Genomic DNA, 72,089 nt, shown 5'->3' on the forward strand with positions numbered 1-72,089 from the left:
TCCCACACTCCAAAAACATACCAGTAGGTTAATTGGCTACTATCAAATGACCTTAGTCTCTCTCTCTCTGTATCATCATCATCACCATTTATTTATATAGCGCCACTAAATCCGCAGAGCTGTACAGAGAACTCATTCACATCAGTCCCTGCCCCATTGGAGCTTACAGTCTAAATTCCATAACACACACACACACACGGTCAATTTTGCCAGTAGCCAATTAACCTACTAGTATGTTTTTGGAGTGTGGGAGGAAACCGGAGCACCTGGACCCATGCAAACTTGGGGAGAACATACAAACTCCACTCAGCTAAGGCCTTGGTCAGGAATCGAACTCATGACCCCAGCGCTGTGAGGCAGAAGTGCTAACCACTGAGCCACCGTACTGCCCGAAGAACTCTGCCCTGATAATACAGGCTGAAAAGTAAAGCCAGGAAGAAAAATCAATGTATATTGTAAGCGTTGCTGTGGAGCAAAGTTGGAGTAAATTACTCTTAATAAAAAAAAAAAGAGCACAAGAAATATCATATTTCTGCCCATATAGAGCCACATTCATTTCGAGTTGTGTCGTCTCCACATCAGCAGCATATCCGCCAAGTTTAGCCATCATCACGGAATATTTGCACCTGTGCTATAGCAGACACGCCTACTAACAGGTGTATACGCATTTTTTTTTTTTTGCAGGTCTGCTTGAGCCAGTATTGAAGGGAGAACAGGTGGACACAGAGCCCCTGTGAGAAATTATTTACAGAAACAGATAGAACTTCAGATATTCAGAGAAGGGTGGAAATGAATCCAATTAATTGGGCTTAAACTAACAGGTGCTGTTAGTTGAAACAGGACAATGGAGATATTAATGAAAATTGGTGCACAAAGAAAGGACCAATCAGGTATTTTCTAAACCAAGTATAAAAAAGTACAGTTAGAATCTGTTATGCATTACAGCACCTTTTTCTCATGCACCAGATTTTATGAATGTCCTCAGATGTTTGGCAGATCTCCACCAACAGTAAAGGGTTGCTACCAAATGGAACAATTGGGGGGGGGGTTTGGTACAAGTTACATTAAGTACCTGAAAGGGGGAAAAGTACATTTACTGCTCTTTGCTCCAGATGTCTGGCGCATATTACACTAGTCCGAGACTACCGAACATCAGTTGCCGATAACAGGGACGAGTGCTGCTGAGCTTTTCTCTGTTTCCGAGCATAGATAGCATCATTCTTTGGAAACAATCCACGGTCTGAGCCAACAATGTCCTGAATGACTTCCCTTCGAAAGGGAAAAAAAAAAAAAAAAAAAGTAAACGCACAAAACAAGGGACCTTTTCAACGTTTTTGTTGGTGATGAATGGCAGCCTTGAATACCAAGCCCCACACTGATGAAACAAATGATATCACATGTTTAAACCTCAATACAACAGTCAAATAGATTTCTGTCTAAATCAGTGACAAGACGAAGCGCCCACAAACTCGCTTCCAAGACATTCCGGGGGACCTGCACGTACGGAAGGCCAGGATTTCAAATGCAGAATCAACCTCGAAACAGCCGATTCTAAGATGCACCAGAGAGGAGAGATCATCACTTGTATATTTAGTATAATTGCTATTCCAGCCAATAAAATTGTTATTGAAGATAACTTTAATTAAAATATTCAGGTATATGTACTTTAAGGTGCTGTACGGTTTGTTATCATCATCCTTTATTAACGTAAAGCCAAAGAATTCTGCAGAGCTGGACAGAGACAATCAGAGATTTTGTTGCATCAGTCCCTGACGCAATGGAGCTTACTATCTAATTGTCCTAATGCAAGCACACAAATACCAGGGACAATTTAGTCTACGGTCAATTAATCTGCCAGTGTGACGTTAGATACAGAGCATGAGAAGAACATACAAACTATAAAGAGTTTGTATCCAGTATTCCAACTCTCACCTCTGGGAGCAACGAGGCATTTTCTTGGGGACACAGCTTTTCCCACTTCTTTCCTGGAGCTTGGGGTTAGCCAAAGCTGTTAATGTGATATCATAGATGAAAGTTTTTACTCCTCAATTTCCTTCCAAATTCTAAACAGGGGGTTTGGTTTTGAGGAGTGACACGGCAGGGTGGCAGGGCTCCCCGGGTGAGCTCCTAGCGGATGCTAGTTCTGCGACTTAACTTATTCACGGAACAGAGACGAATGGAGCTGACTTTCTGAGAAAAATTATCTTGGTATTAAGGGGCCCATTTAGCATGGTCCTTTGGGCTGAAAATCCGCAATATTAGGTATAAGAGTTATTTATAACTATAGGATCGCAGCAGATATCGGAGAGACGGTCTCCTACGGATGCGATGTCTCGGGATGATTTTTCGTTAAATGGGGTCGAAAAATGATCGTTGCAATAACAGGTGATAATTAACGGGGCAAAGCCTCATTAATGAATAGATATGAATATGAAAGAATACTCAGATTTCTCAGCATGGCTGGGTATTTTCAACAAAGAAGCTTTAATAACGGATGTCTATCATGATATTTATTATTAAGAAATTATGGAAGGTACGTTAAAAGTTTACTTCCCAACTTTGCAGCCTTTTTTTTAAAAAAAAAATGCAATTAGTCATCAAGAACAAAATGCTATAAAAAATAAATCAACTCAAGATCAAAGACATAGGTGAAGAAGTTTTTGGAAACCTCTAGGTATTAGTAAAGTAATAATCCAAAAAGTATTAGTAGAAGTACTAATGACGCTATCCACTCAGGGGTATGAGATTCTGGGTGAGATAAATGTAAAGATCAATTAGTTTAGTTCTCTAGAAAAGTGTGCTTGCACCTCTGGCAAAACTCAAGCAGCCTGACTCAGTGGGTAAGTGACCTCACTGTCGATTTTTCCTCCAGTTCCTGGCTTACTGTAGACCAGACAAGAGTGAGTGTTCCGTATCGTCTTGCCAACACCTTTCTGCTCACACTAAGTGGAAATACTGGGTTCTACTGCAGCAACATGATGTCAAAGGCAGAAATTAGAATCTGATATAAGTCACACTTTTCCGCCTACTGCGGAGTTAGAAGCCAGCGTTCCGGGATTAGATGAGTAAAGCCCAGCCGGAGCCACTGGCCTAGAATATGTAGAACTCCTCTACCTGCAACAATACCTGGTTTTGTATTTTCTGCACTTGTTATTTCTTGATTTCAGATCAGCTCTGTCTGTTAAACGCTCACCTACGTTGCTGTCTACGCTGCTCAGTCGTCTACACGGCACAGCAGAGACCTGTCTCAGGTATCCGTGGGCCACCGCGCAAATTTCAGATAGGAAATTAAAACAAAATCGGTCATCGGGTCACTTAGCAGGGGCTTTAAATGAATAATGCGGAGAGATGGAGGCATCCTGAGTCAGCAGTATGTCAGTGTCATTCTGTCTCTATGTCATAGCATCGCTTGCAGCAGAATGGAGATGGTCCAGAAAGTTATGCGCCCCCCGACAATTAAATATTTAACAACAACCGACAATCGCTTAAACATTATTACCGTCTTGCGGCCAACAATTAGAAATCTCCTAATTGTACAGAGACTCTTACACACTTACAGAAACATAGAGAATATATTATTTATCTCAAGGAAGATCAGCGCATATTTTAAGACTTAGGGGCCTATTTAATAATTATCCGGTCTCTGCACCATTAAGTATCATCTGTCATCGCAACAATGACAGTTGACATTTCGGAGCAATTTAATATACAAGTCAATTCGGGGCAGTGCCTCCTATAGGAGTCTGTGGCAGCGATGACTTGTTTTAATGAAGACCGTGGGTCGCACGTGCGCAGTTGCCATTTGTGTTAAACGGCGCAGGGGAGAGCACAAAGACTGCCGGAGAATGATCCAAAGATCCCTTTACTGCGATACTCTCCCCATAGGATTGAATGGCTAACGCCATCTGAAGATGACGTTGACCATCGGGGTCAAGCTCCGAAAAGCAAATCTTTTCATGGTTTGGTAAAATTGCCCAGACCGCAGTCTCCATTGTGTATTATGGGGACTGCGGTTTAATGTGGTACTTTGCCTAATGCAGGAGAAATCTCCATTCTTAAATTAACATTTTATTTAAAAATGCCTAAACCATGCGGAAAAAGCAGTCTCCGCATGGTTTAGGGCTTCATAAAGAGGCCCCTGTATAGCACAATCATGCATTTGTTTTAAAATGCACGTAATTTGAGTATATCTACGCACACATTCAACATGGAGAAGATCCGAAGAGCTGAAGATCCGAAGATATGAAGATCCGTGCACTGATGAATATGGCTGTAAGTCGGCTCTGCTCTACTAGACAGGACACTGCAGGATACATCCAATATATATGAGGTATATAAATTCTCAAAAGAACGCACAGAGAAATAAAAAAATGTAATTACTGGAACCTGTTAATAATATAGGCATTGATGATAAAACGTAGGAAAATAAAAAAAAATATATATATGATTTCCCCCATGAAATACATTTATTAGGATGTTATTAATGTCTAATGTACATAGAATAAAATTTTACAGTTGCCCCTGATTGCAAACACATGTCCTAGCATGCATACACAGCCGTCGTCACTAGTAATCGGCACTTAGACCAGACCTGTAGCCGGTGTAAGAGGAAAGACTAGTCACAAAGAAATGCCCAGAGGTTGGATCGGTTGTGGCTGCATACGCTCCAGTTTGGCACCCCGACTGTACATTGACTACGGCCAAACACCCATTCTCACCCCCGAAATTGTAGGCTATAGTATGTGTCCTTTGAAGAGAACTTTGCTGCGTTCTGTGGTGTATCGCCCGGTTCTGGGCATGCACAGAGAGATTTTGTGGATGATACGCACACAAAAAACGCCAGCTACGCTCCTTGATGAATAAGGTCCTTACAGTGTTAATTCGTAATAATTCGCCACAACATCATCTGTTGTGTGATCTAGATGCAAATGTACTCTGGCTGTGCTTAATCAGTTCATGAGCAAAAGAAAAGCTTTCATTGACTTTGTAAAAATCCAAAACTTATTAGGAATCTTTTTTCCCACCCAGAGCAAAAGTAAATGATGGCGGACATAGGCATACCTTACAACACTGGCGCTGGGCAACTCAGGACAGTATATCCGCCAGTGGCGGAACTGCCATTGGTGCAGCAAGTGGGGTGCACCAGGGCCCATGGAGATAATGGGGCCTGCTGCACGAGGAACTAGCTAGCTGTGGGCCCTGGTTCTCTCCTCCCCACTTCCCTGTACCAGGGCAAACAGCTCGCTAGTCCCACCTCTGATATGCGCACATTTGAAAAGGGACATGATCAAGCCATGCTGGAAACGTTGCCACATCACGTTGGGGTGGGCCCCGTACCCCATGGGCATTCCCCTGGTTTATGAAGCATTAGACCATCCCAACTCTCCTCCTCTTTCCCTAAAAACACCCTTTCAGCGATGAGTGGGGGGCGTATTGTAAAAGTTCTGGATGTCCATTGATGATGATGAAGATATGTATGGGTGACAAGTAATAAAAAACAATATTAGTGATTTGTGTTTCAGTTTCCTAGACTTTCAAATATCTTAGCTCAGTCATATAAATATCACAGTGCGTGTTTAAATTACCGGAATATACTTGATACCAACTGCCCCAAAATGGTCTGTTTTATAAATGCCTTATTTTCACTCTAATTGTGCCAAATAATTGTCTGCCTTATAAACACCACTTTTTGATTGTTGACCAATGGTTTTGCAGATCTACTAAAGCTGGCGCTATATAAATAAATGTTGATGATGATGTTGATGATCTACTAATGCTGTCATTACATTTAGTGAATAGGTCACCAACTGAAGTTTGAAAGCATTTTCTCATCCCTATATTCAAACACAGTGCCGGGTATTTACTGCTATTGCTCATAGGAGCAAATCTGCAGTACAACCTTAGCAACCAATCAGCAACAAGCTTTTATTTGTCCAGTGCAAGTTAGACATTGAAAGCAAACTTATGATTGGTTGCTATAGTTTTAGCGCAGATTTGTCCATTTTCGGTAATATTAGTAAGTAACCTTATCTGCCATTAACTAACACAGATAGCTGTCCTGAAGGGGGAGATGAAAGCAAGGTAGTCACAATGCTCAAAGTAGCCTGAAACATGACTGATAACGTAGTGCTAAGACACAGTGCTAGATTTACTAAAACTTCTAATCAGGAAAAGTGCAGATGTTGCCCATGGCAACCAATCAGATTCTAGCTATTATTTATCTAGTGCATGCTAAAAATCTAATTGGTTGCTATGGGCAACACCTCCAGTGTTCCTTTTTAGAATGTTCATTAAATCCACTCAGATTTGCATGTACTGTAGCAATATATTACAAAAACTAAAGTAATCGTTTAACTTTGGGACAAGTTATGCTTTAATTTGCTACACTAGACTATATCCATCTAATCAAACTATTGACTGAATTAACCTATAAAACTTTACAATCCATAACTTCAAACTTCCTCTTTTGCAGAATGTTCCTTTATTTGTTGTTCTAACCATAGATTCAGTGAGAAGTATATATTCAGAAGATGGACCCCGAAATAGAATTCTATTACTCCCCTATCTACAGTTTCTATGATAGTTGTGCCTCAGTGACCTAGGTAAAAAAAAAAAAAAAGTGAAAACTTACATGGATAATTGTCAAACTAAAAAAAATATCATACAGTACTCAGCGGTCTATTTACTAAGGTGCGATCAGCCACTGAATGGTTCAATGCAGGAGAAATCATACATTTCTCCTGCCATAACCCATTTCTTGACGCAGACCCCATATATCAATATGGGGACTGCAGAGTTATCCGATTTATTAACTCGTAAAAAGTTATGCTTTTCGCATCAAGGCAGCACCATCTCAGGATCGTGTTACCTGTTATCTCCAATGGGAACAAGTTGAAGCCTCTTCGTCTGTGCTGGAACAGTGGAAGTGCCATGCTCACAGCGCGTCCCTCATTCACCGTCAGCGTTAAATATTTGCTGCAGTCCCTCTGACTTTTGTACGCAAAACCAGTCCCCATAGGTTTTTGGAACTTGTCCGCAATGGCTAACACCATCTGAAGATGCCATTAGCCATTGAAGCCTATGGGGAGAACATTGCAGTAAAGGGATCTATCTTCAGATCCCACAGCGCAGCTCACCTGCTCTCACTTCCCCTCCACAAATATGTCTCTGCGCACGTGTGACCTTGCGCAAAACAACTTTGCCATAGTGACCGGAGAGGAGAGCCAGACAACGGGTCAGCATGGTGGCTCAGTGGTTAGCACTTCTGCCTTACAGCACTGGGGTCATGAGTTCAGTTCCCAACCATGGCCTTATCTGTGAGGATCTGTGTTTGTATGTTCTCCCCGTGTTTGCATGGGTTTCCTCCGGGTGCTCCGGTTTCCTCCCAAACTCCAAAAACACATTGGTAGGTTAATTGGCTGCTAACAAATTGACCCCTAGTGTGTGTATATGTTAGGGAATTTAGACTGTAAGCCCCAATGGGGCAGGGACTGATGTGAGGGAGTTCTCTCTGTACAGCGCTGCGGAATTAGTGGCGCTATATAAATAAATGGTAATAGTAATAAGGTAAGTGAAGTAATAGACGGGACAGCCTCCTATCTATCGCACGTGCTGCCCCGGGATGATTGGATCCAAAAAAATCATCTGACATCATCTCGATGACAGATGATAATTAAAGAAGCAAAACCCTATTAATTAATAAATATGCCCCTAAATTGCATACATTACATGCATATACATATTATAATTACTAGGGCACTGAAGTTATAACTAATTGGACCATTTAACCTGTATTATGTAGTGATGAGCTACAAGGAAGTCAGTTAGTAATCCATGGGGGTTTTCAGGACAGTTGCTTGGAATAAATAAGAAAACCTTGTTCCAGTTGATGCTAACAGTGTAGTTCAGGCTGTATTTGAGTAGGGGGGATACCTGTGGATGTTGCCCACATTCTGCCAGTCTGTGCATCTAGCTGTATAGTTACATTGCAGTTCTTTCTCACTCACTCAGCCTCCCCCCCACCTCTCTCTCTCCTGCCCCCATCCTCAGCCGCTTGCAGAGTCATCGGCTGCTTTTTCCGGAGACTTTGGCTGGCAGCCCCGGATCTCTGCAGCGAGCGCTTGTCCTCGCATGAACCCAGAGGAGGCTGCCAAGGAGTTCAGAGCGCGGGCTACGGGAGGTAAGCGGCCTCCCACAGCAGACAGCGGCGAGCCTGGGATACAGGGGGAGAGAGAGGCAGATACATACACACAATCATTACACATAATCAGACTCTTCACAAAACACTAATACAGGTACGTGCGTAAAGTTGGCGCAAATATCCTGGCGCACCCGCAAGGCGCAAAGGTAAGCGAAAAGCATTCCAGCCAAGGACCAGAATAAAGCAGCGGTCCTTTGAGTGGGCGGGAGAGGGGGGTTGTTGGGGAAGGGGGGCAAGGGGACGAGCTGTACTACAGCTGCAGACACTGGAGCCAGGGGAGGGGGAGAGATGTAAATGATGCCGAGTTAGCTACGCCAAAAAATGCGCACAGGGAAAGTGGGGCAACAAGTGGCCCCATCCGATGTTGTGGATGTGCCCTGTACAGAGCGCCCCCCAGAGGCAGCAAATTAGCGACAGAATCGATATTTGTTTTACAACCACTGTTTTCTTTGAATGTTCTGCTTTGCCATTTGTCTGGTCCCCAATTCTGGATGTTTCCTGGGTCAGGACCATTGCATAAAGACAGCTCTATAATATTTATGATTTCACTCTTTCTCTCTCACGCTGTATATATGTCAGTATACATTACAAAGCTGCATGAAAGCCGCTGCATTGCAGAGATTACTGATTGCTCTATGGCTGGTTAGGTGTTGATGTTTGGACCACCTTAGTAGGCCAGTTACCTATCCCAGAGGCAACTGTATTCATGGACAATATAACTAAGTAGTTCTGTGTACTAAGGTGATCTACTCTGGGGCAGGTAATAGATGGATGGAGGCATATTAATTAGATAGATGTCAGAGATTGACAGATATGAAATAGATAAATAGATATGATATAGATATATAGGAGATAGATTTGATATATAGGAGGTAGTTAGCTATAAGATATACATGAGCAAGATAGATGATCGATATATATTATATAGATTTGAAATGTAGATAGATGATAGATAGATAGATATGCAATATATATGAAATATCGATAGATATGATATATAAATATGAGATAGATACATAGATAGATAGATATGAAATATAGATAGATATGAGATAGATAGATGATAGATATATAAGAGATATATAGATAGATAGATATGAAACATGGATAGATATGAGATGGATATGAAATATAGACAGATAATATGAAATAGATAGATATGAGATAGATACTTAGTATTATATAATATAGACATAGATATATAAATAAATATGAGATTAAAAGATAAATATAAACATAGAAATATATGAGATCGATAGATATGAGAGACATATAGATATAGATATTGTACAAATGAAATTTTATAGCGTATTAAACTAATTATATATATATATATATATATATATATATATATATATATATATATATATATATTTGTTCTTCTTGTATTAATAATATAAATCCAAGTGTCTCCTTAGGTCCAGTTGTGGTGGCCGCGTGTGGGTATGTTAAACACCAGGGGTCATTATTCTTCCAAACTTTGGATAAGATTCCTCAGGCAGGATCCCCTGAGGAAGGCACTTAGCTCTGTAATAACTCCTGTATTGCGTAAAGGCAGAAAATTGTTGATTAATTCCCTCATAACCTCATGGACCCATAAACCGGTCATTGCGGATAAGACTCGGCATCTGATTTCAATGGGATGCTGGAAATACGTTTCAGGGAAAAACCCTAAATTACTCAGGCCATAGTGTTAGGAAACAGTGCAGTGAATGGACGGTCTAGTGGTGGACGTGGAACGTCCTTTAAATCCAAATGAATCATTAACCTAGGAAATGACCCAACAACAAGCCTTTTGTGAAATCATCATTAACACTTTAAGTGCCAGGAGCACGGATGACGGTGGGGATTTATCCATCACCCACCGTTATCTTTTACGGATTCAGTGGCTGTATGTATAAGCAGTGTCCTGTCTGTTGTGCAACCCCAAGTCTCAGCATGCCCTCTGAGACTTGTAGTTTCACAACACAAGCGAAACAGGTTGCCTAAGTTAATGGTTTAACATTTTCTGCACTTTTTTGTACCCTGATGATACCTAGTGTTGATTTTCTGCAGATAAAACTTTCACTTTGCCTGTTCTTCCTCCCATCTGTGTCTATTTGTCCGTCCAGGGCGCAGTTTTACAGGAATTAGCAGTTCTAAGGCCGTTTTTCCTCCCAGTCTCCTCACTTGTGCTCTCCCGCTCTGAGAGAGGACATTTGAGGTGAACCACACAAGACTCCCACGCTTTAGATCCGAGATCTCACCAGCGGCGCTCAGAACAAGCTGCTGAAATAAAACAAGTACATCTCTCTAAAGAGCAGTTTAAAATTGTGAGCCTTGTAATTTGTACCCACAAATTAGGAGCTGAGACTGCTGACAACCTCCCCCCCCCCCCCCCCCCCCAGGGCTAAGAAAGTCACAAGGATGGCTCTCTATAGAGAAACAAACCTGCTTTAAAATAAATTATATATATATATATATATATATATTCTGCCCGAAATGTGTGTCTGAGAGGAAGGGACAGCCATTCTGCATCCTGCCCCAATTTGTTTATACCCCTCATATACTAGGGAGAAGCCACCATTGTATCTGCACCAGCAGAACGCCACTGAGCCAATAATATGATTATCTCTGAGAATCTCTCCAGAGAGACATCTATCCTCAGATGACACCGATATTCTCAGCTGTTTTTTTCTCTTTTCCAACGTGTTTCTGACATATAAGCTGGAAGCCGCAGTGAAGTGACAAGTTTCTTAAAGGCACAGTTAAATATGGTGATGATTATGGGATTTCTACGATGGCCCATATAGTGATCCCTGTCTATGTGCATACTATAGGGAATCGTTTGAGTTATGTGTTACTCAGTGGATGTTGCCGTGTGCTGCGTATGGTGTAGTAGAGTATTATAGTGTGTACTATAATGTAGTGGACGTTCTGTACTGTAAGTGGATGTTGCTGTATGTTATGTATAGTATAGCGGATGTAGTCATGGGTCTTGTATAGAGAGAGAAATGTACCAGATATATCCCTTATGACTCTAGGATGTCATCATCACTGTCATATATATATATATATATATATATATATATATATATATATATATATATATATATATATATATATATATATATATATCTCTATATATATCTATACAGTACTTATATCAGTGACACCACTTAACTATTCACGTTATTTGCAGAACTGCAGAGATACAAACAAGTAGACAGAGAGAGGAAAGCATGATAGATAGACAAATAGATAGATAGATACATAGATAGACAGGTAGATATATAGATAGTAGATCGATAGATGGAGAGATAGATATGAGACAGATAGATAGATATTAGATAAATAGATAGATGGATATGAGACAGATAGATATTAGATAGATATGAGATAGATACATAGATAGATAGATGGATATGAGACATATAGATAGATATGAGATAGATAGATAGATATGAGATAGATAGATAGATAGATGGATATGAGACAGATAGATATTAGATAGATATGAGATAGATACATAGATAGATAGATGGATATGAGACATATAGATAGATATGAGATAGATAGATAGATAGATAGATAGATAGATAGATATGAGACAGATAGATAGATATAGATAGATAGATATGAGATAGATAGATAGATAGATAGATAGATAGATAGATAGATAGATAGATAGATATGAGACAGATAGATAGATATAGATAGATAGATAATTATATTAGACTAATATTTTGTTTCTCTCTCTGTTCTCTCTCTATATTGTAGCTAAGCAACATTCTGCTTTTTTATACCCAGTTGTTGTATTATTTTATGTTTGTCAGATGAACATTTCAAGTTGCGTGTTTGTACCAGATTTATTTTATTTAACTTCCAAATACACATCTAATATTTTGCAATATATGCACAACCTCTGGTTCACTATTGGGTGTGGCGTGCGCACGTTCTCCCCGCGTACATGGGTGTGGTGCACACGTTCTCCCCGCGTACATGGGTGTGGCGTGCACGTTCTCCCCGCGTACATGGGTGTGGCGTGCGCACGTTCTCCCCGCGTACATGGGTGTGGCGTGCGCACGTTCTCCCCGCGTACATGGGTGTGGCGCGCACGTTCTCCCCGCGTACATGGGTGTGGCGTGCACGTTCTCCCCGCGTACATGGGTGTGGCGTGCACGTCCTCCCCGCGTACATGGGTGTGGCGTGCACGTCCTCCCCGCGTACATGGGTGTGGCGTGCGCGTTCTCCCCGCGTACATGGGTGTGGCGTGCGCGTTCTCCCCGCGTACATGGGTGTGGCGTGCGCGTTCTCCCCGCGTACAGGGGTGTGGTGTGCGCGTTCTCCCCGCGTACATGGGTGTGGCGTGCACGTTCTCCCCGCGTACATGGGTGTGGCGTGCACGTTCTCCCCGCGTACATGGGTGTGGCGTGCGCGTTCTCCCCGCGTACATGGGTGTGGTGTGCGCGTTCTCCCCGCGTATATGGGTGTGGTGTGCGCTCTCCCCTTGTATATGGGTGTGGTGTGTACGCTCTCCCCGTGTATATGGGTGTGGTGTGTACGCTCTCCCCGTGTATATGGGTGTGGTGTGCACGTTCTCCCCGCGTACATGGGTGTGGCGTGCACGTTCTCCCCGCGTACATGGGTGTGGCGTGCGCGTTCTCCCCGCGTACATGGGTGTGGCGTGCGCGTTCTCCCCGCGTACATGGGTGTGGCGTGCGCGTTCTCCCCGCGTACATGGGTGTGGTGTGCGCGTTCTCCCCGCGTACATGGGTGTGGCGTGCACGTTCTCCCCGCGTACATGGGTGTGGTGTGCGCGTTCTCCCCGCGTATATGGGTGTGGTGTGCACGTTCTCCCCGCGTACATGGGTGTGGCGTGCACGTTCTCCCCGCGTACATGGGTGTGGCGTGCACGTTCTCCCCGCGTACATGGGTGTGGCGTGCACGTTCTCCCCGCGTACATGGGTGTGGCGTGCACGTTCTCCCCGCGTACATGGGTGTGGCGTGCACGTTCTCCCCGCGTACATGGGTGTGGTGTGCGCGTTCTCCCCGCGTATATGGGTGTGGTGTGCGCTCTCCCCTTGTATATGGGTGTGGTGTGTACGCTCTCCCCGTGTATATGGGTGTGGTGTGTACGCTCTCCCCGTGTATATGGGTGTGGTGTGCGCTCTCCCCTTGTATATGGGTGTGGTGTGTACGCTCTCCCCGTGTATATGGGTGTGGTGTGCGCTCTCCACGTGTATATGGGTGTGGTGTGCGCTCTCCACGTGTATATGGGTGTGGTGTGTACGCTCTCCCCGTGTATATGGGTGTGGTGTGCGCTCTCCACGTGTATATGGGTGTGGTGTGCGCTCTCCCCTTGTATATGGGTGTGGTGTGTACGCTCTCCACGTGTATATGGGTGTGGTGTGTGCGCTCTCCCCGTGTATATGGGTGTGGTGTGCGCTCTCCCCGTGTATATGGGTGTGGTGTGCGCTCTCCACGTGTATATGGGTGTGGTGTGCGCGCTCTCCACGTGTATATGGGAGTGGTGTGTACGCTCTCCACGTGTATATGGGTGTGGTGTGCGCTCTCCCCGTGTATATGGGTGTGGTGTGCGCTCTCCACGTGTATATGGGTGTGGTGTGCGCGCTCTCCACGTGTATATGGGAGTGGTGTGCGCGCTCTCCACGTGTATATGGGTGTGGTGTGCGCTCTCCACGTGTATATGGGTGTGGTGTGCGCGCTCTCCACGTGTATATGGGAGTGGTGTGCGCGCTCTCCACGTGTATATGGGTGTGGTGTGTACGCTCTCCCCGTGTATATGGGTGTGGTGTGCGCTCTCCACGTGTATATGGGTGTGGTGTGCGCGCTCTCCACGTGTATATGGGAGTGGTGTGCGCGCTCTCCACGTGTATATGGGTGTGGTGTGTACGCTCTCCACGTGTATATGGGAGTGGTGTGTACGCTCTCCCGTGTATATGGGTGTGGTGTGTGCGCTCTCCCGGTGTATATGGGTGTGGTGCGTACGCTCTCCACGTGTATATGGGTGTGGTGCGTACGCTCTCCACGTGTATATGGGTGTGGTGCGTACGCTCTCCACGTGTATATGGGGGTGGTGTGTACGCTCTCCCGTGTATATGGGTGTGGTGTGTACGCTCTCCCCGTGTATATGGGTGTGGTGTGCACGTTCTCCCCGTGTATATGGGTGTGGTGTGTACGCTCTCCCCGTGTATATGGGTGTGGTGCGTACGCTCTCCCCGTGTATATGGGTGTGGTGCGTACGCTCTCCCCGTGTATATGGGTGTGGTGCGTACGCTCTCCCCGTGTATATGGGTGTGGTGTGTGCGTTCTCCACGTGTATATGGGTGTGGTGTGTACGCTCTCCCCGTGTATATGGGTGTGGTGTGTACGCTCTCCCCGTGTATATGGGTGTGGTGTGTACGCTCTCCCCGTGTATATGGGTGTGGTGTGCGCGTTCTCCCCGCGTATATGGGTGGGGTGTGTGCGTTCTCCACGTGTATATGGGTGTGGTGTGTGCGTTCTCCACGTGTATATGGGTGTGGTGTGTACGCTCTCCCCGTGTATATGGGTGTGGTGTGCGCGTTCTCCACGTGTATATGGGTGTGGTGTGTACGCTCTCCATGTGTATATGGGGGTGGTGTGTACGCTCTCCACGTGTATATGGGTGTGGTGTGCGCGTTCTCCACGTGTATATGGGTGTGGTGTGTACGCTCTCCACGTGTATATGGGTGTGGTGTGTACGCTCTCCACGTGTATATGGGTGTGGTGTGTACGCTCTCCACGTGTATATGGGTGTGGTGTGTACGTTCTCCACGTGTATATGGGGGTGGTGCGTACGTTCTCCACGTGTATATGGGGGTGTCTACATGTGCTCTGGTTAGGTTAAATGGCTTCTGATAGGGATTCAGAGCCTGATGCTGAGTTGGAGCAAAGCAAAGAAAAGGAGCAAATTTGCATCTTGGCAAAACCATGTTGCATTGGGGGGAGGTAAATTTGAAATGTGGGGACAGATTTATAGTTGGGATTCGGCATGTCATAGATCAACTTTAATTTCAGTGTAAAAATAAAGCTATCAAATATCTGTGTGCTACATGAAAACAGCCAGTATTTTCCTTGCGTGCAAAAAAAAAATAATTTGTATCCCTTGCATTGTAACATGGTTTGTCCAGATGCAAATGTACTCCAATATACATATATACATATATATTTATTATAGAGAGAGAGAGAGAGAGAGAGAGAGAGAGAGAGAGAGAGATTTGAGAAAGGCAAATAAATAGATATGAGATAGACGGATATGAGATATATAAATAATAGATAGATAAATAGATAGGAGATAGATACACAGATAGATAGATTGATATGAGATAGATACACAGATAGATAGATTGATATGAGATAGATACACAGATAGATACATAGATATGAGATAGATAGATAGATATGAGCTACATAGAGATAGATAGATAGGTATGAGATAGATAGATAGATAATTAGATAGATATATAGATAGAAGCTACATAGAGATAGATAGATAGATATGAGCTACATAGATAAGAGATAGGTAGATAGATATGAGATAGATTGATTGATATGAGATAGATAATTAGATAGATACATAGATATATAGATAGATAGAAGCTACATAGATAAGAGATAGGTAGATAGTTGAATATAAGAAATATAGATAAGCAGATAGATAAATAAATACATTTGTACTATATTGTAGAAATAACTTTAGCAGATATTTTTTTTACAGTCAATTGTTGATATTTTGTTACTCTCTGTTCTTTCTCTATTTTGTATCTAAGCAACATTGTGCTTTGTTTCTTCTTGCCAGTTATTATTGTATTTTTGTCAGATGAAACACTTTAATTTGCATGTTGCTGCCAGATTGATTTCATTTCACTTCCAAATAAACCTCTAATATTTTGCAATATGTGCTCAACCTCCGGTTCACTATTGATCGCACATAACGTGTACCAGGAGCCGTGGGGCATACGTGTGACTTCCGTGTTATACAAATTCGATGACATTATTCTTTAATTAAGTTTCACCATGTGCTGCCCAGCGGGTTAGAGTTTAAAAATGGACCATCCTGCAGGGGTAATTTCCTGTAAAACACAGAAAATAGCAATTCCGTTTTAGTGAATTATTAAACTGACCTTTCTACACTAGTAACCCTTCACTCCCAAACATTTATCTGCTGCTTCCCTCATCATGACGACAGTAAGCTTCAACCAATAGTTTTGAGAATGAGATTTTATTATATAAAGATCTGTTTCCTAATGTCAGAGGCAAGAAAGAGGAGAGGAGATTAACCCTACTCTGGTTAATATGTGTCCCTTAAGCTGATGTAGAACTGCAAGTCCCAGCATGTATCTTACAGTTCTTTAACCACTGGAGATGCCAAACCTTGTTTCTTGTTTTTACACAAATATATATATATATATATATATATATATATATATATATATAGTTGTATAATGAGGCTTGTGATTGCTTTATTATAATATGAGAGGTGTGTATTGCGCTAAAGTAATTTCGTAGAGGTTACCATTTCAGTTTCCTTTTGCTGCTACATGGGTAGCAAAGATAGGAAGGTCTGGGGGATATATTGCAATACAGGGTTAAAAAGGAAGACAGTTAAGGGTCTAATAATGACCCAACGCATATTGCTCATGTTAGTCATTATTTCTTATAGCAAGGATAAGAAATTATTAATTAAAGTGGCAATTTATTAAAGTTGATTAGCCGAGACAGAGGTTCCGATAGAGCCTAAGCCAGCAAATACTGTATAGAATCCTTTAGTATATTTTACTCATAGGCTCTTGTGGGCTTGACCAATTGGCGATGGGGAGGAGCACAGAGCCTGCCAGGGAGGAATCCGATGCCCTCCCCATAGTATATAACGACTAAAGCTGTCTTCAGGCGGCGTTAGTTGTTGGGGGTCAGGCTCCGAATTTCGGTGCTTGGTAAATCAGGTATTTTTGCAGTCCCCATAGACACCTATGGGCAGGCCCGGCGCTCCCATTAGGCAACCTTAGGCAGTTGCCTAGGGCGCCGGGACCTGCAGGGCGCCGCTGACTAGATTAGAAAATCTAGTCAGCGGTTCGGGAACGTAGTGCAGCGGCGGCGGGGTTCCGCCGCTGTTTTTCAATGTCCGCGGCGCATCTCACACAAGATCACTGACTGACGTCAGTGATCATGTGATAGTCTGTCCGGCGGCGCCTCTAAAGTATCACACTGTCTGTCACTGAATAAAGTTGTTCCCGACGGCCCCCTCCCCTCCCAGCATGCATCGCGAGGAGCAGCTAGAGGAAGCAAAAATCAAATTATTTATTTATTTAGTGTGTTTGGGGGGGCGGGGGCGCGGCGGCGAAATTTTGCCTAGGGCGCCGTGAACCCTAGCACCGGCCCTGTCTATGGGGACTGCATTTACGTTTGAAGAGGCTGTAACGGGAGCCGGCAAGCTGGCCCACGCATTTGCAAATTGACCCCAGACTGACCTGGTAAGTGGTAAGACGTGTACCTAACTGTGTCCTGCTTTCATGTAGAGTTGAGTGCAATACACACTGAAATCGGAAGTGTAAATTGCATCCTGTAATTTAAATAGGGTGCCAAAGTTGCGTGGATCTTTAAATCAGAATACTATGCAAATTGCACATACACACCTCTTCATCTGCCTTATGGGCCGGTGTGGTGTGCATGATACACTTAAGTGTATCAGTCAGAGCGGGCCTGTAAACAGATAAAATAGTAAATGCATTCATGTAAAATAAAAATTGTGCCCCCACTCCCCAAATCAGCACTAGGGTTGGTTATGCTGTTTGGAGTGGGTGCACACCTTTTTTTTTTTTTATTAAATTATTTTATTACTCCTTTTTGTAACACAGCAAGGTCTGTTGAACCAGGAGAAAGCACCTGCAAAAGATACGTCTCCTAGAGTCCTATCTGCGGCTGCTTTCAACTCAGCCTAGCATGTAAAGAGCATGAATACACTGTTACATTGCTAGGCTCGCCGACTACCTTCCACGTTCCACCCCTATAAGTGCAGAGAGGTGCAAGAAGGAGACCAGTCTCAGTTCAAGTTCAAACTGAGACATATCCTTAGCTAAAAGTGCTTTTTGCACTCATGAGTTGGACTTGTGTCCGGCTATACATCAGGCCCATAATAAGCTATTGCCATCTGACATGCTTGGTTGTGCTTGGCTCTACAAGATGTTCACTATATTTTCAGTACCACCAAGATCACTCTTACTTAAAATCATTTTTCTGGGTACTAAAACTTACTGGAACAACTCCTCATACTTAAAGTATAACTTCTGCTTGAAATTGCCTGTTGAAAATCATACACACACTTGTTGCTGCCATGTGACCGATAGATTGGGAACAATCGATATTGGCAACCTCTGTAACCATGGAAACCATCAGTGCAGTCCAGTTTATTTCCATGGTTACAAATGCTTGTGAGAAAGGTCAGTTATTCACAACGTTATTTGTGACATGCATTTGAGTTTTCAACAATTCATTTCAGGCATATATCCAACTTCAGGTATCAAGAGTTGTTCCAAAAATTTGTAGCCCCCACAATAAGCATCTTAATTAGGCAAAATTAGGCATTTTTGACTTTAGGCTCAGAAATTCCTTGGTTGGCTCATTATCAACCTGTCTGATTAATATCTGTTAATATCATCCTATATCTTGTATTATTATACAAGTATAATGTATTATCATATAAGTATTATCCCATCTGGTGCACATTATCCCGTCTGCTTGTCTGGCGCTCTTGCTGGAGCATCTGTTAACGTCAGCCTCGGTGGTGCAGCGATTCTTATCGACTAGTGTGGTGCACCTGTTACTGTTGGCTTCTGTGTTGCACCTGTTTCTATCTAGTTGTTTAAATCACCTGTTACCAATGGTCTACTTGGTGCACATGTTAGTATTAAGTTGATTGACTCAAATTTTTGGCTTTTGTGGTGCACTTGGTAATCTGAACATGTTCCGTGCCCCCGTTGCCGTTAGCTTTTTTAATTTACCTGTAATTAGCGTTAGGTTGTGCGCACTTCTTACCGTCAGACTGTTTTGGGGCCTTTGGCTGGTGCAACTGTTGCTATCAGCTTGTCTCACTCACCTGTTAGTGTCAACCTTCCTGGCGCACCTGGTAGTATTGTTCGTCTGCTCTTATCACCTTGGCTGGCGCACCTATCATCTGGTGTGTTTGACTTGCTCTTGGTGATTTCTATGGAGCATCTATCATTATCTGCTTGTCTGGTGCACTTGATAGTCTCAGTCGGTGAGGTGCAGGAGTTACCACCAGCTTGCCTAGTAATTATCGGCAGGTTGGTTGGACCGGCTCCTGTTGGTTTGTCTGATGCACCTGTAATTGTCAATTGTTCTCACTGCAGTCAGGTTCTCTTGTTTAATTCACCTGTTACTGTTTTTGCGGAGTTATTCTTTTACTATTGGCTTCTGTGGTGCACTTGGGGACATCAATTCGTTTGGTGCACCTGCTGCTATTGTTTTATGTGTTTGACTTGTCTGATGCTTATATAAATATACATTACTGCCAAATTCTCCAGGGCATCTCTCACTTCTGGCTTGTCTGTTACTGTTGTCTGGTATAGCTGTTGTCAGCATATCTGTTAGTACAAGACCATTTGTTGCATAAGCAACTGTTACCTGGTCTTTTGCATCTGCTCTTGGCGTGTCTGGTGCCCTCGTGAACATACGTGATCATGGACGGTTCCAGCATGAACGGATCTCAGAAAAGGAATCAATAGATCACTGTGAGGACTGGACTGTGCCAAGGACTGCTCACTTTGGACCTCATTTAGAGTCGGACAGAAAGTCCGTGTAAGTAGTGTAGGAGTGGGAGTGTGCCGCAGCTTGGTCGGGTATTACGAGACGCAAGCAATACCAGTTGCGTCCCACTCGTAATACCCTACCAAGCTGCGAGCAGTTCCTGCAGCTAGCTAACTACTTGCGCCACCTAATTCCTGCTGCACAGTTTTAGCCCTTTTTGACGTGTGTTGCGTCTGCACTTCACTGTGTCTAGGATTTACTTACGGGTCACAACTTCACAATACCGCGTTACGCCCTTTCTCTCGTAGTGAGCCGCAAGCTTGTTATGGTGCTTGCTGCACATGCGTGATAGTGGATTTTTGTTCAATGCGCCTAAAACGCACTTTGCGTCCTTTGTGTTCACCTTCTGGACAACACAGCACAAGTCAATAACCCAGGCATTATACAATCACCTGTACCCATAGTCTCAACCAGGGGTGGAACACTATTTCACCGGGCTCCACAGCAATATTTGAAGGGGGGGCCTGGTGATGAATCCATTCCCCCGTGGCCGACGCACAGCAGAATCTGAGCATGTGCAGTGTAGTCTTGCGTCGGCTTCACTGCGTTTGCGCCGAAATGATAGTGGCAGGAAATACCATTGTTACATGGGGAAAAAAATCCAGTTTTTTTTAACATAAATCACTGTTTCAGTCTATAAGAAGATTGTTGGTATTTACCGCTTTATCTTGTTTTGTTTTCTTCAGGCTGCTATAAATGGTTTATGATTCTGGACTACCATGACAACCACAGTCACATGGCACCTGATGTAGTGAGCAGAGAGGCTTGGAATGCCCCTCTGAGCTCTGTGCCATCCTCCTCCCCCCTCCACCATCACATGCCGACAGCTGTGAACCTGTGTCTGTGTAGCAGACTGCAGCTGTGTCTGGAAAACATTTTTGTTTGTCAACCAGAGCGCTTTTGAAACGGAGATAATGATTTGTAGGAGGATAGTTAAGAGATCAGATGCATGCATAATTGTTACTTAAGTTGCTATTTAAAGAAGAACCTAAATAAATCATTATATGTGGGATTGCTGCTGCTTTAATAAACCTTTTTGACATTTATAGTACCGGCAGCTGTATTCAAGCAGGGATTGTTAAATTCACATATCACAATATGTTACTCTGGTCATCTGTGTTAATTCATCCCCGATCTCACCAGTAGCACCCAAGTCACAGATTAATATAATCAAAACTTCTGCACAATTTTTAAGGCTATGTTTGTTGAATTTCACCTGGTTGTCTATGTACTAGGGGAAAACATCTCAGAAAGCATTGTCCATTGGATATGACCAAAATGGTGGGTTACCTACAACTTGAGCTGGTCACTTCTGCTAGCACAATACATACATGAAGGGGACACTGCTACCAACTTTTAAGCATGTATATAAGGTTGGGGTGCAGTTTAATTGTGGACAATTCTCAGCACTTAACCTTAGTGAGTTATATAAAAACTTTTGGCCATGTCAGATGTTTACAATTCATCCACCAGAATCCAAGCAGGATAGTTAGTTGCAGATTTTTGTAGAGAATTTTGCTTGATGAATCATGAGACAAATCACATTATCTGTAACCAATGGATCTCTATGGGACCGGCTACACAATTGAATTTTAGACTGTGTAGCTGGTCCCATGGGGATCTTGCGATTTGTCTCATGCAGTTAATGATGTACAACTGACCAATTAACAATCGCTAGTGTAGCCCTAGACTAAAGCCTGCGACACTCATAACTTTTTTGGGGGGCGCTACTGAATGAGCGGTTGCATCTATGTGAAATTACTTTGACTTTTAAACCGCACTCTTTGCAATCCGATCGTTTTCTAATCAGATTGTAAGTCATGAGATGAGTGATTGTTTCCTAAACTTTACAATAGCTAAACACTCTACAATAAAATATATTGCGCTGAGTTGCGCTGAACAGCAATTTATAAAAGTAGCCCTTACTATGGAGTTCTTATTAGGGTAAGCATTTAACTATTTAATGTCCAGATCGCTCACATGAGAGAGAACATTATATGCGACCTAAATATATTTATACAACCAGATTAGGCACAATTATTTAACCTGCAGTCCTAACAATTATAGGACTATACGTAATATATCCGGTGTAATACATGGTGCACTGATATCTGTGACTTCCTATCTGCAATGGTTTCCTGTCTGCAGCTATTATGTAACAGTGTAGGCTGGGGTCATCTCTGTCCTCCTGGAACCTTAAAGACAGACATTATAAAAACTAGTTCCAAAGAAAAGAAGGTGACGTTGCCAACAGCAAGTAATAAAGTGTCTGCGATCATTGTCTAACGTGGGCTAGAAAATCACAGAATCTGACTGGTTGCTATGGCAACACCACTTGTTCTTTTTGCACCTGTTCCCATGAATGTCCCCAAATAAGTCTTCAGTTGTTATATGGAGTTTGCATAGTAATTAGCCTGAATAAAACCTATATGTCTCAAATCTATTTATCTATCCATCTATCCAGATGTTTCATGTTTGTCTATCTATCTGTCTATATATCTAGCATCAATAAAACCTATATGTGTCTATATCTTTCATATCTATCTATCTGTCTATCTATCTATCCATCGCTGTAACTATCTATCACTCTATATATCCATCTATCCCCCTCATGTCCGTCTGTATATGTGTAATATATATATATATATATATATATATATATATATATATATATATATACATATATATATATATATTATATCTATATCTATATCTATATATATTATATCTATATCTATATATATTATATCTATATATATTATATCTATATATATTATATCTATATATATATATATATATATATATATATATATATATATATATATATATATATATATATATATATATATATATATATATATATATATTATATCTATAGCACACACATCTATCTATACATCCATGTATCTATCTATGTATCTACCTATGTATCTATCTATACATACATCTATGTATCTATTTATCTATCTAGCTATGTATCTATTTATCTATCTATCTGTGATCATTACGCTGGACATTGTGTGAATGTCTTAGAATTAATTACTAATAAAAGAAAAGTAAATCTAGTTCACCAAACTGAATCTACAATATAAACTAGTAGTACTTATTTCCTCACATACATTATTTTTTATTTTATATATTACAGCAACACATTAAACTCGTGACACCCATCAGATATACAAAATTACCTTTCGTTGATATACAAAATTACCTTTCGTTGACTCTTTTGATTCCAAAGTTTCACTTTATTTGCTTTCCCCTAATCCTCCGAAATATTTCCAAATCAGGAGCAGGATCAGCCTGCCGGTCTTCTTGGAATGGTAACTAAAATATATTAAAGCAGTATAGAAATACATAAATTGATTGCAAATCTACTTTCCAGCTGATAATTGCATTCTTGTTAAGGAAGTTGTTCATTTTATAATTCATACTGTATCAAAACTCTCCTTAAATTTCTTGCCGAGGCAGGATAAAACACGCTGCTTTTAAGTTTCATTTTTGCATTTTTAAATGTGTAATTCATGTTAAAAATAAGTCAGCTGGAAAGACTGCTGTATTTAACCTGTTTTATACTTGCAGAAAATCAATAGTTATATAGGAAAACAAGAGATAGATAGATAGATCTTTAGATAGATAGATAGATAGATAGATAGATAGATAGATATGAAATAGAGAGATAGATAGACAGACATGAGATAGATAGACAGATATGAGATAGATAGATATGAAATAGAGAGATAGATAGACAGACAGACATGAGATAGATAGATAATAAATTCATTGATACATACACTATATAAATTGAACAAAAAAATTTGATCTGCTTATCCCATTTTATACCATAACAATATTAATTATATGTTCAAATATTAATTGTAATGACAATATTTACTATTTTAATGAATGCTACTCTATTAGATATATATATATATATATATATATATATATATATATATATATATATATATATATATATATATTATTATATACATATATATCATTTTTTAGTAGTGTTTTACTTTTAATAAAGATAAGTTTACCCTGGGGATGAGGAGGGTGTTTATTAATATAATACCTAAGGTTGCTTGGTATACAATTGTTTCTAGGATTTAAACATTTAACTAAGAGATAGATGTTGATATTAGAGGCAATATTTAATCTTATACATATCTCATTTTAAAATATTATATATACACACTATGTATGTATATATATTTATATTTAGGACAGTAAAGGCTATCTTTGCAGGTTTAGAACTGAAAGTACAAAATTGAATGAAACTGCTTTGAAAATAACGTGTTATAACCCAGTCCATTGTGTAAGCGGCCCCCTTTTCTTCATTTGGGGGGGGGACGGACTTGGATTTGATTCCCCATTTTCACTCCCAATGCAGACGTTTTAGAATAGATGTATTATAGAGTAAATAAACGAGAGAGTCCTGGCTGACAGTCAGACTCCAGCAGCAGACAGAAGTAGCTCTCCTCTACTCCCGGATTCCTAGCCGAAATTAGACAAGGAAAGCAAATAACATTTTTTTTTTGTTTAGTGTAGAAAATCAGATCTTACGTCCTGTGAAGTTTTGTCCTCGTTTTATTTGTGCCTTGAGATAAATGCGGCGTTGGTAAATGTTCTGGAACAGAATTAGATGCGTCTTAAAATGAACCTTAAAATGAAATTTAAGCAACAGCCTCGTTAACTGCAAAATATTCTTTATGTCATTGACATCAGTCGTTTTATATTTAAAAGGCAATCAAACTGAATGGGGATGATAATTAGGCATTATTATCTAAATATATAGACAATTAAAACAGTTTTAAATTTCCGTTTATTTAATAAATAATATTTTTCTTAAATGACTTGTATTTAAGAAACTATTTTCGGATTGTTGTCGGTTGTTGAAGGTAATTAGTAGTTGCATTAAATATAGCTTAACATATATACTTGTAAATCAAACCAGGTCTTGCTTTTCATAAATTATTTAATTTACGGTGCTTATTTTAATTCGTCAGTATGGAAAAAATACAAACGGTTACAAAATATTAAATATGAGAAGATGAAGTAAAAATTGGCTTTAAGAATTAGTGTCTTAAAATACTAAAGATTATAAAATGTAATCTCTGCCCAATGTGATTACGATTAATTGACCATAATAATGTAAGATAATAAATACATTTATGAATAAGTTTTATTAAATATAATAAAGATTAAAAAAAATGTAAAAAGGTGCCCGAACTGATAGTATTACAAACGATTAATATACTTATTCAGTGTAGAATGATTTACTTAGACAATTGGTCTTGAAATAAAAGGCTGATATGAATGAAAAAAAAAATCGCGTGTGTTCCCCGTAGTATTTTAATAAATATGATGATATTTTCAGACGTAAAATAGTTACATAACTTTATATGAAGGGACAAAACCAAACTATTAAAATAGTAAAAATGTAATTATGAACTGTACCTGCTGGTATATGTACATAGATTATCTATTTTAGGCATTGCAAATGAAGTACTTGAAAGCACGATAAAAAAAAAACTATTCTTTTTCCAAATTAATTATGTAGTGAAAGATCAGAATTCACCATTATAAGCGACACTATAATATTCTTCTACATTTGTCTTTCTTACAAGAAGGACAATATTCTGCATTTTCAGTGTGTCCTATATTTTCTGGCCGCTATAATATTAATAACTATAACAAATGTATATGTAAGAAATGAGTGGCATTCTATATAAAATAACTTGTCATTTTTACTGTGAGCTAAAAACAGTTAGCTTTCAGCAATTAACCTTTATTATATTTGATCTAATTTAATATAAGCCTAACAGCCAGGCAATGTGTTCATTTCTAGCTGCTGTGGAACTAAAAGTCCCAGCCTTATGGCATTCAAGGCACGCTGGGACTTGTAGTTCCACAGAAGGTGGAGGACCGCAATTGATTAAATGCAACATATATTGCAATTGCATATATATATATATATATATATATATATATATATATATATATATATAAAGATAAGAGGTTGATGACTCATGCAGTAAATAAGAAACTTTTAGTCTATATTTATTTGTACTGTTATATAAATTCTTGCTATTATTCCCCGAACGCCTGTGTTGTGTGCGCAGACACAGAGTATTTAAGGGAGAGTAAATATAATTCAGTCTCAGCTGGATAAATGAGTTTCGGAGCGTTCAGTTTTCAAAAGATGCCCCTTGGCCCTCCAAAATTCTCCTGAAAGGGGCAGAATTAAAAGCAAATCATTTTCAGACACGAGATTATAAAAGGTTTTGGGTCGATCTCAGTTTTCACCTTTTGATTATGGTCCCTTAAAAGTTAAACCTAAAAAATTAGTATTCGGCTTCAGCTCTGCCTGGCCTGAGACTGAAACGATTTCATGACTTCCAAATAGGAAGCGAAGCTATTATTGAGGCATTTGCTCATTATCTTATTCTTATTCAAATCATTTATTTATATTATCCTGGGCAAGATGATCCTACAGCAACGTCGTTACACTCAACAAATCCTCAGCATTCTCTAACATTAAAGAGCAATTTATTCTTTTCTTTTTTAATAAACCACCTTCAGAAAATATTTCATAGTAAAACCTTCAACAGCCTGATGACAGTTCACTACAATAACTGGGTTACTTTTGTAATTGATCTCGGATTGCAGTTTATGTTTTGAATATAAATGCAAAGATGTTGTTTTTTTGTTGTTGATTTTCATCTTCATCATCACAATATTTTATTATGGCTAAAACGATTAGTTATGCTGTTTTAAAGAAGAAAATGTGCCCTTTAATCCTGGAGCCAGCTCTGCTTTCCCAATATGCCCAAGTTATGCAGAGGGTAGCAGGGCATGCTGATAGTTGTAGTGCCACGGCATCTGGACGGTATACAAGGTAGCCTATATATGCCATAGTTATTGTTATTTTTTTTATAGTGCATTTTTTTACATAATCTATTGCATAAGTTTAATTGTCCTCCATAGGTTGCATGTACGTGTCACATTTTTTGCCAATATAATTCCTAAATGCAAATTTCATTAGACAGGTTGCTTAATACACTCTTCCCAGGATGGCGACAATTTAACGGGACACATGGCCGTGACGTCATTATCAGCGGACCCAAGGGGTCTTTAAACTTTAGTAGAGTTCCTAAAGTGCTTTTATTAGCGCTATATGATATGAATACTACGGATGCCACTGTGGTGATTTATATTTATCCTGTAGCTTGCTTTCCGGCTTGTTGATGTGACGTGTACACAACTAATGAGATTGCAGAAGTGAAATGAATCTTCCCCACTGAGCCAGCAGTGTTATGTAAGCTATATGCTGTTATACTGTTTATTGACATAAGTGAGGGAATGCAACACGATGACTAGCCCGGGAACATTAACTCACGGCATAATGTAATGAATGAAATTCCACAGACACTATACAGTGAAAAATATCTGCAGCTAATATGGGAGACAGAGTGCCAAGAATTCCTCCACTGATCCGCTGCTTGACTGTAGAGCACTTGTGTTTCATTACTGAAGCCATACATAGACCAATCAGAAATTACTATTAACTGTGGGCAGGGGGAGAGGGGGGTCATGCAGGGTTCACAACAACCCATCAACAGGTTATTATCATATATATATATATAAGAACCTGCTCTAGATCTTTCCTGCTGAGCTGTTTGCTTGTTTTTAACTTAGACCCAAGAGGTAAATGTTTCAAACAGTCTAAAAAGGAAAAGTGGAGGTGTTGCCCATAGCAACCACTCACATTCTAGCTATCGTTCTAGAATGTGCTAGGTACATGATAGGTAGAATCTGATTGGTTGAACCTTTTAGAAGGTTCGAAGCAAGTGTCATTTGTCTGGGACCACAGTAGTCACTCTACCATTGTTCTGGGAGCCCAAAAGAGATGGTTCAAAACACAGTGTATTGTATTTTTTGGCAATCAGCTGACCCCAAAAACAGATACTTGGGATTCTGGGATCCCACGATTAACTCACCTCTACCAACCAGCAATTAAAACCTTTGTCTGTTTTACCCAGATTGTTTATTAGTTTACTGTGTTTGTCCCCTATTGTAAAGCGCTACGGAATATGTTGACGCTATATAAATAAATGATGGTGATGCTATGGGTTATTTCACTGCGCACGTCTTTGTCAGTAAATAACCACTATATGGTGCATACCTAGCAATTGTTCTTTAGGAGGAATAACCCCCCCAGCGGCGGATTTAGTGGAATAAATTGTATCGACTAGCAGGGTTTGAAAATTTTTTGACAGTTTCCCAAATGTCTGAACAATGCCTATTCATATCTTGTATCTCCCTGCCAAATTTTGCATGCCAGCATCGAGCCATTGCATTGTTTGGGAGAAAGGTGTGACTGTGTTTGCGCTATGGGAGGTAAAAACACATTTGCTCGTTAATATACTGTGTGGCTGATACAGGCTGAGTCCCACAACTCGTGTTTATGCAGTTTCTTTTAATCCCGTCCAATCTTTTCGTCCTGTCCCTAGATGGCCTGAGTGGAAAATGTCCTTGCTTACAGTTGCTCAACTGGAATGAGGACAAATTGTTTGCGGTGGCCCTTGTCCAAATGCCTGTGCAGTAACCTTTGTCTTAACTAGCCTTCAGTGGCATTTGGGAGTAGGCGTCCCATGCCTTATAAACCAGAATTATCCGAAGGAAGCGAAGGATTTTAAACTCACCGTTACGCACGTTCTGCAGTGTCTAAATTTCATGCTCTATCAGCAAACTGAAACTGATACAATGTATCCACTGACTGTTCTCTCTCTGTCACTGATATGTAGTGAGTGCAGCTGAATAGGTTGGACATATATAAACATAATAATAGATATAATATGGAAATAGGAGAGCTTGGGAAATTCATTTATTAATTTATAGAGTTGTATGCCCAGAAGTGAAGGAAGAAAAATCTTTTCTTTTTTTTTTTTTTTTTTTTAATTCGTTCCTCTGCCAAATACATGAAACTTGTTTACCAGAGATCTCTATTTAATGGAAACCATTAGTGAAAGTATTTTGTGTTGTTTCTCACTAGAATAAGGGCTGGCACACCCTTATAAATACAAAAACGTGGTCACTGCTCTTTGTCACTATTTTTTTTTTTTGCCTGTTGACAGACCGTTGTCCTTTAAAACGCACCCATCACCCTCCTATAGGGAGGCCGACTGTTTGTGAGCCCATCACAGATGTCGACTGTCTCCAATCTCTAAGGATTTGTGCCTATAAAATTTTGGGGTTCTGGAAATGTCCCAATTTTTTTCATTTTGAGCAACTGTACAATATTCTCTTGGACTTCTATGCTAATATTTATTGAGTAAGGATAGTTAAAATGCAAAGTTGTATGCTGTAATTAAATTCATTAAACAGAATATGATGGAGGTGGTAGTGCTACAAGGTCCGACGAGACAGAGTTTTGCACTCTGTATGGAGTGCAAATCTTTGCCTAAGGTCTGTAGAGCTTCGTCAATATCCTATGGAGAGCAGAGCTTTGCCTATAGTCTCTGCATGGTCTGCAGAGCTTTGACTTTTCTCTCTGGAGAGCAGAGCTTTCCCTATAGTTTTTGCAAGGTGTGCAGAGCTTTGCCTATGTCTACCAGGTGTGCAGAGCTTTGCCTGTACACTGCTTTGGGGCAGAGCTTTGCCTGTCTATAGCCTCTGCAAGGTGTCATCATCAACATTTATTTATATAGAGCCAGCAAATTCCGTAGCGCTTTACAATTGGGAACAAACATTAATAAAACAATACTGGGTAATACAGACAGACAGAGGTAAGAGGGCCTGGCTCACAAGCTTACAATCAGAGCATTAACTGTAATAGTCACATTGGGCCTCATTTAGAGTCGGATGTAAAGTCCGTTTAAGAAGTGTAGGAGTGGGATTGTGCCGCAGCTTGGTAGGGTATTACGAGTGGCAAGCAACCCTAGTTGCATCCCACTTGTAATACCCTATGGAGCTGTGAGCAGTTCCTGCAGCTAGCTAACCGCTTGTGCCACCTAATTCCTGCCGCACAGCTTTAGCCCTGTTTTGACGTGTGTTGCGTCTGTGCCTCACTGCGACTAGGATGTATTTACATGGTCACGCCTTCACAATTCCGCGTTCCTCCCATTCTCTCGTAGTGAGTCGCAAGCTGTCGCAAGTATTAATTGCGTCCAAGATGCAGGCGGATTTGGTGCTTTCTGCACATGCGTGGTAGGGTTTTTTTGTGGGATGCACTTAAAACGGACTTTGCGTCCGACTCTAAATGAGGTCCATTGTCTGTCGTCTCTGGAAGGTGTGCAGAGCTTTCCCTGAAGTCCTGGAAACACACTGACAGGTACATCCAACTGTATATCCTAGCAGAGGATGGACAAAACGAAAATATGAGAATGTTACTTTGCCAATGGCTATGTCTACAGCCCCTGTCTGCAGTACTTTACATTCAAATGTCAGTTTGTGAATCCTGAACCATCATGGGAGGGCGGGACCCAATATTATTATTTATTATTACCATTTATATAGCGTGCTAATTCCGCAGCTCTGTACAGAGAACTCACATCAGTCCCTGCCCCATTGGAGCTTACAATCTAAATTCCTAACATACACCCACACACAGACAGACTAGGGTCAATTTAATAGCAGCCAATTAACCTACCAGTATGTTTTTAGAGTGTGGGAGGAAACCGGAGCCCCTGGAGGAAACCCACGCAAACACGGGGAGAACATACAAACTCCATACAGATAAGGCCATGCTCGGGAATTGAACTCATGACCCCAGTGCTAACCACTGAGCCACCTGCTGCCCAATAGGGCGAGTTTCTCCTGAAGTGCAGGGTCCCTGGGCATGAAACACTCACAGTTAAGCTAATTGGATGGAGTGGGAGGGTTATCCAAGAATAGAGATTTTCGTTGCCTGAGTGACTCCTAGTGAATTAATAAGCTGCGTTCCCAAGACCACAAAATTGCTTCTTCTATTTTGTGCAGGAGACAGGTGAACTTTTGCGGTCATTAAACCTTGTTTTTTTATTGGGGTGTGTACCAGTGGTAAGATAGATCCTCAAAGGTTTATTGTATCAATACCAGAGGGGCTGGGGATCAGGGGGCATATGCCCCCCTGGACTGGTCCCATAGTGGGCAACCTTGGGCTGGTTCACTGGGCTAAGTGCATTTTTTTCTTAATAGGCTACTGGCTAAAGTTTACCAGCCAGCCCTTGCAACAATATAAACCTTCTGCTTAATAAATCACTTAGTCATTATACGCATCTATATTGTGTACTATGCATATACTAGAGAGCCCAAATGTCGTCTCCATCTCCCAATATCTACATATTTAATATGCGAAGAGTCCTGTACACAAGTGGTTGCTTGACCTGACCCCGATCACCTAATATCTAATTTGTCCATAACCTTTGTTGGCTAAATTCGACATATCCTACTCTCCGGATATTATGGCACGTAGTTACCGGATCGGACATTGGTCAGAGCACGGCCATTGTCTGGCCACATTTTTTGCCTGTTCTGCTCAACATCAAGTAGCTGCGAGACAGATGTTGATTGAGATCTAGGGGTAAATGTATCAAGCTGAGAGTTTTCTGACGAGTTTGAAAAGTGGAGATGTCGCCTATAGCAACCAATCCGATTCTAGCTATCATTTTGTAGAATGTACTGAACAAATGATAGCTAGAATCTGATTGGTTTTTTCAAACCCGCCGAAAAACTCTCAGCTTGATACATTTACCCCCTAGAGTCATTTAAGGTACATAGATGTAGAGATTTTCAGCCACTTAGGTCTACAATAGCAGAGTGTACCTTCACACCCCTCCTCTGCCTGTCAAAACTTTACATCTAGTTCCAAAACTCAATTTAAATCGCACCAACCCAATGTAATATCCTGAGTTTCATACTGATTTGTGGCATTATATCATCATTTGTTAATTGAAGTCCCAACGTGTGCCAGGTTGTTTTTTTTCCTATGTATATAGTTAGCATATAAGCAAAATTTAATCCCTTTGCACTCGTTTTAAAAGTCCCATTTCGCAATATTATTAGGCACGGGGATGCCTGTATTATACAGACTCATTAAATTTGCTCTGTGTTATAGAACTAAATTCAATTAAAAAGCAGCCAAGTTGTTCGTGTTTTTTTGGAGTTGTTGAGGCACAAATTCTTGTCCGAGGTTCTTCCTAACAGCAAATTGTTTGTTCAGTACATAGTTTTAATTTTTAAAACACAAGTTGGCTGTGGCTGCTCCGTTTTTTAACTTTGTTTAATAATTGACTTCTTTTTATTGGATGATGCAAAGCATAACAGCAGCTGTGTTTTGTTATCTAATGCAGTATTTAATACCTTAAAAAGGAGATAGAGGTCTCTAGCCAATCGGTTAACTCCGTTGGCTGTATGTTCTAACACTGCCTTATGAAACTGACAGCTAAATTCAGCATTTTTCATTATCACTGCACAGGAAGGGTTGCAGGGGAAATTTAAGCACAGTTGATCCTTAGTTTATGGCTCACAACAGCGAGAGGAAAAGGTTGTATTATTGCCATGTTCCACTCGGATGTAAGCAAATTGTCGTTACAGTAACTCTGCAGAGGATTTTCTGTGCAAGTCGGGGCAAAGAGTCCTGTTCACTTGTTGTTGAGGCTTCACTTTCAAATAAACTCAACAGAAAGTTCTTACACATAGCTAAAAGTTTATGAAGTGGAAGGAAATAAGTTAAAAAAAACTTGATGTAAAAATATCCCCTTATTGTCAAATAAATTAAAAAAAAGAAAATGTCTTGTTTTTAAAAGTTTAGGGAATCACTCTTTTCCACCCGTAAAAGTATTTTACTTGTAAACCCAACTCACCTAGCTGATTTGGAACTTTGATTTGTACCAATGACCAATTAGTGGTTTACTCAGGTGCAACAATGTGTCAAACGAACGTAATTTCAAAATTCTTCTAACAGGGTAATCAGCCGTTAGCTGCCAGGAGGGTGGATGACATCATCATCAGCTATTTATATAGCGCCACTAATTTGGCAGCATTGTACAGAGAACTCACAAGAGTCACTGCCCCATTGGAGCTTACAGTGTAATTTCCCTAACATACCCATACACCAAGAGAGACTAAGGTCAATTTAATAGCATCCAACTAACCTACTAGTAGGTTTTTGGAGTGTGGGAGGAAACCCACGCAAACACAGGGAGAACATACAAACTCCACACAGATAAGGCCATGGTCGGGAATCGAACTCATGACCCCAGCGCTGTGAGGTAGAAAACCTAACCACTGAGCCACCATGCTGGCATTGGATGCCTGCTACTCTGACATCTGGGGGTATTACCGGTAAATTACCTAAATAGGTGGACATCTCCTTGACACAATAATGTAAAAGTGCCCATTTAAATGCAGACATATAATATTCCTTCATTACATTACAAAATGCAGGCAGGTTATCAGGTTTCAATCAATGGCTTCGGTGATGTCACTCAGCTGGGTGACAGTGGTCAACTTCCTCTGAGACCCTCTGTATTAGATAAATCTACTATTTCTATAGCTGTTTCTAGAGTTATCATTGCATAGACACCAGGGCTCATTCACACAAGCATAAAAAAAATTACGGATTTAGCCTAAACGATGTGCTAAGCTCTGAGTGCAGTTGCCATTTTTACTGCTTTGTTAAAGTCCTGTCTTTACAGTGCTCACAATCGTATGCCGGTCTCTTTATGTACTCTGGGGTAAGCACACAGCTTCCTATGGAATATCTGGTTTATAACCGTTAAGAGCAGGTATAAAAGCTCTGGATCAGCGCTATACCCCAAGGACATGGCGGGGAAGCCATCACTCCTGCCAGTTACAACTGTTGATTTAAATTTCAGCACATCTGCCAGCATTCCCAATCAAAAAATCAAGTTTTGCTGCACAAAAGTAAACATAAAGACAACATTATATAGCTTTCGTGCCCATGGATGCACTCAATATTGTATTATCATGTTACCCTCATGGCATTAAGGGCAGTGGAGGAACAGTGATGTAACTAGAGGTCCCTCCAAAGCTTGGACTTTCCTTTACTAGAGACCACTCTGAGTTTTTCCACAGTCATGCTGGTGACTATTATAAAACACACAGCAACTTCCGCTGGTTAGTATAAGCACACAGCAACTTCCGCTGGTTAGTATAAGCACACAGCAACTTCCGCTGGTTAGTATAAGCACACAGCAACTTCCGCTGGTTAGTATAAGCACACAGCAACTTCCGCTGGTTAGTATAAGCACACAGCAACTTCCGCTGGTTAGTATAAGCAAACAGCAACTTCCGCTGGTTAGTATAAGCACACAGTAACTTCCGCTGGTTAGTATAAGCACACAGTAACTTCCGCTGGTTAGTATAAACACACAGCAACTTCTGCTGGTTAGTATAAGCACACAGCAACTTCTGCTGGTTAGTATAAGCACACAGCAACTTCCGCTGGTTAGTATAAGCACACAGTAACTTCCGCTGGTTAGTATAAGCACACAGCAACTTCCGCTGGTTAGTATAAGCACACAGTAACTTCTGCTGGTTAGTATAAGCACACAGTAACTTCCGCTGGTTAGTATAAGCACACAGTAACTTCTGCTGGTTAGTATAAGCACACAGTAACTTCTCCTGGTTAGTATAAGCCGTACCGCCGCTTCTCCTTCTGCTGGTTAGTATAAGCACACAGCAACTTCCGCTGGTTAGTATAAGCACACAGTAACTTCTGCTGGTTAGTATAAGCACACAGTAACTTCCGCTGGTTAGTATAAGCACACAGTAACTTCTGCTGGTTAGTATAAGCACACAGTAACTTCTCCTGGTTAGTATAAGCCGTACCGCCGCTTCTCCTTCTGCTGGTTAGTATAAGCACACAGCAACTTCCGCTGGTTAGTATAAGCACACAGTAACTTCCGCTGGTTAGTAGAAGCACACAGCAACTTCCGCTGGTTAGTAGAAGCACACAGCAACTTCCGCTGGTTAGTAGAAGCACACAGCAACTTCCGCTGGTTAGTAGAAGCCGTACCGCCGCTTCTCCTTCTGCTGGTTAGTATAAGCACACAGTAACTTCCGCTGGTTAGTATAAGCACACAGCAACTTCCGCTGGTTAGTAGAAGCACACAGCAACTTCCGCTGGTTAGTATAAAACAAGCACCAGGTTCCCACCTGGCTGCTCCGATTGTGGTTTAAACCTACCTCTCTGTTTGATTGGCCAGTTTTGTCCACAGGCAAAACCAGTCTTTTAAACCCTAAGCTCCTCCCCCTAGTCTAGTCTGAGTGACAGGTGTCAAACCCATGTCCTTCCCTTACCTATATCTGACCCCCCTCCTTAATAAAAGTAATTATAACAGGTGATCGGTTTGACTTGTTTTCAAGGCTTCATTGCAGCCACAACCTGTGGCCGGCTATCCTATCTCCCAACTGTCCCTTAGTAGCACAATACAACAAGACTACTTAGTGCACAGAAAGGTGCTTACTAAAACAATTCCAATATCAACCTGTGGCCTGCTATCATAACCTGGCAGCTCTCCCAATTTTGCCAGGCCTTCCCGATTTGTAGCCTGCAAAAGTGGGTGTGGTTTAACCACGATTTGACCCGTTTGTGGACAGAGTTTGGTCCGAAGGGGAAAGCGAGAATTTTTTTGTCCCGATTCTGTGATTCTAAATGTTGGGAGGTATTTGTTAGTTGTGAGAGATTCTTTGCTAAACATATATGGTAATTCAGTCACTTTGCCACAATATTTACTCACAAACTTTAACACATGGGGTTGGAAGTGGGTGTATACGGTGGTACGCCGTACCGCCGCTTCTCCTACTGCCTTCATTGTAACACTATCACATTCCACTCACTTACATTACCATTATATTCTTAATTCTGACACTTCTAAATCATTAGTTTATAAAATTGTAAATGTATCAAGCTGAGAGTTTTCCGGCAGGTTTTAAAAGTGGAGATGTTGCCTATAGCAACCAATCAGATTCTAGCTATCATGTTGTAGAATGTACTAACTAAATGATAGCTAGAATCTGATTGGCTTTTCAAACCCGCCGGAAAACTCTCAGCTTGAAACATTTACCCCCTGGTGTTTCAGCTATCACATGTTCCTCCCCATTTAAGTGCGGTCGGATTACCCCCTTTCAGTATGACTGAAACACTGTCGCCAGTAATCATCAGTAATATTATTTTTCCTTGGTAATGAAAATCATTATTTTATTAAAGTTTTATAAATGCTAAAACAATTGTAAGTGACACCAGTGCTTAAAACAGGAAGCAAACAGAAGACAGGTCCAGATTTTCTTAATCAAATTCACATTTTCTCTAAAGCAAAACAAAACCCCATAGAGGGAAAGGACGTTTTCTGGAGCCACTCGTGAAATTTCACGTACACCCTTCACTGTACCGCGTCACTGCAATCCTTCACCTAAACATGCGACTTTTACTATTTTATGAAGAATAACTAAGTACATATTAATATTAGAGATTTATTTAAATATTATTCCTTGATGTTATGTAATGTGATGTAGTAAGGGGTGTATAGGCAATGGCTGGGAAAGTATTTGTAACGTACACACAGTGAAAGCAGCCTTACTGGGTGCTGTTCTGATCTTCACAAGGAACTAGGGAGGGCACTGACGTATGAGGCTCACAGTGCCCCATGCCTCAATGATATTATTAGATCTTATAGATTCATAGGCTGTATATTGTTTTGGCACTGAAATTGGGTGAATCTGAGCAATCATTATGGACTGTAAATGTTTCACGTCCGTGTGAAATCTTTATTATGTATTTATTGCAATTAACATAAGCACCTCTGGTATTATTATTATCGTAGATTTGTAAGGCGCTACAATGCTCCGCAGCGCCGTACAGTAGGGAAAACAGGACATACATAAAATGTACATACAAGGTAGACTAAATAAATGCAGACATGAAAACAAAGGGTATGAAGGACCCTGCTCCTTAGAGAGCTTACATTCTAAGGGGAAGAGGGCACATATATCATTGTTAAGACAGGAATAAATAGCCTTATACAGACGTCCCAGCTCTCCCGATTTTGGCAGGACAGTCCCGAATAAAAGGCCTCGAAAGGGGTGGGGCTTACACAAAGGGGGCGAATGATCTTGGGGCAGGTCTGGGATTGTTTTGTCCCTATAATGCATAGGTCTCTATGTTAGGAGGAGTATCAAAACATTGTGCTTGGCGCCAGTCACTGTGTTGTATAAACTACACCGTTTGTGATAGGAATGAATTGCCTATGTCAGGGTTTCCCAAACCCAGTCCTCCCCAACAGTGCAGGTTTTCCGGATCACATGTGACATAATTAGGAGCACCTGTGGATCTGTTACAATGTATCAGTCAGTAATGATTACACCTGTGCTCCAGCAAGGAGATATGGAAAACCTGCACTGTTGGGGAGCCCTGAGGACTGGGTTTGGGAAACCCTGGCCTATGTATTTCTACACCCACATACTGTAGATAGTTACATGACATATTTATATAAATACAATGTATACATGTATTTATTGGGTATTTGTGCACTTAGATATGTAATGGAGATTATGACAAGTAGAGGAAAAATTGTTTTGCGCAGTATTTATTCATAAATTATGTATATTACACAGGGTTGTATGTTGAGGGGATCATGATACAAACAAGTTACCTACAACGACAGGAAACAGATTGTAAGCTCATATGGTCAGGGCCCCCGTTACTTTCTAAGAGGTGCGGTTTTACACTTGATACAGAAGGTAGCAGCTGTGGGTGGGGAACAAATCATGACACGCCCCTGTCACATGCAGCCCCGCCCCTCACTTCCACGGTCACGTGACTGGACAAGTCACCGCCTCCCACATTATCAGCTCACTCATCCCCCTGCTGTAGTGACCATACCGATGACCTGATTGGCTACAGGTTGTCCTGTTCCCGCCCACTTTTGAGTCAACTAAGAGGCTGGTCAGATGCATCATTAAAAATGACAGCATCTCATGCATCTAATGCATCTAATGCAATTTCACAGCATGCATTGAACAATATATAGGAAATGATGTAGTAACGTCACAGCAGAGGACTTTGACTGACATATGAGGCTATATACAAATTTTATTGCTTCTAGGTTATTTTACAATCCCTTGTAGAGTAACATTAACAGATTAAAGGGTATTCTGTAGAGCTTCACTAGTAATTGCCACTTGGGAACAGCTGTCCGTTTATTGAGATGTATGGTCTGCGTCTGCAGCGATTCTCATGCATTAAGTATTCAATGCGAGGTCAGTAACCCCCCTGCCTGGTGAAATCACTATCACATGTGTGTTATTAGCCAAATGCCAATAACATAATGGTCCTCACGATGAGATTTGTTGGCTTTTTCATGGTTCTCATTGAAGGAGTAGAGATAATTATTTCGGGAGCAGCAGACGCCTAATCAAGACCTACAGCCGGTCATGCCAATTTGGCAGATTTTCCTCAACAAGTTGCCAAGTTGTCGACAGAGCTGAAGTGTTTTCCTGACATATGTTTTCATTCTGCGGTAAATACACGTAGACAGATATCTGTACGTTGCAGATGCTGAACAAATGCCTTAACCTCATTCACAACTACTGGTAGTAATTGCTGTGCGTTTTTTCATTACACAAAACTTTTTCAATTCCATTTTTTTTATTGTGCTTTCTCATTACTAAGTGATGCAGACCTGATCAGTCTGTCTGTCTTACCAGATGTACTCAAGAGACAGGCCCCACCCTTTTGTATGACATCACACAGTTTGATACTGTGATTAGAATATGAAAAGAGGCAGAAAAGAAGAGACTAATTAATGTCGGTGTTATATATAGAATGTTGACCTTGGGCCTGATTCATTAAGGATCTTAACTTGAGAAACTTCTTATTTCAGTCTCCTGGACAAAACCATGTAACAATGCAAGGGGTGCAAATTAGTATTCTGTTTTGCACATAAGTTAAATACTGACTGTTTTTTCATGTAGCACACAAATAATTGATAGCTTATTTGTACACTGAAATTTAAAGTTGATATTTGTGTGCTACATGAAAAAACAGTCAGTATTTAATTTATGTGCAAAACAGAATACTAATTTGCACCCCTTGTATTGTTACATGGTTTTGTCCAGGAGACTGAAATAAGAAGTTTCTCAAGTTAAGATCCTTAATGAATCAGGCCCTAGAATCTAATTGGTTGCTATAGGCAACATCTTCACTTTTCAAACCCACCGGAAACTTGCAGCTTGATACATTTACCCCCTGCTATTTTAACATACTTGCCTTTGGGGGGGTCTTTGGTGACGAAATTCTCGTAAGTAGGCCTCGCTGGGCGATTCCTGATCACATGATTCACAGCGCTATTCAGCCCTCTAACTCATAGCAACCAATCTGATTTGTTAATAGCTACATTTTATAAAATAAAACTTGCTGTTTCTATGAAACCGCACAAGCCGAAATACTGTTTAGAATATTAGGGATTCAATTCTTAACCTCACACTATGCTCCTCTCCAATGCTAACACTCATGCCCTTCGTTCCTGGCTTGAAAATCACTTTATAATTTATTATATTTGGTGTTCTCTAAGCATTCCCGGCTGATCTAAGATTACACGACATTCACACACTTGGCTGTGGTCAAATATTTATTTGGGAGCGTTGTAAATTTGTCTTTATTGACCCCCTATATAAAGTGGATTAAGCTCGGGGAAAAAAAAAACACTTTGTTCTGCTTGAAATTTGTCTCTTGTAAATAAGTTTTCAAGGCACAAAAGAGCAATAGCCACACACAGCTAATACAAATCATTATGTAGGACTCCAACATGTTCTTTTAGGAAGACTAAAAAACATTTGTCTCGGCAGCAATGGCTTATAGATAGCTCCCTATCAATTCGTATTTAGGGCTAGATTTCCTAAACTGCGGGTTTAAAAAAGGGGAGATGTTGCCTATAGCAACCAATCAGATTCTAGCTGTCATTTTGTAGAATGTACTAAATAAATGACAGAAAGAATCTGATTGGTTGCTATAGGCAACATCTCCACTTTTTCAAACCCGCCGTTTGGTAAATCTAGCCCTTAGGCTCTAGACTCCTGCACGCAGTGGATGCGGCCATCTTGTGGACTGTACCACTATTTAAGTGGGTGCAGTCTATCAATTCACTAAGAGCCATTGGCATCGCTGAGTCACAGAGAGCGTGATGTCACTGGTTCCTATTGAATTATTCCCCTGCATTCTTAAAAAAGTGGTTCAGACCGCAAAATGTCCAAGTCCCACTTGGTACCTCAATTATGTCACTGGTTTTAATAAATTGATAGGCTGCATTCTCACGAAACGTCTGTCTCTACCAGAGGAGGGTTGGCAAATTTTAGCCCGGGGGGGCCCAAGACTCGACTATAGCAGCCTATTAGGAACATTTTAAAGGGGAAAAGTGCAGGTAGCTCAGTGACCCAGCCCAAGGTAGCCTACTATGGGACCGTCCCACGGGCGCTCATGCCCCTCTGCCCACTAGCCCAGCCTGCCCTTGGTCTCTACTATGTACCTCAGTGAGTGTAATGGTTTGCAGTGAATTGATAGGTTGTATTTTCATGGATATTGGTTTTCATGGATATTGGTTTAGCTCAGTGCATTGTGAATATATAGGCTTCGTGGTGGCTCAGTGGTTAGCACTTCTGCCTTGTTTGCATGTTCCCCCTGTGTTTGCGTGGGTTTCCTCCGGGTGCTCCGGTTTCCTCCCACACTCCAAAAACATACTGGTAGGTTAATTGGCTGCTATCAAATTGACCCTAGTCTGTCTGTCTTGCCAAGGAAGAAGTTTAGACTGTAAGCCCCAATGGGGCAGCGACTGATGTCAGTGAGTTTTGTACAGCGCTACGGAATTGGTGGAGCTATACAAATATATAATGATAATGATGATGATCATCAAGTAACCCCCCCCCCCCCCCCCAAAAAAAAAAAAAAAAAACACTGTCGCAAGTTTCTTTTAAAAGCTTAAAATAATGCCTCTTTTCATAATCGTAGAATGGAACTGACATTAGCAACAGGTTTAAAAATGCAATCGATGAAGCAAAATACATTCCTGATAAGAATGATCGGTAGGTTTTTCAGATATACTATTGTATCAGGTAATGTGTATTATTCATGACAACTGCTCCTCTGTAATGAAATAAAAAAGGAGATAAGTTTGTACTTAGGGGTAAGTTTATCAAACCTTCTAAAAAGGAAGAGAGGAAGTGTTGCCCGTAGCAACCATTCGGAATCTAGCTATGAGCTATCTAGTACATTCTAGATAAATGATAGCTATGATCTGATTGGTTGCTACGGGCAACACCTCCAGTGCTACTTATTAGAAGGTTTGACAAATCTACCCCTTAGTTGTTGTGCTGAAACTCGTAGCTATACCTGCGTTATGTTATTTTACTTTATTTTTACTCTCTACGTTACAGAACTTTCCAAATACCTTTAACACCAATGCCACTTTGTTTTTTTGGAGGGTTAGAAATAATGTGCAGAAAAACAGGAAATTGGTCGGCTGGGGCCACGATCGGAGCAGCCTGCAGTACAGGGAATGCCTGGAAGTGTCGAGTATGATAAAAGCCAAACCCACAAGTCTCCAGCGAGGAGAGAGCAGCCCGCTAAAACCAGTTCCCCCTCATTTGGAGGAATTTTTGTTTTAATTACTCTTAAACGTATAAACAGATTTGCTGGTTTCAATTAGGATATATTGGGGAATGAAGGCTGAGTTCTTCGGCCATAAGTCACCGTTGTCTTCTTATTTAGAGGACTTGTCATCACAGATTAACCTTTTCTTTATTTAGTAGTGTATAATAACATATTGTATTATGGTAGCTACTTGTGCTGCAAGTAATCACTTTATAATTTATATATTAGTTGCCCTGTTTTCTTTTCCAGTCACAGTTCACACCAGCCCGTGGCCTTCATTTCAGAAAAGACAGGGATACATATGTGACAAAATAGAGATCACAGATTTATTTAATAAATATTCTGCAACACAGTGGCATAGATGTAGCGCTGCAAACACCAGTCTCAGCCAAAACCATAACCATAGCCATTGGGTGGCCACCGTTCCTGGCTCACAGGCTCTGGGGGATCCCCTGGCTTTGCACAGGACCACCCACAAGGCTGGTGTTGTGTGCCTCAATTGCAACTTAAATAAAAGGGTGTACCCATGGTGCCACCTGAAATAATTAAAATATGCTAAAACCACTCTGCATTCTACTTAGATGTCCTATTTGAGATGTAAAGACATGTTAGCATAATGGCATAAACAGTCCTGCAGTTTATTTGGGTGTGGTCAAGTGGGAAGTTTGCAAATTCCCAGCGTACTGACCCAAGACTTTCTCAAACTCCTTTTAAATCCCTTTAATTACCCAAGTACAGCCCCAATACCTTTGCCCTGTTGCCTCTCTCCTGGCCATTTGCTAACGTGCCCTCCATATTGCTATTCTCCACCCCTTCCTCCCCCAAGTCCTCTCTATCCAGTGCTAAACAAAATCCAACATCCCTCATTGATAAGGTGAGGATTTGGGTCAGATCCTTATCTCACATCGACCCTAAATGGTCATTTGGTTTCCTTCTCATTCCTCTCTTGGTATTCCATGCAGGTGAGTGGGAGGAGACAGATACAACAAGCATTCTGATAGTATAAAAACAAAGTTGGCCTTTCCACTAAGGTTGGTGCTCACCTGATAGTTCTGTATCTCTCTCCTCATACAGTCCACTGGAGGAAGGGCACAGCGACACAGATCAGTGACCTTGTGCTTCCTCCTGCATCTACATTACTCCACTAATAGTCTCTCTCTCCTTGATCTCTTTTACTCCGTCTGTCATTCCTCATACAGGCTGAGGTGGGTTTCAGGCAGTAATATGGGTCAGGTACACCATTGGAAGCAGTTTTAGGTAGAAGGTCTAAGCATATTTCTGCCTTTATAGTGACCACCAGCGGTGGTCGGTAAACTTTCTGCAAGCTGTAAAGCCTAAAGCGCTATTTATCAATGTACTTTGAGTAGAAAATCCCCCAAAACATAACCGCAATATTAAGTATCAAATATCGGGACCCCTCAGGTTAAGTGTTTAAACACTTAACCCAACATTGACAGAGGTCGCGATGACATCAGGCTGTAGTGCCGAACACCTGTCCATTTGGAATAACTTGCTGTCGGCATGCTGGTGCCATCGGAGATCTGCAGCGTTGAATTTCAGGTAAGTCTGTTTATTGTGCAATCGGTTTTGGATACATTCGGATTTTATTTGTAGAGCTTGTTGTTGTCGGATTTGTGGTCATCGTTCAAGCGTACCCAACACCTGAAGATGGCATAAGCCATTGAAACCTATGGGGAGAGCATTGAGGTAGAGAGATCTTCGGATCGCTCACAGCAGCTAACCTACTCTCCCCTCCGGAGAGAAGAGACCGACAATAGGAGTTTTAAGGTTAGTGAAAAACACTCTGTCCCGGGATGATTTTTTATTAAATGGGGCCAAAAAATAATTTGTCATTGTTGCGATGACATTTGATAACTAACGAGGCAAAACCCCGTTAATTAATAAATCTGCCCTCTAGATCGCCTTCTCTTACTTAGAGAAGGGTATTGCTTTGAATTGGTGTAGCCTCAAGCAGAAACTTTAGGAATGCCCCCTGGGTGCGCATCTTTTTCCAGAATGTGGGACTGCAACCAAAAGTCAGCTCCCTTTTCCAAATATCAATGCAAAGATGAAGGGGTATATTTACTAAACTGCGGGTTTGAAAAAGTGGAGATGTTGCCTATAGCAACCAATCAGATTCTAGCTGTCATTCTGTAGAATGCACTAAATAAATGAAAGCTAGAATCTGATTGGTTGCTATAGGCAACATCTCCACTTTTTCAAACCCGCAGTTTAGTAAATATACCCCGGAGTGGGTATGTTGTCCGCTACCTGCAGAGAACCCTCGTAGATCCCATTTCCCCCCAACTATCAAGATTTTGTAATTCGATCTCACGTTATACCCCCTCCCACACCCAGCAAGCCAGCTGTATTATCCAGGCTGAGACCTGACTTGTAAATAGGACACTGAAGTAGACGCATGACAGTCGCCAGCTCATAAAATTAATATAAATGGATGGAATACCACTTACTATTCCTGAAGTAATCTCATAGTTCAGTCTTTTTATAGCCCTCGCCTGGGAAAGAGTCCTGTCACATCTGCTGTAAGAGGATGATAATATGACACTAATAATAATGGGAACGACTGCAGAATAGATGATGGGGGAGATGGAGCGTTTTAAAGGGAGATCGTCAGCAGAATTTGTCATATTACAAGATTTATTTCCATGCAGCCTTTTTAATCTTTCTCAGCCGGGGGGTGAAATGTATAGGACTTTTAAACTACTATTTTAAAGCAAAAGAAAATATCACAGGAGGACGGGTGCAATAAGAACCTCTTAGCTCTCAGCCCACAACAAAGAACCGTCTTTCTGGAGAACGATCTTGGCAATTTCCAGACACCAATTGCTGTTATTGTAGCACTGATGGAATTAGGCGATTATTATTTAATGACCGTCATAAAAGGCTATGAACACATTTTTTGTATCACAGGACTCGAATATGTTTGTTTTTTTGTTTGTTCGGCTGTGTGTTGTTTTTGCAGTTAGAGGGAAGTTTCCACAGCACGCCACCAGTGGGCGTGACCAGCATGCACGGGGGCATGGCTATAATTTTAGAGAGTGATTGGCTACTCTCCAACTCTCCCCATCCCCATTATATACATGGGCAATGCTGCCTGGACTACTGTTAGGTGCACGCAGCTCTCCCTTTTCAAGCAGAGCTGTGTGAAGCGGGGGCAGGGTCCAGTCACCTCAACTATACAGTGCCCCAGGCTCGGAGGGGGGTTTCCAGGCACGAGGAAACCCTCCCTCGGTTTGCCTTTGCCCCCCCACCCCGTGCAGGAACAAAATAATGAGGTAGCTTGTAGAATGCTGATCACTCCAACACTGTCGGGACGATTTATATAGAGTGAAACGCCCTTTTGTTGGCGAAAACACTGTTCACAACAAAGGCATACCATCAACAATAACACTACTATCATCAGGGATAATCTCTGGCGGCAGTATGAATCGTTGGCTTTCATAAGGCATCGGGTGGCCTATTTAACAAATATCACAGTGGTCCTTGTACCACCTCAATATGTGTTCTGTTATCATTTTGTCAGGATGGCAAGAACATGAAAATATTTTTTTTATTTATTTATTTTAGTCTTTGAATAAATCATTTTTAATGTGTAAATGTTTTAAAATACTTGTTTATATTTGTTTTTTTATCTTATTTCTTTCTTTTTTTTTTTGGACTAATAGTATTGAAATTGCAGAAGCTGGGCTTTCCGTTTCACCCCTCACACGCCATTGGGGTGGTTGATACACGTGTAAAATGTGCAGGGTGGAACGTGGTCCAGTCTACTAAAGGTTTAGGACTCCAGCTCTTAATTAGCCTCCTTTATTTTCTTTTTTTTCCCCAAAAATAAAGTTCAAATTAGACTCGTATATGTTTTAAATCACGAGAGTGGGGTTACATCGGTGCTGTAATTACAATGTGTCATTTTTATATCAAGGGAGTGAGATTACTGTAATTATAACTTGTCACTTTTGTGCGTTTGAAGCTTTTAATGTTTTTGATCGAGGTGCCTTTCGAAACGCGTAAGCGCAAATGGAAAGTGCAAAATGCATCCCAATAAAAGTCTAGAAGGGAAACCAACCAAAAGGTACTGGAAAATTCAAATAATTATATGAAAATTGCGTAGAGCAAAATGTTTTATAGGTCTCCGTGTACATGCAGTTTATTTCTCACCTGCTCCGGCTTACTGAAGCTCCCTCTGCTGATGAGTCTAGGGACGCTGTTAAATTAACCAATATGAAGAAGCCTGCACTGTTAACCAGTGACAGCTACCCACTGATCTCTAGAAGGAGCTTCAGTAAGCCGCAGTAGGGGGCTTCAGTAGGCCGCAGTAGGGGGCTTCAGTAGGCCGCAGTAGGGAGCTTCAGTAGGCCGCAGTAGGGAGCATGTTGTCTGCTGCACCTCCTGCTGCCACACTAGTTAATTCCCTGTAAGTGTGCCCTTCCCAATTTTTTATCTCATTTCAGGAGTTTTGTCCCACAAAACAAAATGTTTTTGCATGTTGGTTGAGCTGTGGTTTTGTTCCCCATCCCTATTTACACCACTCCTACCAAGTAGTAACTCCTGTGTTATACTATGTGAAACACTGGATAAGCCATTGAACTATATACTGCTTTTTTGTACCACTGGCAAATTGCATAGTACCAATTCAAGGGCAGTTTATGTTGGCTGTGTTTCCCAATATCTGGTTTTACTCCCCGTGTGTAGACAATTCTACAACAATACCCTCCTGTATGCTGTATGCAGTTCTCAGTATTTGTGTATTATTACTGTCTCTCTCTTGTCCTGTATGCTGGATGTAATTCTCAGTGTCTGCTCATATTCTTATATAAGGACATTTCTTGTCCTGTGTGCTGGGTGTAATCCACACAAGGAACACCCACAATCCACCAGTTACTTCCAAAAATTCCATGTTCTACTCTGTAAAACCTGCTGCAATAATGCGCAACGTCATGAAAACAGCGTTTGCGCTGCATTTTTACACTACCGCTGAGTAAATGACCCTTAGGGGCTTTGGGTTCAGGTAACTTTATCCCGAAAGCTGCTTAACTTGATTATATTCGATTGAGAACACAGATAGAATTCCGCCTTCGGAAACATTGTTTCACTTGGCTTTGTGAGGGAAATCAGATAATTGATTCATAAAAAGAATCATTATTTCCGAGTGGAATGTAGGTGGAGTTTTAGTGATATTTTACAAGACGCTTTTATTTTTCCTGGATTTTTCCATTGTTTTGTGTTTCTGTGCTCTAAAATCTACTCAGATTAACCCTTTAAAATTACTCATTGATGATGAAAGTTTCACCTTTGGCATGACAATAAAAACGAGATCATGGAGGGGAGGTGGGGGGGGGGGCCTTCTCCCCAAATCCACAAATGCAGTGTGTTTTATTTGTGACTAGTGGTGCTATCCATTGCTGCCCAGTGAGATTGGCTTGCCGGATCATGCAGCAAGAACCAGAGCCTCCCCTCCCCCATTGTACCACAAATGCCAGCCATGTCTAATGAACAAAGATTAACACTTATTACGTTAAGGATCTTTAGATATAAATGTTGCCTTATGCCCCTGTCTTTTTAACAATGCCTTTTTTATTATTTTCCTTTTTTTTTTTTGTTTTTGCCATTATCATTTACATATTGAATAATATTAAGTAAAAGAATGCCTCTGTTATAGTACACCTGTAGCTACAATCTTTTACTGGGCTGACAGAACATTTAGGAGTAGAGAAGCAAACTGATTGTGCACCACAAATTTAAAGCCTTAAATTCAAATAGGGGTTTGTTGATGGGTATGCCATGAACAGGGTATAAAAATGTTGAGCCTCTCTAACATGAGAATGCAGCCTATCCTTGCTTCGGTGATGTCACAGATTCCTGGTGATTTGATAGGCTGCATTCACAGTGATGTCACTGATTCCTAGTGAATGGATAGGCTGCATTCACAGTGATGTCACTGATTCCTAGTGAATGGATAGGCTGCATTCACAGTGATGTCACCGATTGCTATGATTTGATAGGCTGCATTCTCATGAATATTGCTTCGGTCCACAAACTGGCTGCCTCTGTTGTGTATTGGGGATGAGTGAAATTTAATTGTAGGATGCAAATTGTCACAAACTTGCACAAGCTGACAATCCATAGAATAGGAGGTTGATACATGAGGCTAGGTGCCACAGATTGCATTGTGGGGTTATATGATGGTGTCACACAACAAGGTTGGTTTGGGAGTCAGAGTTTTGTTGTATAGATAGAGAATACATGAAAGTATGTCTTAAATGGCTTGTGGTTTTTGTACATTTATGACTGGTCTCTTCTTACTAATAGCAGGTTTGATGGAGTATCCCACTACTTATTAAATAAAGGACAGTAATAACAATCATTAAGTACAATTAATAGAAGTACTACTTTGTAAAGGCAAATAATAGATTTCATTGTTTCCTGTGGGCGCAAACGGCACAAGTTACTTATTGTTCCTGCATGGTAAACTGTTTGTACCTGGATACAAAGCAGCGCGTTGTTGAACCACTTCTTGACTGTCGCAAACAAGATAGCGGGGGAACAAGAAGAACGGTCTGACAGGTCGAGTCAACAAGAAGCACTGGGTGTGTGCCTAGGCATTCTGCTGCCCTCATCCTGTACGAACCACCCCTAACATTCGTATATGAGTTGTGTGCACTTTAAAGACAAATATTGTCATTTTAAACATTTACCGACCAACGTCAGCACCTGAAAATTGTAACCCCAACTAAAACCTTTTCTACAGGAACTCCTTGATATATTGCTGACAAAAAGCAATTGTGACCTATCCGTTTGGTTTGTGTGACCGTAACAAAATAGGTAGAGCAACGGTGGATCAGGAGCTTGGCCAATTTTTTCACAATTTTAAATGATCAAGCTTAAGGGGTATGTGTCTGGAGGGAAGGCGTGGATTGCTGAGCACAGGTCAGTACATGACGTGTGCTCAGCAATGGACTCATACACTCATCAGATTACAAAGATAAAAAGGTTATTACTGGTTATATGCACAACCTTAAATTAGGCATCACATGTGGTTTAGACCTTTGACATGGTTTAAAGTGGATCAACAGTGTATTGAGAAATGTCATGAGATTTGGAACCTGATCCAGCTGTTGCCTCATTGGCATCTGTGTAAAACCTAAAATGGTGCCAGCCATGAATCATACTGTAGTGCCAGCAGAAGTTGGCATAGCTGACCATTTTATTTTGCAAGCAGCATTGGGTGTTGTCTTCACTAGACCCATGGATTCACATCTGATACGTTTCCTGCAGATCCACACAGACATCCACAATGCATTGCTGTAATGGCATTAGAGAGCCCTAAGGTATAATCATATCATTGGCCTTCCATATTTTTCTATCCCAAATGCAGAGGGAATTAACTTTTTGGTACAAACTATGTGAGAAGTATTATGATCTGTATACAATTTGCATATGATTATTTTGTCTTCTGAGGCGGTCAGGTGACCTACATCATTGGAGACATGTCCTTACCCCCAACCTCATTGAGGATCTCTCAGATATAGGGCTCCACCTTTCCAGCCATCAGTTGCCAGTGATAATGTTTCCTACGCTAGCTTCCTGGTTCTGTAACCTGCTTACTTTCCTGGCTGTGAGTATTTACTTTGTATATCAAAGGATTTTGGCTCTGACTATTGTCTTTTGTATGAAATACTCCCCTGCATCACAATTCAGGGTATCTTACCTTTGGTATCATCACAAACACACAGTATAGTAGTGTGTTAAGGTTTAAGCCCACTAGGTGACCCTGGTATCTAGGGGTTCTTAGATCACACAGGCAAGGAGAAATGGAAGATATAATTTTATCTTTATTATAGATATGCAAACCAGAAACTGTCAAACAATCACTATAAAAAATAAATACCACTAAACATCACAGGAATCCCCATAGTATCCCACAGTCAATAATATGCCAACCGCTATGTAGATAAATAGAAATGACTTAACCAGAGTAGGTTGTAGCTTTGCAAGTGTAGTGATGCTGATGCCAAGGTTATCCAACGGTGATATACCAGCACGCTGAGGATACCCTGGGTCCGGCCAAGCTGTAGTTCCTATCTATGAACTCTAACATACAAAGCAAAAACATAATTTTTTTTATATGACAAGAAAAAAAAAATTTAATTGTCCTCTGGTTTCTAAAAAGCTGCCAACTAGAAATAGTTTATTTTTTTAAGTTTATTTATTGCTAATAAACAGTGGAACAATTCTAAAATTCTCGCAGCTGGTAATTCATAATGGAAAAAATCATCCCGCAAAGTAATGCCATTGCCATGCATCATATTTTGCAAATAATACAATTAATTTCTAACAGTGGACACTCGAGATCATATATCATACATTTGTTTGATTTTTTTGTTAGTAAAAGCAAAGCGTTCTTGACCATGATTGTAGCATTTAAAGGGAAGCTACAGCTAAAATCTAGATTGCTCCTAAATTGGAGATTGTGTTCCTACGTTAACAAATATACGTGTAAATGTATGGAAAATTTTAAGTATTTTTCCATTTACAGATTCTGCCTGCTTGCAAACTAAACCAATTCATCCTGTAACCAGGTGGGGGAAATTAAGGGTGGTCTCGCACGTGCATATAGCTAGAAGGTATTAGTGGTCATTTACAGCCATACTCTCCCAGACTGTCCGGGAGACTGACATTTTTGGGAGTCCTCCCAGGCTCACGGCAGAGTATGTCACCCCCCCCAAAAGTGTTTGGGGCAGGACCGGATTTACCGCTAGGCAACCTAGGCAACTGCCTAGGGACCAGCGGTCTCTAGAGGGCCCTCCCAGCACCAGCGGTGATCGGGGTAGGCAAGGTGGAGGGGCGGTCCCATTAAGCTCTGAAGGCTGCGTGTAACATTTTATGAGATTAATCACTCCTCTGTGATAGGCGAGGATCGTTCCCACTCAGTGCGTCACCAAGAAACCAATTGGGTGATAACGTGTATTCAAAGCGCCCTTGTGTTATCACATTAGCATATCTCCTAACATGTCTGCCTCCAGGGGCGTGACCACATCATAAGGGGCATGGCCAGTGCACAATGGGGGCTTCCAGTTCCACTTTCAACATAAAATGGATAATTAAACAAGTAACTAAATATGTTTAAAAATATTTTTAAAATAGTTAAAAAAAAACAAAAAAAAAACGATGCAGGTATTCTTTTTTTAAAAACAAAACAAAACACTTTGTTTAAATAAATAAAGCATTTTCTTAATCAATATGTTGTGTTATCACCATTCTGAGTTGCCAATAGGGATATGAGGATTGGGGTGGTACGTGTACCTTTGCATAGGGAAGCTTTCGCCGGCGAGAAGCCCGGCAAATCTGATCGCCGGAGAGAGATAATGTCAGGCGTAGATGGCAGGATCCCCTATATAAATTGGGTTCAATGATTTAAAAGCTTAGCCATACCGCGCAAAGTTTACATAGGGAAATTCAGGACACAAGCAAGCCCCGCCTCTAATCCAACCAACACACCCACTTTTCACCCAACCATATCAAGTTTTTGTGAAGTCCCGCCCACTTCACAGCAAGGGCCGCCTTTTACTAGGTCTGGGAACCGAGATTATCCCACCGATACAGGATACTTGGGGGTATTTCGAATGCTATAACTTGCACATTGCTCAGCTTAGATGGATGAGTGAGTTACACACTCAGTTACATGTCAAGAGGTTGCTATGAAAGCATTGTACGGACTGATTAAACCATCTTGTTGTTTTTTTTCTTATCTAGTTTTATAAAAACGACAGTGCCTCGTGCCTCAATCATGTGACCAGCTCCTGGTGAATTAATCGGTGGTATTCTCGTGAACTTTGGTTCATCCCACAAAATGGCTGTATCCCATTCTTGACAAGTTTTAGCGAATCCCCTCCGGGTTCTCCCGCAGGGGAGGTCAGGTGGAAAGCGGTAGGACGGGACAGAATGACGCGAATCCGGGAGGGCTGGCGGGCGTTCCGGGAGACTAGGTCAGCATAAGGAAGCACCTGTGCCCTGCAATAATTTATTTGCCTAATTTACTTCAAAGACCAGCAGTTGTGTAAACTGTTTCCATTAATAAATCTTCAATGAATCTCCATTCTGAAGTCACCCACTTTAGATTGTGAGCTCCTGTGGAGAGCTTTTACCTGCTTTGCAGGTTCCCTCACTGGGAGTATGTTGCCGCTGTATAATGCTGATATTAGTCTACAGTGTGTATGTGCATTCCAATGAATGTGGCATGATTTGTCAACATTGTGGGAACTGGGAGATTCCTTCTCTGACCAATATGTTTATCTGGGATTACTGAGTAATAACTACTCATAGCCTGAATTAAAGCTGACCCTCACGGGATAATTCCTGCATGTGTCCACAGACTACTGTGCTCGAACATTTTGTTCGGAATGGCTATTTATCGTTATAAAAGCACAAGAGGGCTGGCGGCCAATCAGATCACTCGAGTGGCTGAACATTGCAATGTCCTCCTGGCCTCTGTATTAGGTTGTATCACTTGGGAGCATCAAAGCAAAGAATCACGTCCCCTCCGTCACATTCTATGATGGAGGGATAACAAAGGGGTCACAGGAAGAGTGTGTTCTCTGGATGCGGGAACTGACAGCGGGCAGTCTCCATGCCAAAACTAAATGATTGTTAGCAGGACAGAACAAGAGATTCCTTCACTGGACCTTTCTTTAGGAATTACTAACACTTGCCTAATATGTTATATATAATATAACCAATACAAAATCATCATCTATTTATATATAAATAAATAGATGATGAAATAATATATATATATATATATATCTATCATTAGGAAGGTTGTTTATATTTGTTGTCCTGGATACAGAGCATAGAGGTAGCAGAGCCTGGGCAAGGCTAGTCCGTTACCTAGGAGACTGCAAGTCAATCACTCGGATCATCTGATTTCACTTTTCAGAATGATGCATGAGAGATAGGGTACTCTGTAATCCATAAACTATATAAGTATGGTAGCTTAGTGCACAGTAATGTGATAGTGAGCATGCCACACAGATTTAGTCAACTATCAACATTTAGGGTAAAATATGTATATTACATAACTCATTTATACAAAAGTATTCAATAGTGGAGTTGCATGCCTTTAAATGCTCTCGCTAGAAAACATCTGGCAATGATATCACACAACTGTTCTTTTCAGCACAATACAGACACTTTTTCACCAATGAGGCTCAAATGCTGCTTCAGAGCACCTGAAAACCACATTTCGCGGGGAAAAAACAGCATCATTGCATGTATCCATAAGCATCATTTATTTATATAGCACCAGCAGATTCCGTAGCGCTTTATACTTGGGAACAAACACAGTAATAAAACAATACTGGGTAATACATACAGACAGAGATGTAAGAGGGCCCTGCTCGCAAGCTTACAATCTATATGGGACAATGGGAGTTTGTTACAGGAGGATAAGTGCTACATTTTGCACATTGGTTCAGCCAGATTGTAAAGATAAATAGTGCTTAGTGGATCCAGTCATACAGCAGTGTTGGTCAGCGGGTCAGAGGTTTTTTTTGTCTTGTGGAAAGAGTGGTAATAGAGTAACCTAGGGAGTATTAGAGGCTGGTTGAGGAATTTTATAAGCTTGCCTGAAGAGGTGGGTTTTCAGAGAAGGTTTGAAGACTAGAGGAAAGTCTTATTGTGTGAAGAAGGGACTTCCACAATGTTGGTGCAGCCCGAAAAAGTCCTGTAACCGGGAATGGGAGAATGTGATGAGAGTGGATGAGAGACGCAGATCTTGTGCAGTCAAGTTGGGAGATATTTTGAGAAAAGTGAATAGATGTATGTTGGTACAGTTTGTTGACACCCTTGTATGTTAGTATAAGTAATTTATATTGGATTCAGTAATAAACAGGCAATCAATGTAGAGAGTAACAGAGCAGCTCAGCAGTAGACAAACTATTGTAGGGGTGAGAGTCTGGAGTCTAAAGGTTAAGCTGCAACATTGTTTCAACAAAGGAACATCTAACAGTAATCTTTGCTATTTGCCAAGTTCTATTCCTGTGAAATAGAATGTAACAGCTCAACCTCTTATCTTTTCAAACTAAATTTACGCACATCAGCTAAAATCTCCAGCTCACAAGTAGATAGGTTTTTAAATAAAAATAATATATATGGGATACGCTGTTTAATTTCCCATTTTGTATGCGTCTTGGCTGGGTACATATTCCTGCATTTCTGTTATTTTCTTTTTTTCATTAGCCCTCTCTTTAATTTGCTTTGTACTTTATTTCAATTGATTTTAGTGTTAAAGTTTACGTTAAATATGTTAACCGCTGTGAGAAGTTGGTCTGATATATTAAACAAATCACAAATTAATTAAAAAAAAAACAAAAAAAACTTTTAATCGTTAACAAAAATGTAATATATGCCTATGTTTCAGAAGTAGTAACAATCATTTGCAACTAATGTTATTATGAAGTGAGGCATGTGATTTGTGTGGAGTTCCTGTAATAATATTAATACTACTAATAATAATATTAAATGTTCTATTTATCTTTACAATCTGGCTGAACCAATATGCAATATGTAGCACTTATCCTCATGTAACACTCCCATTGTAACCATGATACATTTGTATCACTGAACGTTTACTGTTCCTTATGCCTACATACTAGTAGTGATACAACAGTTATTTGAGTATAAACATACGATTGCTGTAGTAATTCTATCAAAACCTTTCTCCTTTCCCATAAATGTCAACTCGATTTTAAAAGCTGGGTCTGAAGCGAGGAGCGTGGATTTGTGAAGGAGTTCACCTCAAGTGACCCCACCAGTCATGAGCGAAACTTATAATTAAGAAAATGGTTTCTCGCTCTTTCTCCGCTTCCTCTTATTTATTTTTAAACTCTTTTTTTGTTGTTGTTGATGCCTGTCCCCTTGCAACAGGGCTGTCATGTCTCCAGACACAGATCATACATGTAACATGCAGCCTATGAATACAAAGTGAAGCTGTGAAACAGAGCGAGGGGAGGGGAAGCTTCCAGCCAGAATACAGAAAGCTGGGAGACGTCAGGAACAAGCAGAGGACTGGGACAGACACAGAGGACGGCAGCTGCAGACCGAGAGCTGGAGAGGCTTCAACAGGAAGAAGGCAGCGCTCAGAGTGTTACACACAGACCGGAGCTCAGTGGATCCGTGTGCAGAGGGGAACATGCTTATCGGAGAGGGAGATAATATTTCACTGTGAATATAGAATTAAAAAAATTCTATATTAATTGTGTGAGAATTATATATATATATATATATATATATATATATATATATATATATATATATATATATATATATATATACACACACATATACACACACACACACATATACATACATACACACACACACACACACACACAAGCAGTGCAGGTATTTGTATAAATACGCTTAAATAAAATGAGATTTGCAGCCTCTGTTTATACAATGTATTATAAGGAATACCACATCCCCTACTGTGAATATTACAGATATAAGGGGCCTGATTCATTAAGGAAACTAAGGCAAAAAAAGGAGTAAGTTTTCTCCTGGACAAAACCATGTTACAATGCAAGGGGTGCAAATTAGTTTATTATTTCGCACATAAGATATATGGGGGTAAATGAAGCTCCGGGTTCTTCAACACCCACGAGTTCGGCATCTTCAGCACTTAAATTTAAAAGGGCGCTGCCTTGTATAGGAAAGTTTCCCTTTACAAGGCAGCGCTGCTTTAAATTTAAGCGCTGAAGACGCCGAACTCGCGGGTGTTGAAGAACCCAGACCTTCATACATTTACCCCATACTATTTTTTCATGTAGCACACAAATACTTGATAGCTTATTTTGACACTGAAATTTAAAGTTGATCTAAGACATGCCCTACCCCAAATATAAATCTGTCCCCACATTTTAAATTTACTTCCCCCTCCAAAAACATCATGGTTTTGCCAAGGTTCAAAGTTACTCAATTTTTTTGCTTTACTTTCCTTAATGAATCAGGCCCAAGAAGTCACCACAGGTTTCCATGACCTGTTATACAGGGGTAGATTTGCAAGTTATATAAAAAAAAAAAAAAAGTAGAGATGTTGTCCGTAGCAACTAATCAAATGCTAAAATTTTAAAGACAGTGCTAGTTAAATGATAGCTAGAATCTGATTGGTTGCTATGGGCAACACTTCCATCTTTTCTTTTTAGAAGGTCTGATTGGTCTACCCCACGATCAGGAAGTTCCTTGGTTTTGTTACCCATATAATTTACAACATTAAATAATATGAATGTATAATACTTGATAGTATTTTTATAAAGTAAAACATATATGTTCAATAAGGATTGGGAAAATATCATTATTCAACATCATCTTTCTTAAAGAAGTATTCATTTATTATAATTACTACAATTATTGTTCTAATTTGCATATTCATTTTATATCAGTTTCAGTATGTATTTAATGCTAAAGCTTTTGTTGTAGAAATATAGGTTGTATTTTTTTTTTTCCAATAAAACTTTGTAAATTGTTTTCTGTTTTTACATTTCAATTAATGAAGTCCTATTATTTTGTAATTACTACTTTCATTTTAAGAAATTTAAGTGGCAAAATTTACAACTTTGTACTACCAAACATTTCTTTAGTAAGGAAAATTACAAATTCAACAGGATCTTTTTGCCTAAAAGATCTTGGCACACATTACCGCTATAGTGGGATTACCTAAAAAATACAACATCCTATTAATATAATACTATAAAAAAAGCACATCTGAAATAAACTCTTGAATTAAAATTGCAACATTCTAGTTATCTTTCTTGTGAACCACTCAACCTTGCTAGGTAGAACGTGAAGATTGCGTGCAGCAAAGTTTTAAGAAAAGGGGAGGTGTTGCCCATAGCAACCAATCAGATTCTAGCGGTCATGTTCTAGAATGTACTCGATAAATGGTAGCCAGAATCTGATTGGTTGCTATGGGCAACACTTCCACTTTTCCTATTTAGAAGGAGATCTCTCCACATACTAGAATATTAGTGTTTACAAACAGCAATCGCTATTTGAACATTTTCCAATATAATACGTAAGAATTTTCTAGCGCTCTAGGTTCTATTCTTAATAGTGTTTTGTGACACTGTAAAATGAAAATAATATGTACCGATTCCTGTTGTATTTCCATTTTCTTGTATCCGAGTGCAAGCTGGTTTTTTGTTATCATCCATTTAAACAGAGAGGTGCCAACAGACTGTGTCCCTTCAGGAGGCTTTAAGGAAAATATTCTGCTGTGTACGAAAAATAATCTCCCCTCCACAATCACAAATATTGTCGCACATATGGTAATATCCGGCAAGCTGCTGCAATTTTACATGTATATTTAATTGTTATTAGTGACATTTAACATGTGGATCTTAGGCTTAGTGGGTCCTTGAGATTACAGGAAAACAAAATATTTACTATATTACATAAAGACAATCTGTTATTAAATAGTGTTTTCTAACATTTACAAATATACATAGAGAGGTTTCCAGTATTCTGACAAAATATATATATATATATATATATATATATATATATATATATATTCGTTATGGTGAAAGCATTTATTGCCACACAAATCTCAGAACAGTACGTATGTATTAGGGAAAGGGCAATGTCTACTTAAATCAGCAATCCCTTCTATAAATAACAATTGCATTTGATGGCAGTTGTCATTTTTCTGAGCTGTCCTCCTACAAATCATTATTTCCTTTTTAAAAGCGGTTTGGTAATCAAAAAAAAGGCTGCCAAACACAGGCTCATAGCATGTCATGTGATGGCAGAGGTGTGAGAAGGAGGATGACATGAGTTCAGAAGGGCGTTCCAAAGTCTCTCTGCTCATGGTGTCATGTGACTGTAGTTGCTATGGTAGTACACAATCATAAATCATTAATAGCAGACTGTAGGACAAAACCAATGGAATATGGTAAATATCAACATTCTTTTTATAGAATTTTTTAAGTTAAAAAAACACCTGATTTTGTCATGGCTTGCTGCTTTAATATTAAAGTGTCAAGATTACTCTCTGCACTAAGAAGCGGATTTCTATAGTCAAAGGACTTGGTTGGACATCGCCGAGTAGGTTAAAAACAGAAAGTAGCTTGTGACTGGGTGTGAGAATGTGCCACATGATCGGCTCACATCCAATCAGTGAGGGCAGTTTTCAGCTCAGAATATTGCCCTGTTTTCAGTTTATTTAGTGACGCCCAACAGACCCCATTAGATAATAAACAAGCATTTTACACCTAAAGAAAAGAGCATCATTATAGGTTAAAAAAAAAAATGCTGCATTAAACATTACCTGTGTGCATTTGTTCCATCTGTTAGATTTAAATGATAACATCAACATATACATACATATATATATATATATATATATATATATAAAAACACATAACAGGAAAGGCACTCACGTTTGTAGATATTTCTCCAGCCTGGGAGCAGGAACTCCAATAACATGAATGTAAAAAATAGTATAATTAGAAGGCACTCACAGGACTTTTCTAGATTATTAAAGTATTTATTCCATTAAAAATTGGTCAACATTTCAGGCTCCACACAGCCCTTTATCAAGACTAACAGCACAGTGAACCAAACACCCTTATATACCCTATACAGTGGGAGTGAACCAATCATACAATCACCATCTGTGCAAATTGGCTAAACAAGGTGCAAAACACACCAAGAAGGAAAAAACTTTTTAAATAAATCAACAGCTAATGAGCTAAGTGAGCTACCAGAATACCTGAGAAACCTATAAAGACAAAACTGATGCAATTTATACAAGCAGTAATTAGTATATAATAGATCCATATATAACTGTTCACTAAGAATTGCAACAAATTAGACAAGTAAAAAATACCTTGTAGCATTAAAGTGCAATATATTACATACAGTAGATATTAATATGGCATTAGATATTCAGTTATAATCAAAAGGAAGGATAATACAAAACATTTGAGCAATTGGCGTAAACTATCTATATAAAGGTTTGTTGCTATCTGTTATAGCAAACCTATATACATCACTAAATCCAAAAAATAGCCATGCACAAATCTGGTGTATAAAAAACATTCCACTGTATAGGGTATATAAGGGTGTTTGGTTCACTGTGGTGTTAGTCTTGATAAAGGGCTGTGTGGAGCCCGGAACGTTGACCAATTTTTAATGGAATAAATACTTTAATAATCTGGAAAACTCCTGTGAGTGCCTCCTAATTTATATATATATATATATATATATATATATATATATATATATATATATGTATATATAATCTGTATAATACTAAACGCAATTCATCTTCCAATTTATACATTTATATAATTAAAAAAAATTGGAACTATACATTTTATTTTCATGCTATTTCTCTTTATTCTATTGCAATCTGTGCAGATTTTTTTGTACTACTCCTCCTTCTATATGTGTGTATATCCCTTACATTTTGTGTTTAATAATATCTTTTGGAACCCTTTCAAACTACAGCCCAATCTTGACTACCTTTACATGAACAATTGGCTAAAGAAGTACAATAGAGCCTGCTTTATTTTTGCATAGCATATTAAACCATACTAATGATCTTATATCTCTTTAAAAAGATATACGGTTAGTAAAACTAAAATAACCAGTTTTGGATAAGACAAATAGCAACCAATCAGATAGTATCTTTGATCAATCTAGTACGAGTTAGTTTAATGAAAGGAATATTGCCGTTGGCTGTTAACTGTTACAGCGTTGTCATGCTGTTTGCCAAATGTTTATATAATAACAGAATAAAGGACATTTAGTTTGCTGTCATCCGCACCGACCATTCGGATTAATTTAGCAAGAGGACACAGTGTAATGTTAGCTGTGACACTACAAAGGAAGAATCATTTTTAATCTAACGCCAACGGACGCAATCTCACAGAACAAGCTGTACTAGGCACATCCTGGGTAGCCAATCCAATGCAAATTTCTACCCGGATCAGTCTGGGCTCTGATTTGTTTTACAATGATCTCTGTGCTGCTCAGTTCTTAATGAAGTCTTGTTACATCCTGCAGCAGGAGAGACGGAATCTCTCTCCATCAGCACTGTGAATCAATTAAGTCAATAAACTGATTTTTAAACAAATGGACACAGAGAATAGATTGTTTTCGATAGACTGATATTCCTATAAACATAGCCGTGCAGGGCCAGCTTTTGAGGGGTTTCATCATGGGACTCCGTCACTCAACACCCTTGTTCTGAACTTTTTTATTTCGTCTGTAAAAGTGGGTGCTGTTTGCACAGACTATATCGCTATGAAGCCGCACTCAGAGAGCTTGGACCCTGGCATAAAAATTTGGCTGGTTCACACCAAGGGGTATATTTACTAAACTGCGGGTTTGAAAAAGTGGAGATGTTGCCTATAGCAACCAATCAGATTCTAGCTATCATTTTGTAGAGTACACTAAATAAATGACAGATAGAATCTGATTGGTTGCTATAGGCAACATCTCCAATTTTTCAAAACCGCAGTTTAGTAAATCTAGCCCCAAGAGTTGTTGTTTTTTTTAGAAATGGAGGTACCCAGGGAAAAAACTGCTGCAGTGCACAGCGACTGGCCTCTGCTAAGGGGAAGGGAATGTATGTGACATTAATGAGGGTAATGTAGGTTCTTTTACCACTATATATGTTCCACCCACTATGGCAATAGTCACGTCCCCTGCAGTGGGGTATGAGAGTAGTAATCATAATTTATATAGTGCCACCAGTTCCGCAGAGCTGTACAGAGAACTCACTCACAGCAGTCCCTGCCCTATTGGAGCTTACAGTCTAAATTCCCTAACACACAGACTAGGGTTAATTTAATAGCAGCCAGTTAACCTACCAGTATGTTTTGGGAGTGTGGGAGAAAACCGGACTACCCAGTGGAAACCAACGCAAACACGGGGAGAACATACAAACTCCTCACAGATAAGGACTTGGTTGGGAATTGAACTCATGACCCCAGTGCTGTGAAGCAGACGTGCTAACCACTGAGCCACCATGCATTTTGTAAAGGCTGGGGCTGTATGCATGATTGCTATTGGCCGAAACACTATTCCATCCTTCTACTCCTCTCTCAGGACTCTCCCCGAAAGTCCAGGAAGCCCCCTGGATTGTAGCGAGACCCCCAGGAGCGGAGGTCATTCTCCAGAAGGTTGCTTAGCTGCCTACAAACCATATGGTGACGTAGAATAAACGTACGCACAGTCTCAACCACCTGATGACACAAATGGCGTTTCGTCACGCCAACCTCTTCTTTTTATAACCTGCTTCCGCCTCTCCTAGAATTAAAGCATGAAAAGTAAGCAAGTATGATTTTCTAGTAGTGCGAGTGTTTCTTCCACTACAATGAGATGCATTGTTACAGGAATGGATGCATCTGCTCACTAGCGTAGCAAAGCTATTAGCCTCATCTGATCTAAGTGGCCTCGGTAGATGAACGTCTTTAAATAGCATTACAGCCCTAAAGAAGGCCGGTGGCCGGTGTCCTTAGAATTCTTACTATGATTACAGATTGTACTCAGTAGCAGATAATGTGAGGTTCTGTGATCCTGCTTTCAACCCCAGCCTGTGTCCTAAGGCCAGAAAATTTGAGGACAGCTTGAAATTTACAAATTGAAGAGGAGCGAACTCCCCACGTTGACGGTAATTATTCTTGAAGTCAATGCCCCTGGTTGACCGATAGAGGCCAGATGGGTCAGAGATTACGGAGGAGCACAGTCGGGGGTCCCCTTCATCTCACGTAACCTGATAAATGACTGCAACTGTCCTACTTGAGAACGTATTGAGCGTATCCATATACTTTGTGTATAGTAGCGTTTACACATAATAATTGTGTGTGCAAATTGTAGTATGTGTTTAAAAATAATACTAACTTTGCTCCTTTTAAAGGGGCACATGGTTGTACTAAAAGCTTAAAGTGTCCATCCACCTTCAGGTGACTTAATATATGGCCATTTACACACCCTCCTGTAATTTTAACTAATACACGCAGAGAGATGTAGATATCAACGCAAGGCTGTTGTTGTACAAGGCAGTAACAATAAACTAGTTCTGATCAATTATATAAAGTTATGGTTAACAATCGGACAGAGGGAAGAAAGACAAAGCGATGTAGTTTGTTAAAGTTGCTGGGGGGCGTGTACAAAGCAGTAAATTAAAGTCGTACAACAGGAGGAACACAACTTAAGATTCAGTTTAACAAGAGTGTGATCTTAATTTTCATCCTCCAGAAAAAAAAAGTTTGTTTTTTGCTTATGTATAAGTGTCATCTTTTATTTACATTAAATTCTAGTCAATTACAATGGACAAAGTATCTTAAATAGTGTACGGAGATCATTGTGTCTTCAGTTACATTCTACAAGATTCTGAGTACTCCACTGGCTCACCGACGGTGACGAGTTCGAGAAAACATCCGAACTTCAGGCTCAAGTTGTCTTTAAAATTGTTGTTTGGAACAGTACATGCTAAAAAAAAGTCAATAACAACAGATTATAAAAATAAATTTTTTATACCGTTAAAAGGTCTTTTAAAGATTTTTTTGCAACAAGTAATAAAAGATTCACGACTAGGCTCGCTGAGAATGAAGCTATTGGCTGCATATCGCTAACCAACGCCAGGTATCTAGGCCTGGTGCCTCATTAGCATGTGTAATTGTTGGGCTAATTATGTGATTGGCTACAGATTGTTCTATCCCTACCCACTTCAACAGCGGGGACACAGGGGTGGTGTATATTTACTAAACTGGGTTTGCAAAAGTGGAGATGTTGCCTATAGCAACCAATCAGATTCTAGTTAGTACATTCTACAAATTGACAGCTAGAATCTGGTTGGTTGCTATAGGCAACATCTCCATTTTTTTGTCCACAGTTTAGTAAATATACCCCCAGGATTTGCAGGAAATGGTGAATGAACACAATATGTGCTCTGACCCTATCGGAATATCGTAGTTGCGCATACTAACGGTTGCAGTTTTATCTAATATTCTTATTAATAGTTATTTATTTTGTACCAGTTTTCATAAATGAAAAATAAACATGTTTATAATAGAGATGAGCGGGCTCGGATATCTGAAATCCGAGCCCACCCGAACGTTGCAGATCCGGGTATTCCCGCCAATTGCAAAACTGAAACCGAGTCATAATCCCGCTGTCGGATCTCGCGCTACTCGGATCCTATAAATTCCCCACTAGCCGCCGCCATCATCACTCGGGCATTGATCAGGGTAGAGGGAGGTTGTGTTAGGTGGTCCTCTGTCCTGCTATATCTCGTGCTGTGCTGGGGAAAAACCAAAATGCCCTTAGAAGGGCACAGCACAGCACAGCACAGCACGAAAATTTTTAAAAAAAGTTATAAAAAAAATATCCAAAAACAATCCTGCAGTATAAGTCCATTGGTACTGCAATATTACAAAGTTCACTGATTCTGCAGAATAGACTGGGAATTAGTGGAAATGATTGTTATTGAGTGTTATTGAGGTTAATAATAGCGTAGGAGTGAAAATAAACCAAAAAATTTGATTTTAACACTTTTTATGTTTTTTTCAAAATAAATCCGAATCCAAAACCTTAAATCCGAACCAAAACCTTTCGTCAGGTGTTTTGTGAAACAAATCCAAACCCAAAACCTCAAGCAAATCCGAATCCAAAACACGAGACACCAAAAGTGGCCGGTGCACATCCCTAGTTTATAAATATCATATAATATCAAAATTAGTAATGCTAATATATGTATAAACTTGCAAGTAATATGTGTATAAAGAGTGAGTTCTCATAAATAACGCACCTCCACTGTATATTATTATAGATATTTAAAGTCACCTGTGTAATTTTAAATATTCTTTTAATTTACAACAGGGGATACATTACATAGTTTCCATTACTTTTGTATCTCAGTTTTTCTTAACAAAGTTAAAACCCATACTGTAAACATGGACAGAATTTTCATAACAGTAAGTGAAAACATAAATAACAACATTGTCAAAATACATAAAAAAAAAAAAATAAGTATTAAAACATAATAATAGTAGGCGATAAGTTTCTCCAAGCAGCATTGCTCCCTTTGGAGTACATCAAAGTAACCAATTCACGCACAGCCCCTGTTTGTGTGTATCCTGCTGTTTAAATTGCAACTATGTTTCCAAGCATCTTTATCCAATTCATTGTTCTCATTGGACACGAGTCAAGTATCCTCCTGTTTACACGGAACGATAGCATCGCGCAGTGACGCCACAGCTCAGATTTCATATTTGCTAAACAGAATTTACAGCTCAGTAGATGTATTTGTAGTCACACAAAATAGAACATTTTCCTACAGTGTATTAAGTAGAAGAACTCTGTATTGGGAATGTATCTGCTAAAGTGTATTATATATACCACCGTATAAAGGATCACTCTATATAAATATATATATATATATATATATATATATATATATATATATATATAAGAAAAAGTGCGGTATATATTGTAGAAAAATATTTTAATCTTAAAATTTGTAACCAGATTGGCTGTAATGTAGGTATTGTCTATATATTCAAAGTCCTGTTAAAGCAAATTATCACTTCCTGCAGCAGTCACTGCCCTCTAGCTGAAATACAATACTGCAATCTGATTGGTTGCTGGGTATCAAAATGTTTCCCAATGTTGAGTGCACCTAACAGTACCGCACGGGGCATTGTCCATGTATTTGAAGCGGATGGGAAGAGTTGGAGAGCAGCCTAATACTGTCTAAAAGGATAACCACGTGCCTTACATGCTGGTCATACCCACTGTATCGGCGTGGCGTGGAAACCACCCAATAGAAATCTTGCATTTTGCTCCTGGATTAGAGAATTCTGATAACGTTTTATTAAAAACAAACCAATAAAAACTTTAGTTCATAATAGCTTCAACCCTTGATATTTAACATATTATCATCATCATCATCTATTTATATAGTGCCACTAATTCCGCAGCGCTGTACAGAGAACTCACTCACATCAGTCCCTGCCCCATTGGAGCTTACAGTCTAAATTCCCTAACATACACACACAGAGACACAGCGAACCTAAGGTAAATTTTAATAGCAGCCAATTGACCTAGTACGTTTCTGGAGTGTGGGGAGGAAACCGAAGCACCCGGAGGAAACCCACGCAAACATGGGGAGAACATAAAAACTCCACGTAGACCAGGACTTGGTCAGTATTCGAACTTGTGACCAGTGATGTGAGGCAGAAGTGCTAACCACTAAGCCACCATGCTGCTTTATATAATTTCAATGATATGTTACAAATATCATCTATATTAGAGGGTGGGGGATTATGTGAATTTGATATATTTTAAAGGAGAACTCCAGGCATATGGTAAAATTCAAAAATCCTCCTTCCCACCCAACGAGCCGCATGTCTCATCCAATCAGCTTCCTCGAAATGCTGACTACAGTTCTGTACTCCAGGTACTGTAGCCTGGAATTTAGTGCAAATCGATGTGCCAACCGGGATCCGCAGGAATTGGGAGGAACATTGCCTTTTTTAAAAATAATAGTATACTCAAAATACTCCTTTAATAAACAGAAGTAAATAAACACATGTTCTGGTCGTTTTTCATTCTAATAGTCAGTAAATGTGTTTTTGATGTTCTGTGTAGTAGGGCAGCTCAGTCTTCCCAATGTGCAGGCTACATGTGTAACTTTCTTAGTCATATATATATCCAGCTGGAATCATTGGACAATTCCTGTGAATGCTACAAACTGATTCCAACACAGACACTTGCCAGCTAGATAGTAAACGTGCAGGAACAATATAGTAATGTTGCAGTGAGACAGTATGTCAGAGAGAAGACACGGAGGACACAGTAACAGAGCTGAGAAGCACGATTGCTCATTTGGGTGGTGAGCACAAGTGGGTTGAAACGCAGTAAAGGACATTCTGTTCTAGCGGCAAGAGCCATGCCAGCATTTAGCTGCAGTAAATTGCATACAGGCTTGTGTACTTACTCGGTGTGGCTAGCCTTATACAGTATCCTAATGTGGGAAGCCGCACTGCCAGCATAAAGCGAGCCAAGAGGGAGACAGCTACGGATCGCTCTGGATGTAGCAAATCCATCCTAGCTGAAGCAACAAGGGAGGGAGACTGGGAATCTGTAACACGTTGCAAGCTTAAAGGGGTTCAATGAACAGGACAAGATTGTTGGGATATATACTTTAAAAATACAACAACATAGATAGGGTTAGGTCATTATTTTTCAGCATGTTAAAAAAGATGAATTAAAAAAAAAAACTTTCCTGGATATTTCGACAAATCCGTTTTTATCCCACCTCAAGTCCTCGTCCCCTCTGCTCAAAACATCATCATCATCATCACCATTTATATATATATGTATAGCGCCACTGATTCCGCAGCGCTGTACAGAGAACTCACTCACATCAGTCCCTGCCCCATTGGAGCTTACAGTCTAAATTCCCTAACACACACACACACACACAGACACACAGACTAGGGTCAATTTGTTAGCAGCCAATTAACCTACCAGTATGTTTTTGGAGTGTGGGAGCAAAACGGAGCACCCGGGGGAAACCCACGCAAACACGGGGAGAACATACAAACTCCTCACAGATAAGGCCATGGTCGGGAATTGAACTCATGACCCCAGTGCTGTAAGACAGAAGTGCTAACCACTTACGCACCACCTAAATGCGTACCTCGGCTGGTGTGCACGAAGTTGAAAGCTCATAGTTTATCGAGACAAAAGTGCTTTTATGTGGGATGGCGGGACAGTCCCCTCAAATCTCTTTTGTCCCATCTAAATCCGGTAGGTTTGCATTAATGATCTGGAATGCAGTGTCAAATAAAGCCAATGATTAAGCCAGATTTAAGGTTGTTTTTTTTAAATACATTGCTCGGTAAAGTGTATTCTAGATGGGGTGGAGACCACAGAATATTTGCATTCGTAAAATAATGAAGATATTTAGTTAAAAACGGACAACTAGCGTTAGCATTGACCAAGTAAATACAGGGTAGTGTATCGTAGAAAATTTCACACCAACTAAAATCTTTTCTGTGCACCGAAACCAAAAATGTGTTTCCACAAGAGCCTTGTACAGCCACGGGATCTCGCTTGCCGATAATGAGGTATATTTACTAAACTGCGGGTTTGAAAAAGTGGAGATGTTGCCTATAGCAACCAATCAGACTCTAGCTGTCATTTATTTAGTACATGCTACAAAACGACAGCTAGAATCTGAATCGCTAGAATCGCACCTACTTTTTCACCCACGTGACCAGATTATAAAATGATAGTGAAGACAGCGCATTTAGTGGGGGGAGCTCCCGGTTTTGCGGTAGGAACTCAGACCCTGCATAGTGTATTGATTTCTCTACCAGCGTCGTAATGGAATTTTGCCATTTCCAGTGGTAATTCTGTAGGAAATAACATTTCTATATGCACTCCGATCAATGTAATAAAAACCTTTTGAAAAACATAGGAGTGACACACGGAAAAAAACCCATCTTTGTCACCCCACTGTCATGATTAGTTTAAATAAAGGGGGAATACCGGGCAACTTTAAAAATCTCACGGAGGCGAGATCACGCCCTACTGTCCCTTCATCGAGCCATGGGGGTGGAGCCAAAATTATGTCATTCGCGAAACGCGTCGTTATGGTCCCCATTCCGCCCACTTCACTATGAAGCAGGTGGGATCTGGGAGAAAGGCTTGCTCTCCCAAGGGTTTTCCGGGTAGGCAAGAAAAGAATAGAGAGGAGTGGGTCCTGAACTGTTAGTTGGACCTTGAAGTTACATCTCACCGTTTCCAAAATGTGCATTTTCAGGGGGGGTCCACAAACCCGGAAAATTAGGTGCTGATTGCTTTCCCAGGATCAGTTCCAAGGACCAGGAAGTGGGCGTGCACCTTGGAATGATCTAATTGGACAACTGGCAGATGCGCACAAATAAAGACAAATTCTAGGTCTGCATTTTTTTTTTAGTTTGCAAATTAACTTTATTGAGAGTGCACATTTATGAATAATTTAGTCCAGGAGGCACTTGGTTGGATGGCAGTAGCAGGGGTACTGGTAGGGGGGCGGGTTCAATGTACCTGGGCCAGTGCCGCCCTTGCCAACCCCCATTCAACCCCCTGAGGAGGGACGTGACGTACAGGAGAGGAGTTCTCTTTTAATGGCTGTTATAATTCAATGTCCTGAAATTATACATTTATTTTATCAACACTGGTGAATGCACTGATAGAAAAAAAAATGAGCAGCTTTGCACTTACCCACAAGCCCCTGCGCTTGACAAGCAGGTATTTACAGAGTCCCGAAGGATAAAAGTAGCTCACAGAACGAGAATCTCTGGTTCCGCTTCATTTCCAGGACACTTCCCGCACACTCACAACATGTGGTTTTACCTAATGACCGGTTTGTGAATTAAGCTGTTGAAGCTGTCTCTTTCTATGCAGTTTCCCAACGGCTAAACATAGAAGCAATTCCAGGGGGTCACAGGACGTTGTGTACATGAAGGATCGCTGGTTTACTGCGCCCAAACCCTGTAATGTTGACAACCAACTGGCATAAACATTCAGCTAGAGGATAGCGAGAGAACTCTGGGAGCTGGAAAGTGGACCTTTCATCCAAGCTTAAAAATTATACAGATTAATCCTGTGTGGTTACTATGGAACCCAGAAGCATTGGGGGTCCTGGGATCCCGAGGAACAAACATGCCTCAGTTTGCTACCTCAGTTGACCTCAGGTGCACAGGCTGAATGGAAGGTAGGTATAGTTTGTTGTAATGTTGGGAATTGTCTAGAGGTTCCGCCGACCGCACCCTTCAAATCCTTTCTAGGGGGTGAATTTATCAAGCTGCGTGTTTTAAAAAGTGGAGATGTTGCCTATAGCAACCAATCTGATTCTAGCTTTCATTTATTTAGTACATGCTACAAAATGACAGCTAGAATTTGAATCGCTAGAATCGCATCTACTTCTTCACTCACGTGACCAGATTATAAAATGATAGTGAAGACAGCGTGTTTAAGGGGGAGCTCCCGGCTTTACGGGAGGAACACAAACCCTTTTGCATGTCTATCCTCCTCACACATCCATGAGCAGCTCCTTGGAAAGTGCACTGTCCATTGAGAGACTTTAACAACATTGCAGGACATGTACATAGTGCCACCGTTTAGTAAATCACCCTCATTTTGGACCCACAGCGCACACAGGACCATATTAATAGGCTTCAACTTTCAGTAACTTTCCTTTTTCCAAAATGTGTTTATGAAATTGCACACAACGATTCCTATTAGGTCATTTAATTCCCCAATACAAACAAACTAAATCATGAAAACAACAACATCTGCATCCCAAGGGGCGTGAGACAAAGAGAGGAAAAAAAAAAAGTCAGTTTTGGAAACATGGCGAGTTCACAAATGATTTTCCAAGTTTCTCAGCAATGGTTCTGTGCTCCAGCTCAGACAGTGGAAAGGAACACTGGGACTAATTTACAAAGTGCAAATCAGACCAAGCACAGCACATAGTGCTCGATACATGCCGTATTTTGACTAAAATCGCTCTGCCCAGAACCGGATTATCATCATCATCAACACCATTTATTTATATAGCGCCACTAATTCCCTAGCGCTGTACAGAGAACTCACTCACATCACTCCCTGCCCCATTGGAGCTTACAGTCTAAATTCCTTAACACACACACAAAGACTAGGGTTAATTTGTTAGCTGCCAATTAACCTACCAGTATGTTTTTGGAGTGTGGGAGGAAACCGGAGCACCCGGAGGAAACCCACGCAAACACGGGGAGAACATACAAACTCCACACAGATAAGGCCATGGTCGGGAATTAAACTCATGACCCCAGCGCTGTAAGGCAGAAGTGCTAACCACCAAGCCATCATGATTATACACCAATGAACGCAGCAACATCCAATTAATCTTTAAGCGCAAAGGTCCTTTACTACAGCCTACAATTTCAGGGTCGGAATGGGGAGGGAAGCGGGTGTATGCACGTAATCAATGTACAGTAAGGGCGTGCCAAGCTCGAGCACAGCAGTAGCGTCCGATTTAAACTTTGGGCATCTCTAAGGTACATGATTTTGTCATATCACTTGCACCAGCTACAGGTCAGGTGTAAGTGCCAATTCCTAGTGATGACGGCTGTGTTTGCATGGTAGAACATGTGTTTGCATGGTAGAACATGTGTTTGCAATCAGAAGCAACTGTAAAAATGTGTTTTATACACAGCGGACATTAATAACAGCATGATAAATGTTTTGGAGTGGAAAAAACAATTTTGTCATTAACAGGTGACAATCATTGAATACTTTAATTGTTTTCTGTGTGTGACATTCCACATATGTATTGGATGTTTTCCAGCAGCGTCTTGCCTGTTAGTGCAGAGCGGACCTAGACTCGTATTCAACAAGAGACGTCTCTTTACATCTGCTCCTAGTTGAATATGGAAATGCTTATGCAATTTACATTTGTTTGGCGTGCCTTAATGAATCAGACCCATAATCTTGTTTGGTGGCACTCAATCGGTGCCCCTAGGTTTCCACCAAGACTAACGGGTTTGCAGAGCTTGATGACGGCATTTACAGAGGAGCAGGATTTTCGCACCAGCAGATGGGTGATTTTTATCAGGGTGAAGGTGTTCATGGAAGAGGTGAAGCGATCCGCCAAGTTTTGCCAAGCAGTGCAAAAACAAGATTTATTTTTGAACAATGAGATTATAGGGGTCTGATTCTGTCCTACACTTTTAACGGGACGTATTTTGCAGCTTTTAGTCGCACTTCGGCAAAGGCGCGTTTCTGGGGACACTTTACACAATGTAAAAAAAAAAACCTCTTTAGACACTGAGTCCCAATGCCCCCTCACCTTTATGATTTAAGGCGTATGCGAAACTAAACAAAACAGTATTTTATGGAGAAAATGGAAAAGTTTTAAAGATGTGCTTCTAGCGTATTAGGAGGTGGAACTTCGATATGATGTTTATCTGCCCCCGAGCAAATCTAAGTAGGCTTTTAGTTTGGGGAGGTGTCTCCTGAGAATGGATAGTGCATAGGCAAACCGAGGGGGTGGGGGGTTTCCTAGTGCCTGGAAACCCCCTCCCAGCCTGGGGTACTGTATGCTTGAGGTGGCTGGACCCTGCCCCGGGACCAGCCACTTTGCAGCTTGTGTGCAGATCGTTTCTGTCTGCACTGTTCACAGCCATCTCTCCCCAACAAGTATTGAAAGCAGCAAGAACAGGTAGAAGAGAGCAGGACAGTCTGTCAACTGTTCTGACACACTCAGTCAGGACTTTGTCCTGATTGTAGGGACAGTTGGGAGGTATGTCCCGCTTCACACAGCTCTTCTCGAAAAGGGAGAGCTGTGTGCCCCTAACAGTACTGTACGTAGCATTGCCCGTGTATATGATGGGGATAGGAAGAGTTGGAGAGCAGCCAAGCACTGTCTAAAATTATAGCCATGCCCCCATGCATGCTGGTCACGCCCACTGGTGGTGTGGAATGAAAACCCCTTTCTACAAATCCTGCGTTAGCCCCTGTAGTGAGCATGCATCTTGACTCTGCTGGGTATGAAACCAATGCTATTTGCAGTGTGTATTCAACCAGTGTCTTAATGTCTTGATCTTCAAGGTGCAACGGTATGATTGGTGTGTGGGAGTAGCATTTAAGGACTGGGGGCAGTTTTATATTTGTATTTACAACGTTGAGAGGTAAACACACCAGTGGTAATCGTTTTTACAATTACCACTATTCCGACATGGAGAAGCCCTACGAAGAAAATTCGAAATTTTGAAAAACCGAATGGAAAATAAACAGACTTACCTTCAGCCCGACGCTGGAGATCTCCGAAGGGAGCACCATGCTGACAGCAAGTGATTCCTATTGGAGAAATGTTCGGCACTGCAGGTTGACGTCATGGCGACGTCTGTCAATAGAAATTTAAAGTGGCAATGTGGGGACCCCTAAGGTTAAGTGTTTAAACACTTAACCCGACATTGCCGCTTTAAATCGCATGGGTGCTGTGATGGCATGTTGAGTTTATGGCACATTAAAAATGTTCAGTATCTATGGAGATTTTAAACACCAATGCCTAAAGCAATGCATGGCCCTCCCAGAAGTTCAAGGACCACGTAAATATATCTGGCTGTCCACCACGGACCTCCATCAGCAGCTACTAGTCTTAGATATATGTAAAAAAAAAAAAAAAATAACAACTGAAAATGATTTCTTACATCCTTGTGGAGTTGTCCAAGTTTAAGTGTCTACATGGCTGGTTTACGGCCAAAACTATTTATTGCTCTCATTTAAATAAAATATACTCCTAATCTGGAGCCAGCAACAAATTATACA

At 40.6% G+C, this 72,089-nt stretch overlaps 1 long non-coding RNA gene across 1 annotated transcript; it reads right to left on the reverse strand.

The window, feature by feature from the left end:
* Positions 1–15,981: 15,981 nt before the first annotated feature.
* LOC142108827 (uncharacterized) lies at positions 15,982–44,390 on the reverse strand. The gene is made up of 3 exons (XR_012680231.1): positions 44,171–44,390; positions 23,259–23,371; positions 15,982–16,296 (listed from the first exon to the last, which is right to left on the reverse strand). It is a non-coding gene; the product is annotated as an uncharacterized LOC142108827 (long non-coding RNA).
* Between the last annotated feature and the right edge of the window lie 27,699 nt (positions 44,391–72,089).

The sequence above is a fragment of the Mixophyes fleayi genome, chromosome 12, assembly GCF_038048845.1.
Source record: "Mixophyes fleayi isolate aMixFle1 chromosome 12, aMixFle1.hap1, whole genome shotgun sequence".
Taxonomy (NCBI): Eukaryota; Metazoa; Chordata; class Amphibia; order Anura; family Limnodynastidae; genus Mixophyes; species Mixophyes fleayi.